Here is a 62,904-nt window from a genome sequence, read left to right as displayed (position 1 = left end):
TGAAACCATATAAATTTGTGTCTATTTAAATAAGGTAATGGTGCAAAGCATTATAATTTTGGTATTAATTGTACGATGTTCCACGGTCCGTAATAGTATTTTATAGACAAGTTGCTTGAATAAAGCGATAATTGTGTGAGCAGCAAATATCTTTTATTATAGTGATAACTTGCCTCCTGATTGAAAATGCAATATGGCTCGTTTTACAGAGCCGACCGAACTTTTACTGTAGAATTCGTATTATCATACTTCAATATTTTTATTTTCTTATTCTCATTCCAACTTTATTGAGTGATAGCTTTGACTATACTTCGTCGGTTTTATATAGTGCTCATTGTGTTGTATATTTCTAAAACGACGATTGTTTATTTTTGTAAATTATTTCAATCATTTATGTATGTATGTTTTTAGCGGATTGTTTAATCGACATTTAAAGTTGAAACGGCCAGTCTATGTTACAAAATAGTCTGTATTTCCAAACGAAGTGTTAAGGTATATTCACATTAGGGGTCATCCATAAAGTACGTCACACGTAAAGAGGGGGGGAGGGGGTCGACAAAGTGTGACATGGTGTGACAAGGGGTGGGAGGGGTCCTAAGTTTCGTGACATCACATTTCAAAATCTAATATATCTAGAGGTACTAATCGCGTAATTTGAAATATAAATTTAACTAAAAAATACCCCCACCACTTAAGCACAACTCTGTCGAAGTCGAAAACCTAGGAGAGTTTTAATGGGCAACCAATGAAGCCATTAAATCAATAAAATCTTTTGTAGGAATTATTTCAGATTTAAAATCTAATTCTACTGGCCTATAATGCTGCCAAACGCACCGTACGTACCTCGCGCGTGATTTTATTGTTTCTATTTGTTGCTATTTTTTTGTTAAGTAATTTAATAATTTTTCGATGTGAAATTGCAAAACATGTGACGTCACACTAGGGAGGGGGGGTCTTAGAAATGTGACCACCTGTGACAAGGACGGGGGAGGGGTCAAAAAATCATGAAATTCGTGTGACGTACTTTATGGATGGCCCCTTACTACACGTTCAGTTGCCCGTGCTTACTGCTGCAAATGTAACTGCTTATAATAGTATCACGGTTCCTGTCAGGACTAGCTTGCAGTAGTCCTACCAGCCCCCCTAAACAAGTTGCTCTTTTTGATCGAATCGAAAATCGAATCCATCAAATCTCCATACAAAACAAAAGGCCTTTCAACCATTTTTTTTGGACTGGTTTGCGATTTTATTGTGCACTTTGTCTAGACTCGCAGGACTAAGCAGTGAGGCCGCGGGCAACGCATACGCACGCTTCGTAGCTATATGAATATATCTTTGAGGCAGCATCTTGGATATTTATGATTCCTATGATTGTAATACTCAAATCAACATTAGTGTGGAAAATACAGTCATGTAGCTACATCACCTACCTAAGCTATTGTAGGTTCAAACTTCATCACAATGCAATAGTTAGGTGTATATAACATGTTATTTTTCAGTAACATTATATACAAATGGTATAATATATTATAACGAAATGATGTACGAGTTTTGTACATTGTATGAAATTTCACAACACAATGACGACGAGCCGTTTCCATTATGATTTTTGTTGCGTGCGATCAATGTCTGCTGGATCTCCGGCTTACTTACAATTAGACAATGTTATTTTGGTATATTATTTGCAGTTTAAGTAAAAAAAAAACAACAATATTTGTAATAAAATTTATATTAAATAAGTCTAGTTTTATTTCATCAATATCTTTTACTCAATTCCAGGTGTAGGTAATGTTCTTGAAAAGAACTAACGCATGTGCAGTGCACAAATCACAGGATACGATACAAATCTTTTCTTTTTCCTTATTTGCGTTACTTATCGATACCTAGTAGTTGGGCAAATAATATAATGCTATTGAATGCTATCGATAGTTTGAAATCTGACAGTATCGATATTATTGTCACTCGGCTAATATTGCCAAAAACAAGCGAGCGTATCGAGTTTTTAGATATATCTCATCATCCTCTTCATCAAAATCTGTCCAGCCATTCTCGAGTTATAAAATTGTGGTTTGTCAAAGATGATTCTTTTATTAATTTCAAATGTAAATAAAAGAGGCTTACTATCTATTTATATCGATTTAAGGGCCGAAGAAATATTAGCGTTGAAATAAAAAGCCAGTTTCATGTTTTATTTTAATCATATATTAATATCTTCAGATAAATAAATAGTTTTAGTTACTATTTTAGAATATACATACTATGCTTTTCTACGATAAACACATCTTATATTACACACAACATCCAAAATTTAAAGTACATTTAAGAATCGTAATTTTTAGTGATACATAAAATTTTTATAAAACCAAGTTACAAATACATGCTACCTCTATATTATAAAATTATTGCACTCTAATGGGTGTTCGGTGAGGGCCGCCCTCGAGGAGGTCCTACATTCGTGGAAATATTTAACAGAGTAAATATTAATTCTAAAAGAACCATTATAATATATTATTTTATTTAACAGCTATAATTATGATATCACACGAGCGTGTTTCTCGAGTCTGTTTGCGCGGCCGCGGCGACTGCGCACGGCAGCCGGCATTTCGCTAATTTTCTTAAATGAGATCAATAGTTTTGAAAACACGGCTCCATGAGCACACTATAATACATCCAGTTATCTCAATACACCTTTAAATTTACCACAAATGTATAATTAACCCTATATTTGAAAATGTCTTTTAAAGCATCGTTAAATATAAAATTGTATAAGAAAGTTAATTTCTATTAAAATTTACATGATAAAATCAGGAACGTAAAAACTATAAAGACTGTTTACAAAAATTTCACATAAATTATGCTTATAGAACACAACAATTTCGTTCAAGATCAGTCGGATAATCGCCGAATTCCAAATAGACAACAAATAATTTACAAGATCAACAAATCATTGTCCCAATCTCGTATCTTATGCCACGAAATAGTTGACAAAACAGAAAATGTATTCCACTTGTATTTAAACTGTGTTAAAAGAACAATTTATGACATTTTAGTGGTATAAGGTACGAGAGGCGACGACATATCTTCCGTGCACTGCGGAATTTATTCTCTTCAATAGTGTCCCGGCACCCGACGCGATAGTAGACGAGGTTCGATTCAGATTGTATAAAACGCACACTTCATTTAATCGGTTAACATTTTACTTGTTTTTTTTTATTAATCAACCCGTTTTCGAGTCGATTCGTGCACCGATTATACAATCCGATACAGGAGTTAGCCCGCGGCCGCGTTGGCTTTCCTCGCCCTAGTCCCAATCAAATAATTCCAAAACTATTCTAAAGTTTGATTAGGGACCAAGGAAGTTCAGCACCGATGCCCGCCGATAGTTCAACAAAAGCGAGATCATCTCAACGATTTTTAGACTTCCACATCACTACCTCACTTGACAACGAATTCTACGTTGTGTCAGCATTCTACAAATATATTGAAAAATGCTTGACGCACGTCCCGAAATTCGTTAAATTGTGGTCAGCGTAGAAATCATCAGACGGTCGCGCTTCCCGCTCCAGCCGTGACGTGATCACGAGCGTGACGTAGACGGAGCGGCTGGGGGCGTGGCGGGGGCGGGGCGGGCGCGCGGGCGGCGCTACAAGCCGGTCTTGAGGCGGATCTTTTTAAGGTGCGGCGGCGGCGGGTTTGATAACGGCCGGCGCTTGGCACCTAATGGGAGAGCCTCGGGATGAGCAGCCAAAGCAGTACCACCAGCTACGTCCTCCCAAGCTCCTAGCATGTCGTCGGAGGAGGAAGAGGCCATGGCGCGGCAGCGGTTGCGGACCGAGCGCGAGAAACTGCGCTTGCTCAGCTTGGCAGACACTAGAGACGCGCGCGGGCTCGACGCGTCGTCGGCTGAGCGACGGCTCACCTTCGCTTTTACCACCCCGCCCACTTGAGTCTTACTCGAGTTCGGCTTGCGAATGGCTAAAATATTGCGCCGTTTGGTGGAGAGCGTCTTCGGCTTGGGCTCGTTCTCAGACAAGTAACGTGTTCGCGAGGGCGTTTTCACGGGTTCGTTCTTCTTGGCGAACTTCATGTTTACGTTGATGATGTCGTGACCGGATCGCTGGGCTAGCACGGGCGGGCTGCGCTTCCTTTCCGAATCGGTTTTCGCTCCGACGTAGGTGTTTTCTTTCCGTTCGTCCGTCACCTTGGCTTTGGAGCGGGCGTAGAGCGGCACTCGCGTGGGCGACGATGTCTTAGGCCGTAATCGGGACATGGTCAACTGGAACGAAACGAGATTTTTGTGGGTGGGATCGTAAGGCGACCTTAACGACTTAGGTCCAGTTTCTAAACTGAGATTTCCAGTTTGAGTGTGCTCATATTCTACTCAAGGATGTTTAATAATATGAAAAATTCACCCTTAATAAGATTGGAAGATGAGCACGCTCAAGCCAAAAACCTCCATTCAGTCAGAAACCTGACCATATTGAAGGTAAAATAATAGCAAGACTATTATTTCTACACTTTTTGTATAATATACATTTTGGCTGTTATGTTATCTTCAGTGCTAAAACAATGACAATTCTGTTTGTGTTTGGCTAATGGAGTAACATCACGGCCGTATTAGTACCAACTAGATGTATGATGTTATTGCATAGTCGCGACAAAACGATTCACTCACGGTTCCTTACCCCGAATATTACGTACTACAAGTACTGGTGTTTGTATATTAGTGGAAATCACTGAAAATTAAAGAAATGTGTTAAAATTGAAAAGAAAAGATGTCTGTGATTTTTATAGAAGCAAAAGTGTAGAGAAGAGACAATAGACAACATTAAGTATTTTTTAAATTAAGTGACATTGAAAGCGTTTCGTGTATCTTAGTAGAAAATAACAGGAGAAGTAAGCTAAGCCAACATCAATGAATTTGTTCAGACTGCAAGATAACTGCATTGTTGCCAGTTTCATTTTGTTGAGTTTCAGAGAAATTCCGAATATTGGGATAGACAATGATAGATTGAATTAGACATTGTATTACGAGGGCTACACGCACGTAGACGGAAAAACATGAATGAAATAACGAAAGGCATGCGGACCAGATTCGCACGCGTGCGAATAAGTAACTATGTAAGTTTTTGTCAACGTGTATCTCATACTGTGTACACTCGCGCACGTAGAGAATTGGGTTCAATTTTATGTAGTGTTTTGAGTTACTGATAGATGTCGCTGTGTGTAGTTTGAATCGCGGTATTACGTTTTTGACGGCCCATACATATAGTCTTTTGTTCGGAATAAATGAGACTTTCTACTGGAATCTTGGTTTTATTCAAGTTACTACCTGTGGTTTTTTTGGGATTTGTACAAACTGTGATGTATGATGATGTAGTGTAGGTATACTGTGATTATGATCTGGGGGCGTAGTGTGAGTTTACTTCAAACGCATTAATTTGATATCGACTGTTTAAAAAAGTGAAATTAAATGTATGACGGATTGCACAGCGCCCTTAGCGGAATCTTTCAACGACTAAAATTTTCATGCATATTTAACGCAGTCGATGTCGAATGCTTTTGATGTAAACTCACACTACGCACCAGCGTTGCCAGACGTCCCGATTTTTAAAACAAATTTAAATGTCCCGCGCGGGACAGGCTCGGTCCCGCTTTTCGGAGAGAGACACTCACTTCACCAGACTATTGTTTGAAACGCCATATTATTCTAAAGAATAAGACTTTTTAATTTTTTTTCTTTTTTTATTCAAACAACGAATTTAACGATAGAGTAAATCTGATTAAAAATATTATCTTTTTGTTAAAATACATTTTCTATGGCTACTTTTGTCACGTAAACGTAATTTTAAATCAAATAAGAAGATAAATATTTGAAAGCCTTTGATTATACAGGGTGTTAGGTAAATGGGTATATGAGCCGACACTAGCCCATGTTAACATGGGCATATAAATGGTATGGTGAAGTCAGAAAATTGGGTTAGGTATTATCTGGCCCACCGAAAATCTGGTCCGCGGACCAGTTAATAACTTTTTAAAATACTAGTCTTCATCTCGTCCGTAGCTCCGGGCCAGATAATACCTGTAAAATCACTAGGGTCTATCTCGCCCAATCTATAGTGAGATTTAACAATCTGTTCTTAGTTAAAGGATTCGTGATAAATGGTTAGTTAAATAGCCAAATGCAAATTTCAAGCCCTTAAAATTTTAAACTAGGTAATGACTTAAAAAAAATGGTCTGATTGATCCCAGAGGTGAGCCCAAAGTGAGGTCTTTTTTCAAGTCACATTTATGGTATATGTTAATCATTTATTAAGAAATTAAATGTTATTCTCTTTTAGGATATTTATTGGGCTTTCAAATAACACCAATTAGTTGGGGCACTGTGATTATGTCAGAAGAAAATCTTTAAAGTTCTCGTCGCGGAAGGTGCGGTTTATTTGATGTTGAGTATAGTTTGGATATGTCTGTCAGTCTGTCCGAGGTTTTGCTTGGAAACTATTGAGAATAGAGAGCTGTTATTTTGTGGAGGTGTGTATATTAATCACGCCGACAAAAAGATAAAATAAAATTTTTAGTTTAGCTCCCCTACATGTAGTGGGGGTGTTTTTTTTTTTTTCATCTTCTACCTCATCGTGTGGGGTATCGTTAGATAGAACTTTTTGGTTTATTACTATTTTTCCTATTAGGGATCCGTTTGCAAGTGTTTAAAGTTTAAAGTGTCAATTTTTGTTCGAGTAGGGCCTACTTTTAAAGATTGCAGTTTTTTTGTTATAAGCATAAAAGTAAAGTCAATTCGTTCGACTGCTAAAAGAATATGCAATAATTGACTTCAAAAAGTCTATCAAAAACTCTCATTGAAATCTTTATGAAACACTTGAAACATAAAAAGCATGCTTGTTTTAAATTTTTCAATGTTATAAAAAATAGACCGTGAACATACCTTTTTTTTCCACTTTTTAGATGCACTAAGTCATTACCTAGTTTAAAATTTTAAGGGCTTGAAATTTGAATTTGGCTATTTAACTAACCATTTATCACGAATCCTTTAACTAAGAACAGATTGTTAAATCTCACTATAGATTGGGCGAGTTATACCCTAGTGATTTTACAGGTATTATCTGGCCCGGAGCTTCGGACGAGATGAAGACTAGTATTTTAAAAAGTTATTAACTGGTCCGCGGACCAGATTTTCGGTGGGCCAGATAATACCTAACCCAGAAAATTGATATCTTCATTTAAATTATTTTAATTTTCATACAAATCAGATTTTATAAAATTTATTTTGTATGAAAATTAAAAAAAAAAAATTATGATATCAAATTTCTGACTTCACCATACCATTTATATGACCATGTTAACATGGGCTAGTGTCGGCTCATATACCCATTTACCTAACACCCTGTATACGTTTTTTTACTATGTCCCGCTTCTGACGGAAGAATCCCGCTTTTTTTACTCAAAAAGTACCAAAGTCCCGACTTGGCGAAAAAAAAAAACTGGCAACGCTGCTACGCACAGAGCATTGGAAGTGTATGCGCGACTGTGATTGTGATGTGTCGCGTGTTACCTGCGGTCGCATGGTGCGCGTGTGTGCGCGCAGCCACTCGCGCACGGCGCTGAGGTTGCGGTGCTCGGAGCACGGGATGCGTGAGTTGGGATGCGCGCCCGTCAGGTCCAGGATCGACGCGCCCAGCGACCGGCCCACCTGGTGTCATAGATCGATGTACTATATGTTGCAAGGGAATATGAACGCTAATGCTGGATTTCTATATTCAATCCTAATCCAAATTATACGGATTTGGATTGTCAACTGTCAAATTTTAATATGTTTTTGGCCAAAATATCTGCGGTTTTTGATGTTTTTACATTTTTATATTGTTTATTAGTATATTTAAACAATATTAAAGTGTAAAAGCATCGAAAATTTTGGAAATGTAATCTAAAACTGAATTCAATTTGACAGTTGTAATCCGGATTTGGACAAGGATTGAATATGGGAATCGGGCGTAAGGCGAACTACTGTTGGTTCAGGATTGATGGGCCGAGCGAGCGGCTCATCTAGTCATATATCGCTGTATTATTATACTTGTTTACAAGGAAAATGAACGCTAAGGCGAACTACAGTGGACTTAGAATCTCAGGTCCAAGATTGATGCGCCGAGCAAGCGGCCCACATGGAGTCATAGAACACTGTACCATGTGTTTGTAGGGACAATGAACGCTAAAGTAAAGAGTAACTACTACTGTTGATTCAGGATTATTGCGCCCAGCCCATGATTAGAGCGGCCCACCTGCAGTCATATCATATCGCTGTACTGCGTTTGCGAGGGAAAATGAACGCTAAAGTAACTACTGTTGGTTCAGGATCGACGCGCCCAACGAGCGGCCCACCTGGTGTCATACAACGCTGTACTAGGTTGCAAGGGAATATGGAACGCTAAAGTAAAGAGTAACTACTACTGTTGGTTCAGGATTGTTGCGCCCAGCCCATGATTAGAGCGGCCCACCTGCAGTCATATCATATCGCTGTACTGCGTTTGCGAGGGAAAATGAACGCTAAAGTAACTACTGTTGGTTCAGGATCGACGCGCCCAACGAGCGGCCCACCTGGTGTCATACCACGCTGTACTATAGGTTGCAAGGGAATATGAACGCTAAGGCGAACTACTGTTGGTTTATTTTACTTAAATCTCAGGTCCGAGATCGACGCGCCCAGTGAGCGGCCCACCTGATGTCATACAGCGATGTATTATGGTGTAAGGGAATATAAACGATAAGGCGAACTACTGTTAGTTCAGGATTGATGGGCCGAGCGAGCGGCCCACCTGGTGTCATAGATCGATGTACTATAGGTTGCAGGGGACAATGAACGCTAAGGCGAACTACTGTTGGTTCAGGATTGATGGGCCGAGCGAGCGGCTCACCTAGTCATATATCGCTGTATTATTATACTTGTTTACAAGGAAAATGAACACTAAGGCGAACTACAGTGGGCTTAAAATCTCAGGTCCAAGATTGATGCGCCGAGCGAGCGGCCCACATGGAGTCATAGAACACTGTACCATGTGTTTGTAGGGACAATGAACGCTAAAGTAAAGAGTAACTACTACTGTTGGTTCAGGATTGTTGCGCCCAGCCCATTATTAGAGCGGCCCACCTGCAGTCATATCATATCGCTGTACTGCGTTTGCGAGGGAAAATGAACGCTAAAGTAATTACTGTTGGTTCAGGATCGACGCGCCCAACGAGCGGCCCACCTGGTGTCATACAACGCTGTACTATACGTTGCAAGGGAATATGAACGCTAAGGCGAACTACAGTTGGTTTATTTTACTTAAATCTCAGGTCCGAGATTGATGCGCCCAGCGAGCGGCCCAACTGGTGTCATAGATCGATGTACTATAGGTTGCAGGGGACAATGAACGCTAAGGCGAACTACTGTTGGTTTAAAGTCTCAGGCAGGTCCAGGATCGACACGCCCAGCGAGCGGCCCACCTGGTGTCATAGATCGATGTACTATAGGTTGCAGGGGACAATGAACGCTAAGGCGAGCTACTGTTGGTTTATTTTACTTAAATCTCAGGTCCAAGATTGATGCGCCGAGCAAGCGGCCCACCTGGAGTCATAGAACGCTACCGTACCATGCGATAGCGAGGAACAATGAACGCTAAAGTAAAGAGTAACTACTACTGTTGGTTCAGGATTATTGCGCCCAGCCCATGATTAGAGCGGCCCACCTGCAGTCATATCGCTGTACTGCGTTTGCGAGGGAAAATGAACGCTAAAGTAACTACTGTTGGTTCAGGATCGACGCGCCCAACGAGCGGCCCACTTGGTGTCATACAACGCTGTACTATACGTTGCAAGGGAATATGAACGCTAAGGCGAACTACTGTTGGTTTAAAGTTAAAGTCTCAGGCAGGTCCAGGATCGACGCGCCGAGTGAGCGGCCCACCTGATGTCATACAGCGATGTATTATGGTGTAGTAAGGGAATATGAACGCTAAGGCGAACTACTGTTGGTTCAGGATTGATGGGCCGAGCGAGCGGTTCACCTAGTCATATATCGCTGTATTATTATACTTGTTTACAAGGAAAATGCAGAATTGCCAAAATCAAGTGGCAGTGGGCGGGGCACATAGCTCGTAGAGACGATGGCCGTTGGGGCAGGAAAGTTCTCGAGTGGCGACCACGGGCTGGAAGACGTAGCGTGGGCAGGCCTCCTACTAGGTGGACCGACGATCTGGTGAAGGTCACGGGAAGAGCCTGGATGCGGGCACCGCAGGACCGTTCATTGTGGAAAACCTTGGGGGAGGCCTTTGTCCAGCAGTGGACGTCATTTGGCTGAAAACGAACGAACGAACGAACAAGGAAAATGAACGCTAAGGCGAACTACAGTGGGCTCAAAATCTCAGGTCCAAGATTGATGCGCCAAGCAAGCGGCCCACATGGAGTCATAGAACACTGTACCATGTGATAGCGAGGGAAAATGAACGCTAAGGCAAACTGCTGTTGGCTTAAAATCTCAGGTTCAGAAAAGATGCGCCGAGCGAGCGGCCCACCTGGAGTCATATATCGTTGTAGTAAGTATATTATGTTGCAAGGGAATATGAACGCTAAGGCGAACTACTGTTGGTTCAGGATTGATGGGCCGAGCGAGCGGCTCACCTAGTCATATATCGCTGTATTATTATACTTGTTTACAAGGAAAATGAACGCTAAGGCGAACTACAGTGGGCTTAAAATCTCAGGTCTAAGATTGTTGCGCCGAGCGAGCGGCCCACCTGGTGTCATAGATCGATGTACTATATGTTGCAAGGGAATATGAACGCTAAGGCGAACTACTGTTGGTTCAGGATTGATGGGCCGAGCGAGCGGCCCACCTGGAGTCATACAACGCTGTACTATACGTTGCAAGGGAATATGAACGCTAAGGCGAGCTACTGTTGGTTTATTTTACTTAAATCTCAGGTCCGAGATTGATGCGCCCAGCGAGCGGCCCACCTGATGTCATACAGCGATGTATTATGGTGTAAGGGAATATAAACGATAAGGCGAACTACTGTTAGTTCAGGATTGATGGGCCGAGCGAGCGGCCCACCTGGTGTCATAGATCGATGTACTATAAGTTGCAGGGGACAATGAACGCTAAGGCGAACTACTGTTGGTTCAGGATTGATGGGCCGAGCGAGCGGCTCACCTAGTCATATATCGCTGTATTATTATACTTGTTTACAAGGAAAATGAACACTAAGGCGAACTACAGTGGGCTTAAAATCTCAGGTCCAAGATTGATGCGCCGAGCGAGCGGCCCACATGGAGTCATAGAACACTGTACCATGTGTTTGTAGGGACAATGAACGCTAAAGTAAAGAGTAACTACTACTGTTGGTTCAGGATTGTTGCGCCCAGCCCATTATTAGAGCGGCCCACCTGCAGTCATATCATATCGCTGTACTGCGTTTGCGAGGGAAAATGAACGCTAAAGTAATTACTGTTGGTTCAGGATCGACGCGCCCAACGAGCGGCCCACCTGGTGTCATACAACGCTGTACTATACGTTGCAAGGGAATATGAACGCTAAGGCGAGCTACTGTTGGTTTATTTTACTTAAATCTCAGGTCCGAGATTGATGCGCCCAGCGAGCGGCCCACCTGATGTCATACAGCGATGTATTATGGTGTAAGGGAATATAAACGATAAGGCGAACTACTGTTAGTTCAGGATTGATGGGCCGAGCGAGCGGCCCACCTGGTGTCATAGATCGATGTACTATAAGTTGCAGGGGACAATGAACGCTAAGGCGAACTACTGTTGGTTCAGGATTGATGGGCCGAGCGAGCGGCTCACCTAGTCATATATCGCTGTATTATTATACTTGTTTACAAGAAAAATGAACACTAAGGCGAACTACAGTGGGCTTAAAATCTCAGGTCCAAGATTGATGCGCCAAGCAAGCGGCCCACCTGGTGTCATATAACGCTGTACTATAGGTTGTTGTCATAGGTTTCAAGGGAATATGAATGCTAAGGCGAACTACAGTAGGTTTATTTTACTTAAATCTCAGGTCTGAGATTGATGCGCCGAGCGAGCGGCCCACCTGGTGTCATAGATCGATGTACTAGGTTGCAAGGGAATATGAACGCTAAGGCGAGCTACTGTTGGTTTATTTTACTTAAATCTCAGGTCCGAGATTGATGCGCCCAGCGAGCGGCCCACCTGATGTCATACAGCGATGTATTATGGTGTAAGGGAATATAAACGATAAGGCGAACTACTGTTAGTTCAGGATTGATGGGCCGAGCGAGCGGCCCACCTGGTGTCATAGATCGATGTACTATAGGTTGCAGGGGACAATGAACGCTAAGGCGAACTACTGTTGGTTCAGGATTGATGGGCCGAGCGAGCGGCCCACCTGATGTCATACAGCGATGTATTATGGTGTAGTAAGGGAATATGAACGCTAAGGCGAACTACTGTTGGTTTAAAGTCTCAGGCAGGTCCAGGATCGACGCGCCCAGCGAGCGGCCCACCTGGTGTCATAGATCGATGTACTATAGGTTGCAGGGGACAATGAACGCTAAGGCGAACTACTGTTGGTTCAGGATTGATGGGCCGAGCGAGCGGCCCACCTGATGTCATACAGCGATGTATTATGGTGTAGTAAGGGAATATGAACGCTAAGGCGAACTACTGTTGGTTTAAAGTCTCAGGCAGGTCCAGGATCGACGCGCCCAGCGAGCGGCCCACCTGGTGTCATAGATCGATGTACTAGGTTGCAGGGGAATATGAACGCTAATGCTGGATTTCTATATTCAATCCTAATCCAAATTATACGGATTTGGATTGTCAACTGTCAAATTTTAATATGTTTTTGGCCAAAATATCTGCGGTTTTTGATGTTTTTACATTTTTATATTGTTTATTAGTATATTTAAACGATATTAAAGTGTAAAAGCATCGAAAATTTTGGAAATGTAATCTAAAACTGAATTCAATTTGACAGTTCTTTGTAATCCGGATTTGGACAAGGATTGAATATGGGAATCGGGCGTAAGGCAAACTACTGTTGGTTCAGGATTGATGGGCCGAGCGAGCGGCTCACCTGGAGTAATATATCGCTGTATTATTATACTTGTTTACAAGGAAAATGAACGCTAAGGCGAACTACAGTGGGCTTAAAATCTCAGGTCCAAGATTGATGCGCCGAGCAAGCGGTCCACCTGGTGTCATAAAACGCTGTACCATGTGTTTGTAGGGATAATGAACGCTAAAGTAAAGAGTAACTACTGCTGTTGGTTCAAGATTGTTGCGCCCAGCCCATGATTAGAGCGGCCCACCTGCAGTCATATCGCTGTACCTACTGTGTTTGCGAAGGAATATGAACGCTAAGGCGAACTACTGTTGGTTTATTTTACTTAAATCTCCTGAGATATAATCTTGGATCTGTCCAAGATTGATGCGCCGAGAGAACGGCCCACCTGCAGCCATACAGCGATGTACCATGTGATTGTAAAGGAACAATAAACGCTAAAGTATGGCGTAACTACTTAGCTCTATTTCTAATCAATGCTTTGCGGCCAATTAGTGATTGCCCAAACTGCTCCTAATAGTTGAAAAGGCGCATCTAACATTTTTTTTTCGGATATTATGAGTTTAAACTCAAGGACAGTGAAGAATTACCCATTTAAATTATTTTGAAACTTTTTTATCTCCGTTTTGACACGGGTTTTGATTTGGTGTTGGATGCACCCTTTTAACGATAGGGGGCAGCATTGTTGAAAATGTTCCTGAACATAGATTAAATCGAAAGCATCTTTCGGTGCGCATTTTTTCTTTACGGCCTACGATAAAACTTGCGCTGGTGCACGAAGCAGGTGCCCCCGCTCCAGAATTCCCACGCGACGAGGTCTGGCTTTCGCTGCGGAGCTCCTGGCGCGCTTGTGGATGGAAAGTGGAAACTCATCGCACGTGTTAGCGCCAGGCTGCGCTACTTATAATATTTTTTGACATAGACTTTGTAGGAATATTAAGTCTGATATGAGTGCTAAAATATTTTTAAAATTCTCAAATTCGTTGTTGACAAGTGCAAAAATGATTTTTATAACGTATTAATGTTGCTCGTTCTGCAAATATTGTCAAAAACAAAATCCGATACGTATCTTAAAAAATAATAATCATAAATCTACAAAAGCAATGCAAAAAATCTGGAGATTTAGTTGCCAATTGTTCAAACCTCACATGAAGTATTTTTGGATCTAATTATTAACAAAACTCCCAATATAACTCAGGAAGCGTTTAAAAAGGGTGAGTAAAATCTACGCTACTGGATGTATGTACATTATTGATTGTTGAATTATTTGTGGCTCAGACAAACCTCGACGGGCGATATCTCGCGGAAATACTCCAGATTCTTTGCCCGACCGTGTCTTACCTGAAAGTCGTTCGGATTGCTAAATGTGTTGAAGTTTAGCGAAAGCTTAATTAATTAAAGTTACATTATGTATGTAATTATGTGCCAGATTTGATGTAATTCGGATATAACCGGTAATTCAGTGAACCAGATTAGTCATAATTTTGACTTTCTTGATAAGTAATTATTCGTAGCAATGCAAAAGATAGCTGTCTGTTATCACATGTTATTTTTCCATCCTGAGATTATAATAATATGGTTATCTCAAGATCAGCCACTTTGTCATCTCACTATTTACTACACAACAAAATCTACAGTTTACGGGTTGCGAACTGAATAACTACCAACAATACTCAATATCTAAGAGTGTTTCACTTTAGGTGTTTTAACTTTAGCAAGTAAAATCACGTTAAATTGAAAGTCTCACGCTCAATGATCTCATACTCAATATCTCGCGCTTTTTTTCTAGGCAGGATTCTACTGTTTGTACAACACAACAGTGGACTATTCATAGTCTTCTATGTCGTCAGTCCACTGAATGGGAGACCAGCCTATATTTTCCATGCGTAGTCGCAAGAGTGGTAGGTCTTCAAGACAAGAGACTTCAAGAATCTTATTTCAAATCAAATCATATATTTTGCGAAAATGGGTTTACTTACATCAGGGTTGTTACCAAAGTCAATTCAATATCTGATATGAGACTATTGGTGTTATTATGTGTCCAGCAAAAACATCAATTTCAGCAACAAGTTAACAAGTTAAGCCACCTAAAGCGAAACCTACTACACAACACATCCGGCACACAAACCTGGAACGGGTTTACCTCTTCGAAGATGTGCGGCGTGTACTTGGGCGGCATTGGCGCGGCGGCGGGCGCGCCCGGCCCGTCCCGCACCGTCGGCGGCAGCACGTTCACCAGCCGGCCCGTGTTGTAGTTGCATTCGAGCGTGTAGGAGCGGACGAGGCCGGTGGCCTTTAGGACGGCCACTCGGCCGGAGCCTTCGCGGGACATGCCGTCGCGACGGTCCCTGGGTGACACGAAACATTAGATTGTACTACACCAGCTAGATGTCTCTTGTCGATGATTTTAAACGTCACAAAGTATGGGCTTAATCGAGGGGGCAGCACGTTCACCAGCCGCCCCGTGTTGTAGTTGCACTCCAGCGTGTAGGAGCGGACGAGGCCGGTGGCCTTTAGGACGGCCACTCGGCCGGAGCCTTCGCGGTACATGCCGTCGCGACGGTCCCTGCGAGAAACGAAACATGCATTCTAGTGTGTAGGAGCGGACGAGACCCGTGGCCTTTAGGACGCAGACAGCCATTTGGCCCCTGGTTGAGATGAAAGATTATATTAGACTACATCAGCCGGGCTAGAATGCGCCTAATACACTCCTATCGATGATTTTAGACGCCAAAATGTATGGGCTCAATCGATTAGGGGGTTGTACGTTGACCAGCCGGCCCGTGTTGTAGTTTCTCGGCCTGATCCTTGGCGGGACATGCCGTCGCGAGCTGCTTATGTTGGACATGTCAATAACTAACATATAGCCTGACCAGGAACATAAAAACCCTCGCCATGTTGCGGAAAACTAATGGTACTAATTTCTTTTAATGGCAACAGTAACTGAAAACTTCATTGACATGTCACCTTGCATGTCAGTCTATTGCTGTCAAAGTGTATTTTAAACGTGCGCAATTGGTTTTATGAGTTAAATTGCTAAAATATTTTTATAGTCGTGAAAGAAAAGTGGTTCACAATGTGTTAAAGTATTTGTCGAAGAGAAATACTAAGGGTTCGGACAATATTTTCATTGAATAATGTTCCGACAAAGGTTGTCAAATTGACTGACATGTTTATCGTATAGTACAGTCCACTATGAAAATTAGCTGTGGTTTGTTTCAACTAGTTACCTATTTTAAAATTTTTTGTCACTTTCTAAGTGTTGAATTTTATGGGATTGGGAAAGAAGTAAGTAAGTAAGCGTTCATGAGCAGACATTGCAGTTGAATATTCAAGTTCTGAATTTGATTATTGATGAATAATAAAATAAATTCTACTAGCTCGATTGATGGTTTCATTTAATTTATTTAAATCAGGCTACCTATAATAATATTTTTTCGTTAATTTATAAAAATATCAAATTAGCCCGTAATCCTGAATCCTGATACATAAAGTTAGCCTATTAATTTAACACAGGTACGACTGTACTCAGTGTTGCACTATCAAATGCAATTGACGCGCCTCTGTGCCAGGGTTTTTATGTTCCTGGTCAGGCTATACATTATATTTTAATATGTCACATTCAAACGTTGGCAACACTACGTCGTCTCCTTCCATTTTCCCTACGAACTAGCACGTTGTTAAGTATCTATAAATAAATACAGAAAATACAAAACTTCTGCGCTTCTTTTCCACCCAAAAAAGTCCTCATCGCGTCCAACTACACACTAAATTATGATCATGATCCTTCGAGCCGGATATTTAGCTGAAAAATAAGAACACCTACAACAGAAATAGAATATGTAGACGCAATGGATATTCCTTGATGAGACTTCATCAATATCGGGTCGCGTCACAGAATATTAATAAGTACTACGTACAGAAGATTTTCTTCGCGAAGGTATTTAAAAAAAAAATATGCTTAATGTCGTTAACAATATGGTGTAATTTAGCTTGTCTCAAGAGTCGACCACTATTCTGTTGACAAACGTCAGTGATCGGTACTGCGCCGAAGCTATAGGGCTGACTTCGGTAAAATGGTGTGTGACGTGAGGTGCCAAACTGCGGAAAATGGCGGAGGAAATACATGAATAAGCATGAATTATATTTTGTTTTATTATTATTTAGGCAGTTAAAAATACTGCACAGTATTAATTACACCACCGTTTTTACATACAGTTTATTGTCTTTACAATGCAAATGGGTGAGGAATACACGTGCGTGCGTCAATACTGGCCCGTGATTGTCCTGTCGATTAGGTACCGCAGGACGGGTAGTCGCGCGTGTTTTGTTTTCGATGAAGACTCGCGGAGATGAACAGTACGGCTAGCACGAAAAACTTTCGACTTCGTATCGTTTGCGTATTCGAATCGCCATCATAAGATTTAGCACGAAAACTATAACAGCGCCCTTGTGAACGTGTCGTAAAGTGAACTTAGTATGAGAAATGGTCGCACGAAACTCATTTTGAGAATCAAAATTGTCACGTTATCGTTTAATTCGAAGGTTGAGTATAGAATTTTGTCGAATACGCAAACGATTCGAAGACGAAAGTTGTTCATGCTAGAGGTACAGGCCTGGTCGCGTACTCACTTGAGGTACATGTTGCGCTCGGTGAAGTTGCACGAGGAGAAGTGGAAGTGCAGGTTGTTGAGCGACATGATGCGCGGCAGCAGCATGCACTCCACCGAGCTGTCCACGTCCTCGAAGTGGTTGCCGTACATGAAGATGCCTGGAGAACCACTTGTTATTCAAACTCTTTGCATTTAAAAATGAGGGTTTCATTAATAAGGGCTATCGATTTTATACTCCACAGTTGGCACCACTGGCGATTCAAATGACTTTTCTACACTAGGGCTATTATGAAGAAACGAATGCGATAATCCTACCGCTTCTGCGCTTACCAGTTGGGACCATTGTCTTCGCCACTAGCAAGTGGTGCAACCGGTGAGCGCTAAAACGATAGCCCTCATTGCGCTCACCAATAGACTATTTGACAGCATTCCCCAATAATTCAAAATCACAACTTTTTTATAAAGACGCTTCATTCTGGTCTTAAAAACTTTAATTAATTTTAAATTATCTGTAAATTAAGATTTTTGGTTTGTCAAATAGTCTATTGACGCCACTAGCGAGTGATAGGACTAACTTTACAGTGGCGCCATCCTAGAGGGTGCAAATGCTATAAACGCTCATGGCTATAGGTTACCTTTCTTGGAGGCGTGTCCGTGCAGGTCGATGTAGAGATACAGGCCGGATTCCGGCTCGCGTACGGCGGCTTCTTTGCCGCTTTCTTGGCGGCGACGCTTACTATGTCATATGCTTGTTTTGTCGTGCTAATAAACCACTAAAAAGCATAGAAACTGGCTCCTTTAGTTACGCCCACGCCTGTAGGTTACTTTTCTTGGAAGCGTGTCCGTGCAGGTCGATATAGAGATATAAGCCGGATTCAGGCTCGTGGCTTCTTCTTGGCTGCTGGCTTCGACTTATTCTTCTTTTGAGGTCTTACTATGTCATGCTAAAAAACCACAAAAAAATAAATACATGCCCATGTTTGTAGGTTACCTTTCTTGGAGGCGTGCCCGTGCAGGTCGATGTAGAGATACAGGCCGGATTTCGGCTCGCGCGGCGGCGGGCGCGGCGCGGGTGGTGGTTTCTTTGCCGCTTTCTTCGACTTGTCCTCCTTTTGAGGCGGCGATGCTTGCTATATCACATAGCTGGGCACCGTTAATCAAATAGTTAACTTCGTTAATCGTTAATCCGTTACTAAAAAAATTAACTTCGTTAAACGTTAAAACGTTACATTTCGGAAGATTTAACGCAAGTTAACGTTAATCGTTAATCCGTTAACATGTGATATTAAGACGAATAAAATACCAATAAATTCGAAAGCTTGTATCCTCTGTAGAATTTATTCCTCTTTTATGTTTGCGCTACAAGCTTTCCAAATTGTTTGAACCTTGCATAATATAAATTGTGGATTTTTAACTTCTTAATTAAGAAAATAAAAATCTAAAAAGAACATATGATGTACATTACTATAAAAACTACCAACGAAAATTGTTTTGAACGAGATCTAGTAAGTAGTTTTTTTTTATTACCTCGTAAATCGTAAACCGCTTACCTATTACCGCGTAATCTTTCATACAAATAACTTAAATTAAAAGAAAAATTTTAATCAATGGTACGGAACCCTTTGTGCGTGAGTCCGACACGTACTTGGCCGGTTTTTTTTTTCGTTTTTAACAACTGCATTTCAGAATAAAAGCTTGTTTTTAAAAATTTTTTTTAAATTATAATTTTATTATACAAGACAAATCCAACAAACCCAAACTCGATAAATTTCCTCCGTTTCGTTTAGGAATTCCTATGGCCACCTCCTCTCCATCATCAGGACCCTGGACATCATCTAGTACTAAAGTGCTCAAAAAGATAAATCCAACGAACCCAAATTCGATGCGATTCCGCCGTTTCATTTAGGAGTTTCTATGGCCGCCTCCTGACTCCATCATCAGACCAGTTCAATGGTACCATAACTGTAGGCAATGTAGGTCGATGGGTGAACGTAGGTGATAAGATGAAATGAAAAGTCTAGGTAGGAATATTGAAAATGCGGCGCGTCCGGGTGTGCGCACAAGTACGTTCGCAGATCACGAGAGTTCGACGACGAGACGACTGGCGGCTAACGGCCGCGCGCGGTGAGCCGCTAGAAGCTTCTGACCATAAAAGGATAGAGGCCTCCGGCCAATCAGCGGGCCGCATTGCTAACGGCTAGCTTGGAATGTTCTAGGCGCGCGATAATAATATTACCTACGCGCGCACCCAAATTCGCTTCTTATTATTTAATGATCCAAAAACACATACACACAGTGTGAGTTCGACATAATGGTCAATAACAGTGTACATTATTATTATTACGATGTAAATATACCCATAGGTTAAGTATTAAACATTCATACATATTTAGTTAATAGATCCCAAGCTACGTAAGTTTACTAGTTATTTAAGGATTAAATTAAGGAGAAAATTAAAATTTATTTATTTTGGTAACATAAAAAAAATCTTATGTAGGTAGTAAGTACTTATTTAGTGGTCTTAATGGAATGATGTTTATTCAAAAATTCGTTAAAATACCTCTGCGCTTGCAAAAATCTTTTATTTCAAACGTAGCAACGAAACGAAGCAAAAAAGTTGACCGCGCTAGTGTTGTAAGTAAGAACCTCGAGTCTTAAAAGTCTTTGTTTCGAAACTTGAGTTTATTTTTAAGACTTCACATGAATCATTGAGCCTTCCGAGTCCTTTCGAGTATTTTAAGTTCTTTGAGCTAGACTGAATCATGACATGAACTTGAGTTGGTGTATACTAATAGGCAATAATGAGTGATTTCATATCATCATCCGTATGTTATATCCTGATTGAAAATAAAATAAATCGCACAATACAAATGTAATATCAATCAAATTGCATTAAACGCAAATAATCGAATCAGAAGTATCCATCTAAAGACTGACGATTTTCTTAATCAAAAAGTTAAAACGGTCCAATAAAATAATAAACACACAGTCCTTATTCATTGCTATTTTATTTTCTTCAAACTTTTAATAAGTAAGATTCCAAGACTCGAGTGTCGTATCGTACAACACTAGCCGGCGCGCGGCGCAGCAAACGAACTTGTCGCCGCCATTAGACACGTGCCGCCGGCCGCCGGCTAGCGCAATGTACAGTCACCAATATAAAATTAAGAAATGCAACAAACTTTTTTTTACTATTCAAATTAAAATTGTGTTTATTGTTAAATCATAGGTACATAAGATAGGTCATAAATAAATACCAAGTTGGAACGGAAATGATTCGGAAATTTTATTTAACTAATTAGGTACCTACCTACCTCATCTACTTTTCTATTGTAATAGAAATGATGACATTAACGATTAATTTAAGAATGGACTTTGACTTAGGATAATTGGAATATCAATACAAACAAATTGAAGAGTTTTATTTGCTTCAATAGTCTAATTTAATGTTTCTACATAAATTGACTAGGCCATTGAATTACCTTCACAAAACAATAAGTTTGATTAATTTTTAATTATTATCTGTTATAGGATATTTTACCATGAAATACTCAACACCACAATTTAGATTCGAATCAATTGAAATCGAAAGCAAGCAGATAAAATCCCAACTAATATTATAAATGCGAAAGTAACTCTGTCTGTCTGTCTGTCTGTTACGCTTTCCCGCTTAAACCTCGCAACCGATTTTGATGAAATTTGGCATAGAGATAGTTTGAGTCCCGGGAAAAAACATAGGATAGTTTTTATCCCGGTTTTTGAAACAGGGACGCGCGCGATAAAGTTTTTCTGTGACAGACAAAATTCCACGCGGGCGAAGCCGCGGGCGGAAAGCTAGTAATAAATAAATAAGTTTATTTTTTGTCGACTGTACGCCTATGCCAACTTTTCGGCTCTTGCTTTGGCGGCGTCGGCGTCTTTGTGTCAACAAAAGGCGTGCGGCTTGTCGGCATTTGTCGGCGCGTGCGCTTTGATTTAATTCAGTTTTTGACTAGCTTTCTTGTGTGAAGGTGCGTTTTGTAGTGCTCGTGAAGTGAACTATGACGCACAGGTGCACAAATGCAAATAAATTTACTAAGACGCGCCTTAAAAATCATGGCCTTTGCTGGTTGATTTTTCGATGGTATCGTGAATCCATTTTACTGTGATCAACATAAGATAATAAGGATAGACAACGATATGAGAGTAGGCCTGCAACATTGAAGTGATAGCTCGCCCAATCAGTTGATCAGCCAATCGGCTATCAGCTGTGACGACTGCTGTGAGGCCTGTGAGTTGTTATGACGTGAGTGTAAACAACAAAAAAGTGTGCAGTGGTAGTGATCGTTATGTGTGTTGTGTCTCGTGTTCCTGTGCAGAATGAATACACTACAGCTTTGTTGTGTGAGTAAAAAATACAGCATGTTCCATTATGTAAGACGCAATGAATTTTTATTTTTGCCAGAAAATGTAACTTTGTAAAATCATTATAAAACACATACCTACTGAAAATTTGGTGAACTTGTTCAGTGTACCGTATAGATGCCCCCATTAAACGGAATGTAGCTAGTTTAGAAGGACCCTGTATAGCCTACATTCAGGCACCATCAGTTACATATTCATACAAATGAAAGGCAAATCTAATAAGATAGTAAATTAGTTTCATAAGTAGCCATTTTAATTAATAATATTTAAATCTAGCTAACTTGTACCTACTCTAGGTGGCCATCGTCAACAATAACATTGCATTGTCATCGTACCTACTTACATAAGTATACCATACAGCTTAATCGGTTGAGAACTGAGGTGGAATTGTGTAAAGCAATCGTAATCATTTGACAGTTCATAACGTACGATAAAGTCAGTTATACAAAGCGTTTGACAGAATAATCGTACGTTATGAACTGTCAAATTATAACGATTGCTTTACACAATTCCACCTCTGGTCGTAAAATTCAGTTGTAAATAAATAAAATAATGCATTTTAATATATCGTTGCGTTAGTGATCTGATTACAAAAACTGTTGCTTTGGGTTCTGGAAGTTCTGGAAGCCCGAACGTACTTGTCAAAACGCGTTTTTCAGCGTGCCTGCTGTATCTTTTTGATAAATAGTAGGTACTGGATTAACGATTAACGGACTTAGGATACTTTAACGGAAGTTAACGAGTCCGTTAACAATTTTTAAAGTTAACTTAAAAGTTAATCCGTTAATAGAAATGTTAACTTCGTTAATTAACGATTAACGGATTAACGAGTTAATGCCCAGCTATGCTATATCATACTAAAGCCTGGTCCGTGAGCACGTAGAATCCCGTCCAATGACCCCAAGCTACCCATCCTTATCGCTCGCGCGTAATTATATTGCTGTCGCGACTGTGCGACGCGCGCCCGCAGTGAGTGTGCGAGCGCGACAGCAACATAATTACGCGCGAGCGACAAGGATGGGCAGCTTGGGGTCATTGGACGGGATTCTACGTGCTCACGGACCAGGCTTTAGTAAAACACTAAAAAGCATGGAAGCTGGCTCCCCTAGTTACGGCCACGTCTATAGGTTACCTTTCTTGGAGGCGTGCCCGTGCAGGTCGATGTAGAGATATAAGCCGGATTCCGGCTCGCGCGGCGGCGGGCGCGGCGCGGGCGCGGGCGGCGGTTTCTTTGCCGCTTTCTTGGCGGCCGGCTTGGACTTGTCGTCCTTTTGGGGCGGCGACACTTGCTGTAATAATATCCGTACATTATTAATCGTCGTCATTTGCTCAATGCCTTTACTCAATTTTTGTGTGAATTCTTCTAACTAAAGAAAATGAACAAATAATATAAAGTCTTGAGTCTAATATAGTTTTTTAAACGATAAGCGAAAGATCATCCAAAGATAAGCAAAGTCTCTTTTCTACAGGCAATGTTTTTAAAAACTCTTATAATTAATATTTTGTTCATTGAACTTATTTATAAACAAGAGGATGTTGGCTCTTTTTCTCGCTGAACATTATTAATTTCTAATATCTAATTTTTATTCTTTAAATGACTAACCGTATTTGAAATTTGACATTAGAGCAAAAATTTCAATAACAGCAGTAACATAAGATAATTGAATAAAAACTTAGCCTAAATACAAGAAACTTAAACGGTACTATGAAATTATTTGGTTAGTAACAATTATGTTAATTAAGGTAGGTAGTATACCTAAACTAGAGTCTGTTCGCCGAGAGTTGATAAAAAAAATTTAATATCCGAGGTTCTAAACTCATTATAAATTGCGGCCCGCTAATTATTTTTGTCGATATAATGAAAAAGTTGGTAGATAATCATTATTATCTCTTTTAAATTTACGGGAATTATTCCGGTTAGGGCATACGTGGGGATACGGATCAAACACGTGGCGTCCATGTGTTGGATAAAAAGTATTTCATTATTATCAAGTGGCTTATAGTGTATCCCAATGTTGGGCAAAGCCCTACCCACTGTCATACGTCATTTCGGTCTTATGTAAAATAAATCTATTCCGTTTCACACATTGCGGCCCGCCGGCCGGGGCGCTTGACGACAGCTGCGTGGCTCGTACCATGGTACTCAGTGCGCGTTGTGACAAACGACGCCCGCCATACAGAATGCGATAATTAAGCGACAGTCGCTATTGCAAGACATTTCATAATATTTATCAACTCTCGGCGAACAGACTTTAAGCTATATTCCGGGGTAGTTTCCGTTACTCTGCAACAAAGTGCTGGAACAATATTCACCTATTAGAAATTCTGCAACAGTTTTTACTTTCCGTGTAAAATACAAGAAATATTTATTAAACTTGCAAAAGCTGAAGTAAGAATACCGGTACTTAACATTCTGCCCCCTACTGATGTTATTCGCGGGCGAAGTTGCGGGAAGGCCTAGTGTAATTGAGTCACACATAATCTATAAGGGTCATTCCATAAAAATCTGTATATTTTCGACGTCATTTTGTCCGTAACTTTTTTAAGATGCTTTTGAATACTTTATTAGTGTAAATTATTGTTTATTAATTAATTATGTTATGTCTAAAAGGGCCAGTCACTTTATGCTTTATTTTAGGATAAATTATAATTTTAAATTTTTTCATACTACATTACTCCTATATGACTTCTAATAAAGTATAAAACTTTTAACCTTAACATTTATAGATAAGTTAATACACATAATGTAGTTATTTTGTTACTATCACTATATAAAAAACATCATTCCCTAACTAGTAATTTAGTCCCAAGTGCCGTTTAAAGCTAGGGCCTGACGCTCTAGGGATTGATGATTTGGAGTAAAACTTAACACAAATGCAGATTAACTTTTTATTATAAGATGCTTAATACGATGTGCCGAAAATAGCCAAAAAACCACACGTAAATACTATTAAATTATATACAATTTCCTATTATAATCAATAAAGCTACTCAACTAGGGACTGACGAAGTGACTGGATTAATACATGTTTCGGTAACAACTGGCACGTTTGCACTAATTCGAAAAACGGCTACCGCAAAGCCAGTATGGTCTGAGGATAACTTCGTATCGTACTTTAAACTCAACTAAATGTCATTCACTCTAATTACATATTAAAGCGCAAAATTATAAAATCAGTGCGTGGCAAGGGAATGACGCTAAAAACTGTAGACTCTTTTTCAACTAAAGAAAATCAAATTATTGTTTATTGAAACCGCAAAATATTAATAGAATTTGGTGTAATATACATTTAAATAGATTATTCGTTAATTAAAACAAAGGATAAAGTTGATGTTTTTATAAATGTGGGTCCCAAAACACAAACTTTTGGAGTACGGACATGCCTAGGGAATGACGTTTTGAGTCATTCAAAAGGAATTTAAGATGTTTTAAAAATAGTTTTAAAAAAATATAAATGGGTGATGAATAAAGTACATTGCGAGCTGTTATTTAACAATTTTGGAATAAAATATTAACAAATATTTCATGTGAAATGTGGCGCGGACTAAGAGTTGACATATTTTTGTGGAATGACCCATAAGTATGCGTCGGCTGTCTGTGTGCTGAGGCTATGCGCCTTCTTTTCCTCTGCAAATGGACTCCGCAGAATACCAGTCGCCGTGACGAGCTCTGCGCCGTCACTGCCTTTACTGAGCGGAGCCCAATTTGGTACCAAAATTATAATTATTTTTTTTGATTTTATATATTTTTTGTTTTGTATTAGAATAAGTTAAATATTGTGTAGGTTTTTAAGAAGTGCATGTAATTTGGTGCCAAATAAACATTTTTTCTTTCTTCTTTCTTTCTATAAAAAGTGCTTACCACGGGCGGGTCGGGCGGCGGCGGCGCGTGCTTGGCGTCGTGCGCGTGCGGCTCGCCGCTGTCGCCCGCCGACACCGCCACGCTGGCCGTCGACACCGCGTCGCACAGCTTCTGCACCAAACATCCAGTTAGCAACATGCACTAAAATCGATATAACGACACGAGAGAGAATCGTTCGACGTTGTAGCACAGAATAATAATAAGTACTACGTACAGAAGTTTTACTTCGCGAAGGTATTTAAAAAAATGTATGCTCAATGTCATTAACAATATGGTGTAATTTAGCCTGTCTCAAGAGTCAAGCACCATTTTGTTGACAAACGTCAGTGATCGACACTGCGCCGAAGCTATAGGGCTTGTCGAATAGTATCCTGTAGGTGGGCCATCGTGCGTGTTTTGTTTTCGATGTAAAGTTAAACTCGCGGAGATGAACAGGCCTGACCAAACATCCAGTTACCAACATGCACTAAAATCGATATAACGACACGAGAGAGAATCGTTCGACGTTGTAGCACAGAATAATAATAAGTACTACCAGGCCTGTTCATCTCCGCGAGTTTACATCGAAAACAAAACACGCACGATTGCCCCCTACAAGAGTACTATTCGACAAGGCCTCACATACGAGCGAACATTGACTCACGCACGCGTATTCTTGTGTATGATGGAAAAAAATAAAGAAAATGGTGTACTAAATACTGTGCAGTATTTAACTGCCTAAATAATAATAAAAACACAGAATGTACTTTTTTAAGTTGCCTGAAGACACTGAGAGGTAAATAAGTAGTTAATATTATTCATGATAATTCATGCTAAATCATGTATTTCCTCCGCCATTTTCTGCAGATTGGCACCTCACGTCACATCATTTTACCGAAGTCAGCCCTATAGCTTCGGCGCAGTACCGATCACTGACGTTTGTCAACAAAACTTCTGACAAACTTGCTTGACTCTTGAGACAAGCTAAATTACACCATATTGTTAATGACATTGAGCATACATTTTTTTAAATACTTTCGCGAAGTAAAACTTCTGTACGTAGTACTTATTATTATTCTGTGGTACTACGTACAGAAGTTTTACTCTTGAGACAAGCTAAATTACACCATATTGTTAATGACATTGAGCATACATTTTTTTGAATACTTTCGCGAAGTAAAACTTCTGTACGTAGTACTTATTATTATTCTGTGGTACTACGTACAGAAGTTTTACTTCGCGAAGGTATTTAAAAAAATGTATGCTCAATGTCATTAACAATATGGTGTAATTTAGCCTGTCTCAAGAGTCAAGCACCATTTTGTTGACAAACGTCAGTGATCGGCACTGCGCCGAAGCTATAGGGCTTGTCGAATAGTAGGGGAGAGTTCGGTATATTGGACCGCCGGGTAAATTGTACCACCCTCATATTTCGTAAAGTATTTATTGAATGTCTGTAATTGCAACACTCAGCGATACACAACTAAAATCAATTAATATCGGCCATGTGGTTTTTGCCGTGACAACAAACACGTGTGTTTTATTTTGAAAAGTATTTTTTCATTGTTTTCTAGTAACTTTTGACAATACATGTTTAGATTGTAATTTTGTTAAATTTAATCACAGGGTGTTTCTAATACATTATTTAGAAGCGTAAATTAGTGTGGATTACAATTATTTGAAACATTTTTCGGTATTTATAAGCCATATTTTTTACGGATTTTTTAAAAGCACTATCACCTAGTCGGCTAAATTGTACCACATCAAGTTGTATGGAACTTTACCAAAGAATTTTGAAATTTTTTTTAGTAAATCATATTTTGAAGTTATAATAGCGTAGTTATGTTTGACTAACAATAAATGAAAGCAAAAGACTGGCAAAGTAGATTAGGTACAAGTGTGCGTTACGTTAATTGGAATTACAAAACTTGTACTCAAAATCGTGATAACGTGTAAAACAATATCGATTGTCTATGTTATTAACTACTGTTCCTCTTCGTTTCCTAATTTGTTAAGAATGTATCGTATAATATTTTGCCATAGTTTTTTTATAGGCTTGAAATTTATTGAAATCCAATTTAGTAACCCTGTGGTACAAATTATCGAACCGGTTGGCTAAATTGGACCGAAGCTCTGAACTCGTACTTTGTTGATTTGTGCTAAATATACAACAATCATGTTAATTAATACTTATGAAATAGTAAGTTGAATAATGTATCTTTTATTATATACCATGGAAATTAGCAAAAACAAAAGAAAACTATGTGTAAAATGGGATTGAAAAAAACTGGTCCAAATTAGCGGACTCTCCCTTATCCTGTAGGTGGGCCATCGTGCGTGTTTTGTTTTCGATGTAAAGTTAAACTCGCGGAGATGAACAGGCCTGACCAAACATCCAGTTACCAACATGCACTAAAATCGATATAACGACACGAGAGAGAATCGTTCGACGTTGTAGAGAGTGGACGGTAAATGGAGAGACACAAGTGGATAGAAATGTAGGTAAATCAACTAGAGTCAAGCAAATTCGATGTTATAAGGAGTTTGTCGTTAAATCGAGTGTTTACACTGTTGATTTGATGGTTTCAGATTAAGGCTGAGTTGCACCACCTAACTTTGACCGTAACTTTGACGATAAATCGGTGCTTTTTGTACGGATTCTGACAGATTTTTGACGATTGTCAAAGTTAAAGGAAGATGGTGCAACCCAGCCTTAGAAAACTAAAATATGTTAACAAAATTAACGTCGATCGGTTGCTTAAATAAATACTTCTTTACAAAGCGTCACAAGTCTGTGTTCCCGATAATTAAGACAGAATTCCACGTATACGGTTTCAAAATCTTTCAGTTATAAGAAAATGCATTGAAAAAAAAAGAATCAAGCCGTGCAAGCTATCTCAAAATCTACATCACATACAGCGTAAAATAAAATCCAATGAAATTACTCACAACTTCCTCGTTATATTCTGTGATGACATATTTCTTGAAGCAGTTAGTGCAGAAATAAATCGTGTCGTCCTTCTCACCAGGTTCGACTTCGTGCATCTGCAACAGTGAATTTTCATATTGGAACTATTTCGCTGTACTTTGTGATTGGAAAATAATGTAACGACAAACTATTGACCGATCTACATCGAAGACTCGACCTAAATACACATCTATAGAACTTTTCTACGTTTTTCATACATTTTATTCACAAGTACCTACAAGACAATGTCATACATCTATCACAACAACATTGCAATAGGACATACGGATCGTTCTTGCTCGTCAATCTGCTGCTTTTGATGTTCCCTGTATTCTTCAATGTTGTGACTTTTGAGACTGTCTTGACGCAGCTAATAAAGAAAAACATTCATAATTATCATCGCCTCTAGATTTCTAAGGTAGGTAAACCCTTGAAAGAGGTGTCAGAAACGAGATGACCGTGAGTAAGTCTATCTATTGATTCATCCCTACAGCACCTCTATAGTGGCTCGTAAAGTCAAAGCCCTGAGAAGTTCTTAAACTTCCCGCCAGGCACTAGGCAGAGGCGACTGTCGGTCTGTATAACCCATGCCATGTAGCACCTAGTTGTGTGTAATCATCAACCTAGTGTCTTCTAGTAATGCTAGGGCCCCCCAAGACCGCACTATAGGTAAAGCCCCCTCTAATAGGGGCTCGATAACCTGAAACTTTTTTAACTCCTATAAAAGAAACTTCGCCGTCACTCACCATGGAGGCGCTGTAGCCGGGCACCATGGCGGCGATGCCGGGCATGGTGTCCTCCAGCTCGCTGACGGCGCGCCGGCACTCCTGGCACCAGCCCATGCGTACGTTGGACAGCCGCGATTCTTTGCCGCCTAGCGAGCTGTCCCTGCGATAAGCAGACGTATGACTACGTTAATAGCTGCGGCCACAACGGGCGCCTGGGCTCGTGAGCAAAGCTTGTCATCCTGCTCACTTAAGAGCAGGGTGAGCAGGATGACAAGCGTGCCCGCGAGCCTATGCGTCCGGTGTGGACACGGCTATTGGGGTTTCACTTTAGGTGCAATAATTAAGCTTCAACTACACCAACGCTTGTAGATCGCCATCGCCGGCGCGATCCAAGGCCAATGACAGATCGCGTGAACTGTCATAGGTCGCTGGACCTGTCATTGGCCTTTGATAGCGATACCGATCTGCAAGCTTGGTGTGGTTGAAGCATTAGCAAACTGAAAATGGAATCGAGCCACAAAATGTTTACATTTTCACGAACCGATAACTTCTTAGGATTGATATTGATATTTGGTCGGTTTTCCTTATAGCTCGCAAGTAGAAAAATACAAAACAACACAACTTAATTGTGCTATAACGAGCGGATGGCAAACATAACCTAAATAAGAAGAACATACTCTACTTATTTTAATACTCCCGAAGTCATGCAACCAACCACCACTGCTTCCACAAAATGGAAGTGAATATATCACGAAAGTCCTGAGAAAACTAATCAATTCTATAGATTGTTTCATCCACGAAGACGCGCCCCACCAATTTTTGGTCGAGGGAAGCGTGGGGCGTGGGGTGTTTGATCCGGGCAATCCGAGCGTCATTATTGTAGTGTGCGAGTGCACTCATGGATAATTTAGCGTGTACCGATAACACTTAAATATTAGCGGAAGAATGGTGGGGCGCGTCTTCGTGGATGAATCGATCTATACCAGTGGTTCTTAACCTTTAAGTCATGAGGGACCATTTTACCAAATTTCTGTCTTGTCAGGGACCACCCCATGATTATAATCGGTCAAAGTAAACCAGTTTGACTGCAAAAATCAGTTAAAAGTGGTTTTGACCAAGATGTGCAAGTGCACTTCGTGGACCACTTGGAATGCCTCCAGGGACCACCAGTGGTCCGCAGACCACCGGTTAAGAACCACTGATCTATACAATAGAAGAGACACTAACCCAGTAACCGACGAATTGGATTCCATCAGCAAACTGATGGAATTCTTCAATGTGTCCCTTAGCGGCCGGAGCGGGTTGGATCCTTGGAAGTTCAGCTCTTCGCTCGTGCTAAGGTGGACGTTGGAGCCGAGACATGTCCGCAACATGTTGTCGTTGAGAAGCGAGGCTGTCTCCGCGATGTTAGTGTTGGAGGGCTTGGACGAAGTGTCCGATGTTTGGGACGGCATCTCTTGGAGTTTCATGTCGTAGACCTAAAAGGTGATAATAGTGTTAAAGGGTGCTTTGGGTCCATCTTATCGGACTTCAGTCATTGGTAGGTATGTCAACATATTTTATAGTAATGTTGTGTTCGTGTTGAACCTATTTCTAAGATCTGTTCGGTTAGAAAATATTTCGAGTTCAGAGCGTGCACTTGAAAAGTGTAACATGGTCGTGAGATATTTATCATTCTCACTGCCTTTACACTTTTAATTCATGCATAAAACAAAGCTTTTCAAACATTCTAATAATGAAAGGTTTTATCTCTCTTAAGTGTCAGTTAGCTAACCCGATTTTCAGATTGAATATCTGATGTCGTTTTTAATAAAAATGCGTGGCAGTAAGTTATCAGTTAGGTATTAAAACGAGCTTTTGATAAAGCCTAGCGACTAATTAGGCACGCTGAGAAGTACATGTAATAAGCTGATATGGTTTCTACTGGATTATGCGCTTAGCTACTGTAACAGGTATGACGCACAAACTAATGGATAAATAAATACGATGTTCTCAGACAATTTTGGCTCAACTCAAAATATCTATAGGAACAATGTTACGTAGAAATAAATAGATGGTAACTGTAGATCCTTGTGGGACGTCCATCCACAAGGTGGAGCGACGACATCATAAAGGTAGCAGGAAGGCGCTGGACGCAGGCCGCTACCAACCGGGCAGCATGGAAAGCATTGGGGGAGGCCTATGTTCAGCAGTGGACGTCCTATGGCTGAGATGAGTATGATGATGAACTGTAGAGGCGGCGAGATTTGAACTAAAGGTGAACGCACACCTTTCTGCCCCGCAAGAGGCTCACTACCCGCAATGGTCCTTCGAGCCGGATTTAAACAAAGCGTCAGCGGAATAATTTCTGACGAAAACATTTTCAGCATGTTCGGTACTCGTACCTCACTTACTTGTTCCGCTAAGTGTGAGGCCTCCCCGCTAAGGTTCTTGCTGACTTGCTTCCTCGCGCTTTCCGAAGACAGCTGCTTGATGGTGGTGGAAGATTTTATACTGGTCACTTTAGTCTGGCAAACTTCTTGCGTTTGAACTCATTGCCACAGGCCGCGCTAGTATGGGAGATGCTAAACTCAGTAATTACATTCACGTGCCTCACTTACTTGTTCCGCTAAGTGCGCGGCCTCCCCGCTTAGGTTCTTGCTGTCTTGCTTCCTCGCGCTTTCTGAAGATGGCTGCTTGATGGTGGTGGAAGACTTCGTGCTGGTCGTGGACTTGCCCGACTTCTCGCGTTTGAACTCGTTGCCTTTGAACGTGGAGGCGTTTGAGGATTTCTTCTTCTTTGCGTCTAGTAGCTGTTGGGGGATGTAACATTTCATTAATTATTAAGGTGATAAATTCGAAACTGGTTAGACTCGTAGACGGCGACCGACCACGGGCCGGACAGTGTATTGTAGGGAGACCTCTCACTAGGAGGACCGACGACCTGGAAGTACCTGGATGCGGGATGCATAGGACCGCTCATTGTGAAAATCCTTGGGGGAGGCCTTTGTCCAGCAGTGGAGGTTATTTGGCTGAAACGAATGAAATTCACGGTGTAGTTCAACGTCATAATAACAATGGCTTCCAAATGTAATAACGTCAGTTACCTCTGCACTTTCGCTGATGTTCTGTATACTCCGTGAAGTGAAACTTTTGCTATCTTCGATGATGTCTTCTTTTTCACAGCCAAAGTGGTAGTACCTGTGGAACGAAATGTGTTTTGCTAATAAAATAAAATGTAGGCATGATGCAAAACTTTATGCTAGTTAGTCACTTCTTTTTGAGTTTTTATGCCGGGTTATACATTTAAACATTTGTTACTCAGGTTAAATAACACTAAATATTCGGAAAACTTTAAACTTCTGCATTTAACTACTTCTAAAGTTTCAAACTGTCGTTGGCTTCAGAACTAATAGATTTGACCTGCCGTGAATTTGTTTCAACTATTTTAAAACTTCACGACGATGTCCTGTGAACACGCGATACAGCTTTTAGGGAATTTCGCTTAGTCGTTTCTTGGAAGATATAACGCGATGTCACACCTTGACTGTGGTCATAAACATTAGGATACATTGTTATTTTACGGTTGAAGGTGCCGCGTTAAAATGTCGTTCTGCAGCCATAAACGTCGCTTATTTAACAGTTTGTTGCGGCTTGTAATAATACAGAAACAGACAAAACTACTTGCATACATTGTATTTTGTAGAATTTGAATAGAAAATAAATGTTAAACTCTGTCGATCATTAAATTCAGTAAACAGTACTCGGGAAAAATAGCATCTATTTTCCAAGAAACAAAAAACTACCTCACTATAAAAAACATGTTACAATCGGTTAAAATAAAAGCCTTCTACCTTTGGATGCCTATTTAATTCTTTGTATGGGTGTCTTTCTTGTCTTAAGAAGATTATTTTTTTTTTATTCTTTTTCAGAAAAGGTAACAACATTGGTTGAGCCCAAAAATGTTTCTTTTGAATTACTGCCTGTTTACAGTTAGTAGATAAAATAAGAAATACCTTATTAGCGCTCTCGAAGCGTACACAGTGGGGTGATAGACAAGCGATGGGTTCAAATAGACCCTGTTCAAGTTGACACCCCGCGTGTCCGTCCGGTAATGGCCCCTCGCGACCCCGTCAGGGTTGAGGAAGGGGATCATCTTGAACACGTAGTGCTTCCGTAGCTGGACCGCAATCGGATCGTTCCGGTTAAGCAGCAGATTGAGGAAGCCGTTGAAGACGAAACTTGAAGGTGTTTCACCGGGGTGCACTCGCGCCGATATGAAGATTATCTGTTGAATATTAAATGTTTTAAAACAACAGTATCTTTCCTTGAATCATTGCTGACGTGTAAAGGAAGTTTTTATTTCTTAGGTTTTATATTTATTATACCTTTTTATTCTGGAACTTAAAAGGTCGTTCTTGGTTTTCTGGGAAAAGATTCTTGAGCCTCTCCTCCTTTTCTGTTGTGATACCGTGATGTGATGTTATCGTTAACAAATCGACACGTCTTCCTACAACATAAAATATTTATGAAAAATCAAATATTTATTGAGATATTAGAAAATAGAACAGACTTTATTGTACACCACATAAGACAAGAAAAATGTAATAAATATTACGAGTTTTTATTGTAATGTATGGGTTACCTTCAAGTGAATAGATGAGACATTCTCTGTAATAGTAAATGTCATCCAGAGACTGAGGTGGTGGCAGAGGAAGCATCTTCATGTCAATAGAATTCAGAGCTATTTGGAGCTCAGCAAAGGAGAATGGATATGTGAATGCAAAAAATGTTGTAGCCTTCATATTCTCTGAAGTACGATATTTGAAACTTAACGTGAAGGTGTTGTCATCCGTCTGTAAAATAAAAAAAATATTTTTTGAAATAATTTTACATACTATATGAAGTAATGCATGCCAACGAGAGGTATAAGCATAAAATAAAGAACTGCCGGTGTATATTACCGAATGTACAGGACGATCCCTGATCCTCTCCCACTGAGGCTTCCCAGGCAACGTCCGAGTGACTGGAGCCATTCCTTGGTTGTACATCTTAGCTTGTTTATTTAGGTTTATAAGATTTAGCCGCACCTGAAATATGGCAAAAGTAATTGTAATGAAATAATGTGAATAGTAATCTAGGAAACGTTATTAAAATATGTTATATTCTTACCAATACATTAGGCTCACTAGCCTGCACTCCAAAATAGAACCATGTTCGATTCCCATTCTCGAACTCCGTGCCAGCGCAGTCCGGACGAGTCCACAAGTTGAACTCATAGTCTGGGGTCTCGGTTGCATTTGTTTTTGGGTTCACACTGGGAGCTGGAAAACATGATTCATGATAAATGGGATATTCATCCCATTTGTTTTGAGTGCAAACATAAACACAAAGTAGAGCTTAGAAATTAATGAATAAATTGTGATTTGACTTTTGATATAGTCCAATTCTAATTGGAAATGCTGCTGATTCATATTGGAATTTATCTAAAACTCATAAAAGTCTAAAAAACATAACTATTTTATGTACAGTTCATACAGAGTGTTTTCTATTGTTTCTCCAACAAGCATTTATAAATAGCTAACTAAATATTGCAAGGAACATCAGAACAAAGAATATTTGTGTCAAGTGGAGGTTACTCTAATTGGACATAAAAAAGTTATTTTAAGACCTGCTAAGGACTGAAAATAGTTCTTTGTCGAAATCACTATTAGTCTTCGAGACCATGAAAAAGGCAGAACCAATTGGCAGCGAAATAATTAGAATCCCGACATTGGACTTTGTATAAATTTAATGAATAAAATACTACGGAAATGACTTACCTATGAGCTCCGTGGGCACCCTCTCTACATGCCCGAGATTCCCAGAGTCAAAATTATGAATGAAATAAAATCCACCGCACTCTATCAAATTGTTGTGATCCATAACTAAAAATTATTTTGGACTACATCATACAAAAAAATCACAAAGTCGCGGATGTTTGCGAGCCGTTTTGAGAACTTCTACTTTATTAATTTGTCCAATAAACTGTAAGATTGAACCTGCATGTTTGGTAATTTCAAAATGACACTCAAAAACGGAGACTGCACTGTTTTTCTAAACAAAATTATGTAATTTTGTTGACATCGATTGACGGATAACAGCTGATTTGTTTTATTGGTGTTCTTTTAATTTATTAAAGTGTCCGACCACAGTTTTTAAACAGGTAATTTGTATGAAAAATTATGTTGATTTTTTATAATTAATTTTATTTTATAACACTGTAAATATTTCTTACATTCACTTTTTATTTAGAAATTAGAAAGACACTATGCCATCATGAAATTTTATCCAAGATGGCTGCCAGTGGCAATCGCGACATGAGTGCCAGTATCAAAATGTTCTAAAAAAGGTTTCACTTTTTTAAATCCTATAATATTTTATTCAATTTTATTTCATAATAATATTATTGCATTCGTCTTTTCTTAATAATTAAGTCCTTTTAAGGTCATTTAAAAATTTTTAGCAATTCATTATTGAAAAAGTTTTAAAATGTTGCCAGTAAATAAAAGATAATTAACCTTGAATCAATAGTTTCAGTAGTTTCAGGCCCTTCCGCTTTTAATTTTTTTGTATCCGGTTTCCGGGCGGGAAAAGTATGAGAGAGAGAGAGAGAGAGAGTTATTAGAGATTCTGACTTGCTTTAATTAAATTAAAGATTTTATGCTATACAGGGTGGAATTTGGTAATGCCATCAGGAACGAAAATACTTTTATACTGTAGATAGAAAATTTTACTCGAAAAATATATTCCTATAATTTTGAAAAGAAAGAGAACTGCATTCAGACTTCCGAAAATTTTTCGAAAATTCACCACCACACCATACAATTTTCTGTAAATATTATTTAAGAATTCATGGTTTTCCTTTCATTTAATTTATCAAGTTTGTTCCATACTTTGTTCTAAGACGATCGATGCAATAAAAGTACCGGGTATGTATAATTTTTACTTGATTTTAGGTAGTTGGTCGATTCCCGAGTGTAGCAAGCAAATTTTTGAAAATCTTTAAAGTTAAATTTCTTTTCACAAATAAAATAATGTTTTCTTTGAGTAAAATCCGCCCTCCACTTTGGGAACCAATGCTGTATACCAACATAAATAAATATATTTAGTCTGAATTTTCTTATATGAGTTCTTGCGTAGCAACTGTGAGTAAATTTAATCCCACCACTTGATACCCAGTGTGGATAGGCCATCCGTTAGAGGCTTTTTATTAATTTTTAGTCCGTATAGGTAACTTAACCCTGTTAAGTTTTTCGCTGCCAGTTTCTAATATAATTATAACTACACTAATAAAATAAAACCAGAAAAATATGTCAAATTTGTATTTTCATTTCATCCTTATGACTATAACAATATTAAATAAGCTTAAACTTAATTACAATACAATATATTATTTTAGGCGTGGCACTTAACTACTGATTATAAAAAAAATACGACCCTTACAATTTCAACTTACTTGGCCAATAAATGCCATCATCACATAACTTACAAATTGATAATACGTCTAACCTAGTCGCTATCCTCTACTTAAATGTGGACTATGTTACTACAGTTGCATCTTACTAAATTTGTCTTTTCTGAGCACAATTTTAATGCGACAAGTCAGGTTCATAATCAGGCAACAATAGTTAAACAGTAAGTAGTTCATTACGGAAGGCAGCAGTTCAAAGTAAACTGTAGCGCTGCACCGTCTGTGTACCTACTTATACCTAGTAGGTACGATGTTGTTAAAAAATAGGTCCTAACTATTGTTGCATGGTTATAAACCCGATTAAAGGAACAGAAGCGAACATACAAATACTCATATGGACGAGTTAAGGTAATATTTTGGCATCTTCTTTTGGCTCCTTCACCAAAATAATGATATGACTGTGTAAATGAAATGAAACATACGATTTTTACAGCTGTAATGATTAAAAGACTTACAGGCATAGTTAGATTACTAGGAATTTTCATAAGAGTAGATTGAAATCTACCTACTATCTTAATATTATAGTGAAAAACTACGAAGTAGTATTATGGTACATAAATCGTATAATTTATGTCATGAATGAATAAAATATTGATTGTAACGTGCCTTATTATTTTAATAGTGTGGGTGCTTTCACAAATAAAACAGATTCAAAGATAGCATTTTCCTAGCCCTCTTGGCTATGCCTCGCACGATTTGAAAAGTTAGACGTCAACAAGTTAAAACAAAAATATCACATTTCGGACCTATTCTAGGGTACGTGATTTCATGTACTCTTATGTAATAAATACACTTAAACTTAATTTACGCACAAATGAATGTAATGGACAATCTCTTACATACTTCATTAATATAATGAGGAACGATTTATCCTACTGAGCCGATATTATTACAACATTTCGTTTCTACCACGCTTAATACGACGTCACAATACAATAATGATTTAAAACAATTTGCTACAGACCAAACGACTAGAATGCTCACATGCATTACAACTGTCTGAACGATTATTAAACAAAATGCTTTATACATTAAAGATGCTGGAATAAATAATCACAAATACATAAATACGCCATTACAAACACTACATGTACACTTTCTATTATACCGATCTCGCTCGAAACATTTGGCGTCTTTATTGCTAAGAAGAGGTGATAGAAAAATTGCCGTGTCTGAATCAAAATATTGCACCAGTAGCTAGAGGCCGTCCAGGCTTAACTAATAACATTTCAATCCACCTAAATAAAATTATCCACGACTTTCGAGGTGTTCGAACAGTGAGCGCTAGCGGAAGACGAATGTGATTGTTTGAGCAGATATCAAAATTTACAAGCGCTTTATTGTGAATTTATCCAAAGTTCGTCCACTGATAGTTTGCGAGTTCGAGACTTGAATTCGACAATAAAGATCACATTCCGGCGTCACACACGCGCGTTCTTCACTTAAATTTGAACATAGTGTCTAGTGTTTTAGGGGGGGTTAACCCTTTCCCTCGTCGGGTATGGTGATGGAGACAGTGGAGGGCCGGGAGGGTTTGTGCACAGGGGGGCTGGGGCGAGAGATTTCGTCGGTGGTGGTGAGCTTGCATTCCACCACGCGGTAGTTGCAGGATGGGGGACAGTCGAACTCCGGCCGCGACACCGAATTTGGGATGCTTTCCTCGATGCTCTTTGACTCGTCCTTGAATGGGGGGCAGCTGGAAAAGAACAAACTTTGTTTTATTTCCTTTGTTAGAAGCAGTCCTATGCGAATGTTATTGGAAAGGGCCTTCAGCTATTGCTACTTCAGACGCTTAGGTATTGTGGCAATATTCACCACCCACACAAAAAAGTATTTATTACTTAAAGATGTCACATGTACAATTTATTCTGGCGGGCTCTGCACTAAGCAAGAAGCTGAAGAAGTTCATTTTTATTTAAAAAAATAACACATTTATTTGTCCAGGACTCACCTCAAAGGCGGCGGGGTGGGAGACCTCGATAAGGGGAAGCTGGCGACTTCCCTCGATATGGCCAGCGATTTGATGGAGCCGAAGGTCTGCTCAGGGCTAAGCGGGGCTCCCAGCACTGATGCCATGCCTCTGTAAATAGATAGATATAATGTAGAAAACGTCTCTACTTAGCTACGAGTATGTTTTTTTGGCTCTATATGGGCTGTTAAAGGCTGTTGTTAGGTTAAAGGTAGTTATTATAAAATAACATTGGGAATACATTGTTGCTAAGTAATCTTGTAAAGAGGTTGCAAAGTATAATTTTATTATTATTGGTGTGGAATATTACCTACGTTACGCAAACTTAGATACGCGTTGAGTCATTTAAGACTCACAGTTCACAGTTACCAAGTCGCAACAAAGAAAAAGCATTGATAGACAGATTAACTGGTATCGTTCATCAAGCGTTGTGTATGCTGCGTTTTAGGAGATCATTGCGAGACTTCCGAAAACGTAGAAGATACTTAATAAGCCTAGGTCTTATTTAACCTTTGACAAACGTTAAAAATCTGTCAAACTCCAAACAAAAGTTAAATAAAGGTGGTGCAACTCAGCCTAAATAATGGAAAAGTTTAAATAGTTTTCCCTTAATCTTTTCTTTTTCGTGTCTCGTTCTATTCCAAAAAAAAATTAAATCAAACTTTTTTTATTTGTTAATGGCCAGGGCAGGGTTTAGAACACTTACACCACAGAGTCGGAGGGCACCAAGAAGGGAAGTGGCGGCGGGCAGGGCGCGTCGGCGCGCGCGGGCGAGGCAGGCTCCGTGGAGCGTGGGCAGCGTGGCGCTTCGCCCTCCTCCACCATTCCCAGCCAGCCGCGCAGGAAGCGCCAGAGCCCTGAGGGGCTGTCTGCAATGTGCATATACCTCATTAGTAAAGTCATCAATCCTCATTGACTGTAAATGTACATAAACCTCATTAGAACTACCTAAAGAGGTACATGACGTCCACTATTGAACAAAGGCCTCCCCCAAGCATTGCCTCATCATTTCAGCCAAATGACGTCCACTGCTGGACAAAGGACTCCCTAAACATTTCTATAACGACCGGTCCTGCGCTGTCCGTATCCAGTCACTTTGCGCGACTTTCATTAGATCGTCAGTCCACCTAGTGGAAAGCCTGCCCACTATTAGTACTGCCTGCTAAAAGTCGACAATCCTCAATGTCTGTTCGTGAAACCTCATAGTACCTACTGTCTACTTCTAAAAAGTCCTCAATCCTTATGCTTTGGATGATATATTGTTAATTACCATGCATTCATGTTGAGGAAAGAGTTTAGGAAAATGACACAAAAACTATAAGGGTTCCTTGTCAGGACTACGGAACCCTAAAAAGGAGATGGCCCAATATCATGAACATTTTCTTTCGTGATAGGGCCAACTGACTGTGAGCGCAAATCTTCTTCTGGAGAGCGAGTTCCTGTTGTCCTTATTTTTCCGAAGAAATATTTAATAGAAAAGTGATTTACTGACAAATATAGTACTTACGAGAATATTTTCTGCTATTTTGAGGACTTAGAGGGTAGAAGTCGCCGTGGATGGGACAGTGGAACGCCAGCCTGCGCTGCCGCCGTTGCGCGGCCCGCATCAAGATGCAAAGCACGATGCCTGCAAATAACCATAAGTTAATTAAAATATTATGAAGAACTTCAAGATTTATGACGAACTAGCTTTTGCCCGCGGCTTCACCCGCGTGAAATTTAGTTTGTCACAGATTGTCATAAATTATAGTCTATATTATTCTGGGTTATAACATTAATATTGTAAAGTTTTGTCAAAATCCGTTCAGTAGTTTTTTGCGTGAAAGAGTACAAACATCCAGACATCCAAACTTTCGCATTTATAATATTAGTAGGATTACCTAGTAGGATATTCGTTTCTCTCGTTTCAGCCAAATGATGTCCACTGCTGGACAAAGGCCTCCTCCAAGGTTTTCCACAATGCACGGTCCTGCGCTGCCCGCATCCAGGCTCTTCCCGCGACCTTTACGAGATCGTCGGTCCACCTAGTAGGAGGCCTGCCCACGCTACGTCTTCCAGCCCGTGGTCGCCACTCGAGAACTTTTCTGCCCCAACGGCCATCGTCTCTACGAGCTATGTGCCCCGCCCACTGCCACTTGGTTTTAGCAATTCTGCGAGCTATGTCGGTCACTTTGGTTCTCCTGCGGATCTCCTCATTTCTGATTCGATCACGCAGGGAATATTCGTTTCTATCACTAATAGAATGTTCAGTGATCTACACAGTGTGTTCCATCATCAAGCAAGTGAAGGCTTGTGAAGGCTTAAATCCCAGACAGAATGTTTGGAAATGAATTAAAGAAAGTTGGTCTTAAATAAAATAAACTAATAGAAGATGTGAAGAGAAATACTGTTTTCGATCAGTTTATTGCAGCTAATAGATTTTTACTGGCGGATGAGAAATCTGCGTGCATAGATGAAAGCAAGTCGCTGCAACGCGTAATTTGCTTTAGATAAAAATCTAGATTGATAGACTATCAATGATAGTCGATGAATAACTTGATTTCATTTAAATTTCTCCTATGAATTTTAGTAGAGATCACACAAACGATTAATAATTCAGTTGGCGAAATTGCGGTCCCCTATAAATAAATTACCATAATCGCCTGTTCATCTGATCATTTATTATGGCGGAACCGATTTGCATAATTTTCCTATTATCATCCGGTCAATCGCTGGTACAATGTGTCTGCTTTGTTACAAATGTTAGGTAAGCAAGCATGGGAAATGGGAAATCTACCGTTGGTGAGCAGTTATGTAAACAGCATTCAGATGTAACAATCTTGTAAATTGATTGTCAATATTTTGAGACAAGAGAAAACTGGATAATGTGCTCCTGTAGGAATTAATACAATTTTCTCTACCCATTTCTTTTTCTCTTACGGCGTGAAAAAAGCTGGCAAGAAAAACTCCATCACATTTTTTCCTTTTACCTATGTGTTCTTTAATTCCAAATTAATTTTTTTTACTAACCAGCAATGGTCATAAAACTCATGAGGGTTTGCAAGAGTTCGCAGTGAAGGTACGACACTACCTTATTTTTTCTTTTTCGTGTTCTATTCCAAATTCAAATTTTTTTTACTAACCAGCAATGGTCATGAGCCCGGCACCTGACGATGCACACTGGGCCGAGCACGTGCGAGTTGCCAGTGAAGGCGATGCGATATTATCATTATTTTTTGTTTTTCTTCTTCTATTTTAAATTCAAATCTTGAATATTTTTTACTAACCAGCAATAGTCATGAGGGCACCAGCGACGATGCACACTGGGCCGAGCACGCGCGAGTTGCCAGTGAAGGCGATGCGCGCCGCATAGTGGTCAGGCTCCTCGTTCTCGCCGCAACCGCGATACGATGCCGCTGAAAAGAAAAAAATAATCTTAAAATGCAATGATTCAAACCAATAGATAAGGACTCTTTCCACGGCAATCTAGTTTTGCGGGATCTTGCATTTCTGGATATCGCAAAACTGCACTTGTGTGGTCACATGCCAGTATCCCATTTTTTTGCAAGAAAATGTATGCAGGAAGTCACGTCTATACAGAACACGTCTAAACAATACTTGTAATTAAACTGGATCCTGCCTTTTTTTGGTCCGTTCAATAACAAAACCGAATCCGAAATTCGTTTTTTTACGGGACACTGTAAACGGGATGTCTTAAAACACAAGTTAAACGAGATCCTGCAAAAATGATATCGCCGTGGGTAAGAGAACTAAGACGGCAAAGAGATATAATTACATCATCGCATAGACCACATATTTTGTAGTAGGTAAGTATAGGCACTGTGTGGGGGCCTAAAGTCTGGCGCTTAGCAATTGGCGTGCCTCCAAATCGTAGCTCAGTGTTGCATGCTCTACAGTTAAGACTGTCGCCTGCAGATGACGTCGATGCAGCCGACTAAATGGGGTACAAACATAAAGAAGAGAGATGCCAACTAATGCGCCGAGTTCGAAACTCAGTGTCGCATTAGAAATTCACACACAAAATAATCAAAATATGTGCGAATAACCTTTAGTACTACGTAAGCAATGTAAACTGTTAACATTATGACGTTGCTGCAGTCATCATTGCTGTCACGAGGAAAGTGTTCTGTTTTTGGGCATATTGCAGCGACACCGACCCCGCCCCCTTGATATTGTCACATCTCTCTTTAGATTCTGTGATCTGTGGGTACAAAGCAATAGGCTGCACTAACTGGGGTACAATTATGCGGGTCGCGTCGTAATACTATCCCAAACAATTTATATCCATTGTCCTGATGGATATCGCGGACAAGTGTGACAATACACATGCCTTTCTTAATACGACGTATCGTATCACTTTCAGTGTACATTCCGACATTACATAAGATGGTGTCGATTATAATTTTAGTTACCTGCTTTGAAAATAATTAGGAATAAACTAAAGAACTATAAAGCTCCTCATCATAGTTTCTTTAATGCCTAGGTACGGAATACACCAAAAACCTGATGTAGAATTATTATAAACGTAATTTTTATGTTTTCAGTGAAGACTTAAATTGCATTATAAAATAGTACTCCTTTAACATATTTAACTAGGTACTAAAGTTTTAGATACGGTAGTAAAACAGTATTAAAAATTTAAGCGTCCAACTTTCGATTAAAGTTGTTATGCCGGAATAGCGACGCCTACTCTGAAATGTAGGACAAACCGATATTCTGTGAAAGAAACGACCGAACTATACATTAAATTGACTTTATAGGCAATGTAGAGCATTTCATAGAGATTATCGATACATATAATTTATTACCAAGTATGGATTTTCAAAATTTTAAATTAATTTCAAAAATGAACAAACAATGGCTATTGAAGAAATACTAATTAAAAATTAAGCCTTTATTAATTAATCTGAATGTTAAATTTCCAAGAATAGCACTGCAATGGGAAACATTTTCCCAATTAAAAGGGATTTATTCTACTTTTAATCCACCGCAGTGCACTAGCGAAGGCTACCAATTAGTACGGGATATCACGTTGCGGTGTGCAGTAAATGTACGCTTGCGGCTTAATCTACGAGTAGCTTGGCTCTAGAAACGAGAAACAAACAATATTACACGTCCCTACAATCGTATTTTTTTCCAATAGGTACCATCTACAATTTATTGGATAAGTAATGAACAGGCTATACTTAGTAATGTTAACACTGTCTGTCAGACATATAAACATTTACGAGCGGAAAATTCCGTGTACTTAATGGTGGATTTCAGTCAGGTAAATATTATAGACTCAGATCATAGTAGTATGATCTGAGATTATAGACGATTCCTGTTTTTGTGAAGGAATCACGAATTTGGTAATACTGCAGCCAATTTATTCGGTTACATCATTTACATGAAAAGCAAAGTAATACTTTATTTGATGTTTACAATAACAAACGCGTTATTTTTATTCAAAAACTTTCAATCACACTGCTAAAAGTAACTTTAATCGACAAAAACATCAAATAACACTGTTTCAGATAAGGTATTTTCGTTTACTCATTTGTTTTCGATGTACTTTCACTGAAAATAAACCATTCATATCTCCATCACCTTTGAAGCTAATGGTCGGTTAGGTGTGTACTGTCTTTCAGCGGTAACTAAAAATATCTGACATTGTTGCAAGGGTACCGACTTCAAGGAAGATCTCTTTTCTGTGGGAATGATAATTAGGTACGAACATATTTTACGACGAACGAATGTACGAACATATTTACCTATCCATCTCAATGTAAAATTTTATTTATACGAGCGACTGACTTCGCACGTTACACCTACCTATTATACATAGAAACCGTCCTCTTAAAGCACTAAAAGATGAAAACAGCTAAAACCCGTTGCGTAGTTAAAAGACCTAAGCGTACAGACAGCGGCACTATGTAAAGACTATATGCTTCTATATTCTAGCTAGTGACTAACATAGAGAAGGTCCTAGCATCAAGCAAAAACCTTTTCAAATATCAGCAAAACGATCTTCCTTTCTTCGCGTCATAAAATAGTCGCAAAAGCCTGGATGCCGATTGGAAACGCGTTAACATACCGAGAATAGCTTCTAGATTACATTTTCGGGAAATGTTATTGGTACGTAGGATTCCTTGGACGTATAGTCCACGTCAAAAGATTTGAGCAATATTGTTTTACAGAAATTTATGAAGACTGAAATGTCTTAATATAAGTAATCAAAGATAGTTCGTTCGTTTCAGCCAAATGACGTCTACTGCTGGAAAAAAGCCTACCGCAAGGATTTTCCATAACGACCGGTCTTGCGCTGCCCGCATCCAGGTTCTTCCAGCGACCTTTACCAGATCGTCGGTACACCTAGTGGGGGTCCTGCCCACGCTACATCTTCCGCCCCGTGGTCGCCACTTGAGAACTTTTCTGCCCCAACGGCCATCAGCTCTACGAAACTATGTGCCCTGCCCTATCAAAGACAGATTCGGCGACAATATAAAGCTAATTTGATTGCATTTGGACTGTGGTTTACGCACACATGCACATTGCACAGTATTGATTTTAGAATAAATGTTGTGGGCCGGCATTTCGTAAGCAATGCTACGCTTCCAGATTAAAACTGGGTCTTGAACAGCGTTTAGTTCTAAGTAGAAAGTACATGATCTACTCCTAACTCGTTCCGTTGCATAACCAGACGTCGGATCGGGGACAAGATGCAGAAAATCTGTTAATCAAATGAGCCTCTCTATATGAAAACCGTAGCAAATTGAAGAGCAGTACGGGCTTATTCTGTCGTGATCAATATTATGTAATAAAGGTTAGGTTTGTTTAGATGAAACGTAACAAAATTATCACAGCACATCTTTGAAGATTTAAGGAAATTGGTATTTCTATATTTGGTTAAATAGGATGTTTGTCAGAAAATTGTGATAAGCTCATTAGGTACCTACGGGGATCGAACCCGCACGTAGCTTCAGGTATTGTAATCAAATATCCAACCACAGCGCCAAAATCGTGGTCAAAAGTAGAGCTCAGCTTCAAAAGGGTGCAAGTGTGGTGTTATATTTCAACCAATGAGGGTTTTCGCGATTGAAAAATCCGCCAGATGGCAATACGTAGACGGGAGGTCCAAATGCTGCATGATTGGTGGATTTTGACATATCTGTCAATGTCATGTCAAAAATAACCAATCAAAAATGCCGGCCGGCGCGTGTGTGTGTGCGTCCGCGCAACATTACTATGAATTCTCACAGTGCGCGTGGAGCCATGGACGCACAGGGTGACACACGGACCAATCACAGAGCTCTATTCAACGCTGTGCGTTCGATTTGCTGCTTCACGTAAGCAAGCATCGTTTGTGTATATGGGCGTATGTAAAGTTTTGAGAATCTTACCCGTCAGCACGCAGCCGACCAGCAAAAACAAGAAGCCAAAGATCGGGAGGACTATCTGGCAGTTGGCGGCCACCACCACCTCGGCCATACACGGACCAATCACAGAGCTCTATTCAACGCTGTGCGTTCGATTAGCTGCTTCACTTAGGCAAGCATCATTAGTGAATACGGGCGTTAGCGCTCCTGCACACGACGCCGCTACCGCGCCGCCGCCGCGCCGTCGCCGCGCCTTTGCACTGTTCATACGCACCGAGTAAAACGTATAAACAGTGCAAAGGCGCGACGACGCAACGGCGCGCGGCGGCAGCGTGGTAGCGGCGTCGTGTGCAGGAGCGCTTAGTAGGTATAGTTACTATTTAAAGTTTTGAGAATCTTACCCGTCAGCACACAGCCGACCAGCATAAACAAGAAGCCAAAGATCGGGAGGACTATCTGGCAGTTGGCGGACACCACCACCCCCGCCACCGCCAGCCCCCCCTCCACCTTCTTGACGCGTAGCCGCGAGATCGCGGGGGGGCAGCGCGGCTTGCCGGCCGGCGCGTGTGCCACCCTGTGCTTCCGCGCAACATTACTATGAAGTCTCACAGTGCGCGTGGAGCCGTGGACGCACAGGGTGACACACGGAACAATCACAGAGCTCTATTCAACGCTGTGCGTTCGATTTGCTGCTTCACGTAAGCAAGCATCATTTGTGAATACGGGCGTTAGTATAGTTACTACTATCCGTTCGCGATAAGTTTGCCGCTGGCGATATGACGTCACTCAAAGGAAAGCGTCTATAACTTTAGCAAACTATATTGAAAATATTTTTTATATATTAATATTGATAAAAAATGTGTATTTGCGTAAAATAAAACACTTAACTGCGTTTAATCACTAACTAATTGCGTTTAATCGCGTTTGGAGGAGGGGACGCGCATTCCACGGACCGGCAAACTTAGCGCGAACGGGTAGTATGTAAAGTTTTGAGAATCTTACCCGTCAGCACGCAGCCGACCAGCATAAACAAGAAGCCAAAGATCGGGAGGACTATCTGGCAGTTGGCGGCCACCACCACCCCCGCCACCGCCAGCCCCCCCTCCACCTTCTCGACGCGAAGCCGCGAGATCGCGGGGGGGCAGCGCGGCTTGCCGGCCGGCGCGTGTGCCACCCTGTGCGTCCGCGCAACATTACTATGAAGTCTCACAGTGCGCGTGGAGCTGTGGACGCACAGGATGACACACGGACCAATCACAGAGCTCTATTCAACGCTGTGCGTTCGATTTGCTGCTTCACGTAAGCAAGCATCGTTTGTGTATACGGGCGTATGTAAAGTTTTGAGAATCTTACCCGTGAGCACGCAGCCGACCAGCATAAACAAGAAGCCAAAGATCGGGAGGACTATCTGGCAGTTGGCGGCCACCACCACCCCCGCCACCGCCAACCCCCCCTCCACCTTCTCAACGCGAAGCCGCGATATCGCGGGGGGGCAGCGCGGCTTGCCGGCCGGCGCGTGTGCCACCCTGTGCGTCCACGCGCAACATTACTATGAAGTCTCACAGTGCGCGTGGAGCCGTGGACGCACAGGGTGACACACGGACCAATCACAGAGCTCTAGGTATTCAACGCTGTGCGTTAGATTTGCTGCTTCACGTAAGCAAGTATCGTTTGTGTATACGGGCGTTTGTAAAGTTTTTGAGAATCTTACCCGTCAGCACGCAGCCGACCAGCATAAACAAGAAGCCAAAGATCGGGAGGACTATCTGGCAGTTGGCGGCCACCACCACCCCCGCCACCGCCAGCCCCCCCTCCACCTTCTCGACGCGAAGCCGCGATATCGCGGGGGGGCAGCGCGGCTTGCCGGCCGGCGCTCGCACCAGCGGCTCCCCCGGGGGCGACGTTGTCCTGGAGACAAAAGAAGATTGGGATAAGTCTAAAATAAATAAACATCAATGAGTAGTGGTCTTTAAAAGCCGATCCCAAGATTAAAATCGTAGGGCTACCCATCGCACACAAACTCACACAAACTCACACACACTCACACACACAAACACACACATGCACGCACGTACACTTACAAACAGTGAGAATCGACCATTATTCAAATATTTAAAAAACTGTAAGAATTTGCTTCTGTAAAAAACTTTTCTACTGAAATCTAAAAAAATGATTTTATTTTGCATACTAGTGTTAAAGATTACCTATGTACTTAAATTATCGTAACCAGTGTAAGAAGAGCGGGGCCTCCTGCCACAGGTATATCCATATACTTACTAGGTAGGCCCCAGCCTCAGATTAATGTAAGTACTTGCTTGTAAAAGTAAATGAAAAGATTTTTTATTTATTTTTATCAATAGAGCGTTCGTTCGTTCGTTTGTTTCAGCCGAAAGTCCACTGCTGGACAAAGGCCTCCCCCAAGGATTAGGATTTCCACAAAGACCGGTCCTGCGCCGCTCGCATCCAGGCACCTCCCGCGACCTTCACCAGATCGTCGGTCCACCTAGTGGGAGGCCTGCCCACGATACGTCTTCCGGCTCGTGGTCGCCACTCAAGAACTTTCCTGCCCCAGCGGCAATCAGCTCTTTGTACCAGCAATAAAGCGTATGGGGAGCGTACGGCCGATGGGGCAGCAAGGTTCTGGAATGGAGGCCGCTTATCGGAAAACGCAGCGTGGGACTTCCACATACAAGGTAGACCGACGACCTGATAAAGGTAGCAGGAACAAGATGTGGCGCTGGATGCAGGCCACTACCAAACGTTACGGCGATGTGGAAGTCATTGGGGGAGGCCTATGTTGAGCAGTGGACGTCATATGGCTGAAATGATGATGATGATGATGAGAGCGTATGGAAAAGCTACGTGGTCCGGTAGACCTAGGATGCGCGCCGCAATAAGCGTTCATCACGCCGTTTTATCGATTTAACGCGATAAGCCCATACATTTGTCGTCTAAATCATCGATAAGATTTTATCACGGCGCGCATCCTAGTCCGGCTGGAGACAAAAGTTACGATAAGTCTATATAAGTAAAGGGTACGGAAGCCAAAATAGGGGACAATAGCCCAACGGTTTCAGTTCCAGAGTGACCGGCTCGAGTTTTGTAGGCCTATGCGCGCCGCGATAAGCGGTTATCACGGCATTTTATCGATTTTGCCCATACATTTTTACGTCGACAAAGTATATCACAGCGCGCATCTTAGCCCGGCTGAATTCGAGATAGAGTCCGAGTTCCAAATTGACAAAGAAGTCGGTTGATGATAAGGAGCAGTTAAAATACACCTACGGTCTACTCTTTAATCCATACCACACAAAACTGACTAACAAAAGAAATACAAGTACGAAAGAGCATAATTTAGGCGGTATCTGCAGTTTTAAAATGAGCTATGACTGTACTAATCGATAGTGATTAGTTTACTGATGGTTTATTTTATCAAAACGAACTACCTACCTACCTACTACTAAAAATGCCGAAAGACTTTTCATTTATACGATTCTGTGGCGTGCCTCAACGATAGTAAATTATGGCCGAGTAATTTATGAACCATCTGAATTTTTGGCGATTTTTTGCTGCTATAGTAAATGCGGTTCGTTTTCATGATCAAAAACATTATTTGCCGGGGACCATTCGACACCAAATTGATCAGACAGACAGCCTCGCCACAAAAATGTAATATTGATGAAAAGAAACAGGTTTGGTAATGCAATGACCTGAGCGTTGCACAGTGTTTTTTTTGACCCGAAAAAGTGACATTCTGTTTTTATCACTAATATCCAAAGTTTAACTTATTATTAATGTTAGACTAAAACACCCAGGTGACAAATAGCTATAGATTATTTAAAAAAAAATATTTTAGAAAAATTATTTTGTACTGGGTCAAACTACAATTTTATTATTATTTAAAGAAACGTACACACTAAGCTTCTCTTTGCATTGCTGGTAGGTAGGTTGGTGTATGGCGAATATTATTGCACCTATAATTATTTAAAAGTAGTTATAGGAACGACAGTATGATTATTTTTTAAATTTAAGAAATTATTATTTTTCTCTTTTTCTAAGCCGAAGTAGAATCTCTGCTTAGGTCAGATACATTTCTTAAAATAAGCTCTATCACCTATAATTTTTCTATATTCTAACTCGGCCGCAATTTCGAGAAAAAGTATTTTTTCCAAAATGTTAGGATTGTCACAAAAAATGACCTTACGTAGTTCTACTTTCTTTAGGGTTCCGTGGCCAAAGGATGCTAATCGGTCCTAATTATGTGTTTAATTTGTCTTAGGTAGGTTATCAGTTAAATTACTATCAGTGCTCAAGAATACTGTTTCTTCATCATCTTTTAAGATATATGAAGACTCTTGATCATCAGGAGTGGTATTTATATTTGCATAATATTAATTATGTCCCGTTAGCATCCTTTGGCCACGGAACCCTAAAGAAAGTGGAACTACGTAAGGTCATTTTTTGTGACAATCCTAACATTTTGGAAAAAATACTTTTTCTCGAAATTGCGGCCGAGTTAGAATATAGAAAAATTATAGGTGATAGAGCTTATTTTAAGAAATGTATCTGACCTAAGCAGAGATTCTACTTCGGCTTAGAAAAAGAGAAAAATAATAATTTCTTAAATTTAAAAAATAATCATACTGTCGTTCCTAGAACTACTTTTAAATAATTATAGGTGCAATAATATTCGCCATACACCAACCTACCTACCTGCAATGCAAAGAGAAGCTTAGTGTCTCAGAATACGGAACAAACCAGAAACCGTCAACGGGCGTAAATGTGTATTCATATAAATTACTCCAAATCGCACTAATTTGACTTTAGAGCAATTAGTCAATGGCCGGCGCGCGCATTGTTTACATATCCGTCAGATTGACACTTTATAATTAAATTATGCCGTCTTATGCCGTTCCAACATGTAAGAATGCTACTGGAATTACGAAGAAAGTGCATGGGATCATGTTTTATCCGTAAGTAGCACATTTCCAATTCATTTTAATTTAATAATAATTTTCAAAAAAAATCACGGTTGTATTTTGTAAGTGTTGCCACAGGTCAACGGAATATTTTACCCTACTTTTTTATATTGAATTACATTTGTCTATAAAAAATTCACGCGTTAATTTTGTTAGCGTTACCACAGAATAATGGAATATTTTCCCCATCCTTTTTGTTTTAATTAGTTTTTAGTGTAATTTCATCCATGACATGACAACCTGATTAATTAAATTATAAGTGCCACTTGTGGTCTAAACTGAATAAATATTTTTGATTTTGATTTGATTTTAATATATTGAATTAATTTATAATATTATTCCCTAATAATGAGGAGATAATAAATTACTATCGTGAATTTGTACTTTCCCATTTATTCAAAAGTAAGGCATTGGTATCAACAGATCAGCAGCAGCAATATTTGTATATTTAATATTAATTTTAAGTAATTAATTATTGCTTACATACTTACTCTGATTTTCTTTCAGAATACACAGCCAGAGTTGCCTCGCAATCAAATTCAAGTATTGGTGATGTTTTTGATTTGGATTCTGTTTTTGACTCCAAGAAAAGTTAAACTAAAAGCACTACTGCGCCGTAAACAAATGTTTTGTTGTCGATATGTTTACATAATAAAGAACCTTAAGTTTCTTTTTTGTTTTACTTGGCATTCTAAAATTTATATTCGACTTTTGTAATTGACTTTTAAATAACATATTATACCTACATATAGTATATTACACTATTTAATAGAAATAAATAATCATCTACACTTAGTTACTTCGGAGTAAAAATTAAATTCATAGGTAGGTAGGTACTATCTATGCCTATGGCCAGTCATGTCGTCTCGTTCTATCGCAAAGAATCACCATTTGATAAGAGCGAGAGCAAAAACGGAAATGGATAGTTAACAGTGTGGCCGTGTGTACTTATTTCACTCACTTATTTTTTACTTGTTTAACATCTCTTTAAAAAATTACATAATTTTACCCCAAAAATGGGGGTGTCACACGGCGCTAGTAACACTAAAGGGGGTAGAGGGGCGCGGGAGGGGAAGTATTTTGGACACAAGTTGCCGCGTAGAAATGTTATCGAACACTCCTTCTGGTTTGTTCTGTATTCTGAGCTTAGTGTGTACGTTTCTTTAAATAATAATAAAATTGTAGTTTGACCCAGTACAAAATAAATTTTCTAAAATATTTAAAAAAAAATAATCTATAGCTATTTGTCACCTGGGTGTTTTAGTCTAACATTAATAATAAGTTAAACTTTGGATATTAGTGATAAAAACAGAATGTCACTTTTTCGGGTCAAAAAAAACACTGTGCGTTGGTATCTAAAAACAAAGTGATCCGTACAGGCTTCTTGCCAAACGTTGTCACTGTCAGCCCGTTCACTGCCAATCGCAGTGTTCAAGCGATGCTAGATTGTCATCAGAAGCTCGTTACGTAGTAGTTCTGGAGCCAATATCGGTAATGACTAGAAACTAAAGGTTTTAAGACAGCCAGCCGCTAACATTAAAGCTACTAACGACTAGTTACCTACTTATTGATCTAACGAAAGCGTGCTATTGCAAAAGCAGTAATAAGCGTGACGACAATACAAAACAAGCTGTTAGAGCGTGTGATGTATCTCTACACTGAATAATTTAATGCAATGCATAAAATTCCGATGCATCAAGCAAAGAAAGGGCGCCGTGGCGCTACTGGTAGAAGCATACTCGTAATTTAAAATGCGAGACTACATTAATAAATCCACTTAATAATGTTAGAGCCACTCACATTTTAAAGTAGAAAATGCAGTTGTGCTAAGTCTAGACAGATACTTGTTCGAAGCCCGTTTCTTTCTACGTTTTACGACACTGTGTCGCGGAGAGTGTATTCGCTTCGCTAATTACAGACGGAGTTGGCTCGCTGCGAGAGCCACAATTATCTTCGGTAGCCTTGAGGGTTCACGCTGGTCTATGGTACAAGCTATTTCGGGAGGTTCTGATCTTCAGAAAGAGACGGGGATATCAAAAAGATTCCATTTGAGAATGGAAGGAACATAAATAAGTCTCTTGAACCTAAACCTAAATGAGCTTTTTCAATTACTGACTTCTTTACTTTTATCACTAGCTGCGAATGGGGTCAACGACATTTTTTCGTTTCAGTAAGATAATCTATGAACGCGGTAAAGTTTCTTATTATGTTGATTGCATAGAACAATGACGACATCTGATGAATCATTAATGCAATATTAGTATAATGATGCTAGAACGTAACATAACTAAGGTCAGATTTCACCTATAATGCGTATCTGGATATACAAGCAGGAAGGGTATATCTTAAACAGAAGGAAAGTTTGCTCATTAGGATCATGCGGAAGTTTTATCATTAGGATCATGTTTCTTGAAGTTGAAAGCGATATTCATCTTGCCCTACCAGGTAGTAATTTCACTCGAGCCTATAAGATATACCTAAGCAGACTTGAAAAAAAATTGACAAGCAGGAGTAAGAAATTTTGCTTTATTATTATATTCTCAACTAGCTAACCAGCCTCAGCTTCGCATGAGTGGTATGTATTATAATCGGACATAAAAACCTTCCTCTTGAATCACTATCTATTGCTGAAAACTGTATTAAAATCCGCTGCGTAGTTTAAAAGATCTAAGCGAACAGACAGCGGGAACGAATTTTGTTTTATACTACGTAGGTATTGTAGAGTTCTCTCTATATTTTTACCTGGTACACAATACCGTTAACGAAAGTCTGTTTTAGATAGGTTTTCAATGCCTGAAAGTGCTGCGAAACATGAAACCGTACAAGAAAACGTGAACCGCAACCTTGTGCCACGTGCCTCGATTACAATCGTAGCGGAAGTTGTCATCTAATGGCTAAATGATTGTGATTGTGATTCCACATGCTCACGGAAACTGCTTCTTACGCTCTTATCACAAACATTACTATGAGGTCTCACAGTGCGCGTGGACGCACAGGGTGACACACGAACCAATCACAGAGCTCTATTAAACGCTGTGCGTTCGATTTGCTGCTTCACTGAAGCAAGCATCGTTTGTTAATACGGGCGTTAAGTGCGAGCTCCTCTCAGCAAACGGTCACTCACAGAAAATGATCGCGTTGTCTTTTTAATTTGGTATATTCAAATTCAAATTTCTTTATTACTCAGACTACGATTGGTCTATTAGGCTTATGACTACTTAGTGTTATTATCTTTCTTAGGTATTTAATATTTTATTTCATGCTGAAAATCCTACACCGGCAACAGATTTTGACAATTCAAATAAGGATTCCTAGTAAAACTTATGTTTAATCGTATTGGAATTACTTTGTTTAGACACAGGGGGAGTTTCTATGTTTGCTGTATTTACAGATGCGTTCTCTCCTGGTAGTTGTAGTCTCTCCGTATTGTCTCTTATGTTTTAAAATCATCCAAAAACCATTCAAATTCATCGAGGTGGTAGATATAAAAATCAATAGTCCCTAAGGTATTCTTAATACAACGTGACACCTACTACTCGTAGTAGGTATAGACTAGAAAATTCCACACACTACGATCCTACGTAGGTTAAGTCTCCCCTTACAATCACGTTGGCGCGTGCTCCTACTAAGTAATTTTACTACGTGATGATTAGGAGCCAGCCGATAAACATTCTTAGGAGTTTATAGCTTACTATGTACAGTCATTATCAAAAATTTCGTGGCACCTAGCAGCCAAAAAGTTCGCAACACGTCTTTGTTACAATAGGCTAGATGACAAAATTTAAATTATTTGTCCGTCAGACAGATAATTAGAAAATATTAGACTCATATTTTTTATTTTCTTTCATAATTTAATAATTACAGTGCTACATCGAGTTGAAATGGCGCGTTATGTCACGCTTGAGTAGATTTTTTACTCAAAACTGACGTCACGCGACATTTCAACTCAATATAATAGTAATTATTCGATTAAAAAATATGTGTCCAAATTTTTTATTATTATCTGTCTGACGGACTAAATAGAATTTCGATGATCCCTATTGGAATAAGGTTGTGTTGCCGACTTTTTGGCCACTTTGGGTGTCACGAATTATTTGACGCTGACTGTACCTACGTTAAATCGGTCAAGCCAAATTATGTGACGATCTGCGACACGTGCCTCCAACGTGGTTGATCAAAGTATTTTTGGAGACACGCGTGTCTATGCAGAACTAATAATGTAGTGCTAGTTATTAATACTCCCAGTACTATTTTACTAAAGACCAGTAGGAATTATAAATGTTCAGTAAGAAAACTTCTCCACTCGATTTTCTCATAGTGGGAACGGAAACGGGTGAATCAATACCAAATTATTGCAACACTTTTCCAGGCTCTATCTAGACTTTTGTAAAACTATTTGTTTATGTGCTGAAACCAAATGTGTTCGCACTCGCTTTGTAATTTGGCTTCTTCTGAACATTCGTTATTCTTTAAAAACCTTTCTTTTTGAAGGTATTTTCACACAATTTAAAAAATATATAATCTTAGATACGAAATCTAACGTTAGTACAATATTTGCATTGCATTGCGTTTGTGTCTTTTGTTTTGGCACCTAACAATTATTTCACAAAAATAAACAATGTTTTATGCAATTTATTTAATACTAAAGTCAATTTTCATGTTTACCTTGCTGATTGGTTTGACCTTCAGTTGGTAAAAATATAACATTGTTACATAATTGTTTTCTAACGCTTTAAAAACTTTCCTTCTGCAGTCACTTTTTTGGTACCTACTAGGTATTTGTCAAAGCTGATTTAATGCGCTTTTTGTTAAGTAATGCTTTATGATATCGATATCAAAATAATAATAATTTCAACAAACCGTTTTAAATCTGGCCGAGTTTTCTTTTATATTTTATGCCACATCGGTTAAATTCCTTAACGGTTTATTACTGAATACAGGAAAATTTCTACTTCCATTGTCTTCATTAATTATGAAATATGGGAGTTTGAAGTTTTCAAGTTGTCAGTTCTATTCTGAAGCAATTTGATTGAAACTGGATGGAAAATTTGATCATGTAAGGGTTAACGGAGTTTCATAACTTTAATAACTTTTGAATTTAATTTACGTTTTAACGTGTAAGTACAAAAGTTATTTAATACAAAATACAAGGCGGTTTAAGGCTGAAATATTTATGATTGACATTCATCAAATACTCATAAATTAGTTTGAAAATTAATATCGATTTGATATACACGTGTATGACTAATTAATAGAATACCAATTCCAAGCCAAACTTTGTGATAGAAAGTGTTACAATACTTACAATGTAAAAAACGTAATACATTGTCAAATACAAAATCTGATTCTAAAGTCTAAAAAAACATACAGTCGAATTGAGAATCCTACTTTTTTGAAAACATATCACTTGGAAGCAATTAAGGCTGTGTTAAACAGATAAAAAAATATTAGTCGCTATTTAGCACGAGTTAAAAACTCATGCCAATTGCAAGCAAACGTGTGAAACAGATTTGTAGCGATAAGGGCTATAGTAACTAGATGTTAGGCACGCCTAGAAACATTAATAGGTTGTACTTATAATACAGTTGAGGCGAAGGCATTAAAACGATGTCAACTCCACACCGGACTGACGTAGGAAGGAACGGAAGTGGCATAACGTTACGAAAGCTTCCTGGCCGACTATTGTCTCCTAAATTGGGACAATGCGCCTTATTACGGGTAGCCTCGACTTAAAATTGTGTCCAATGCAATATGCATAGTAGCTGATACAGAACTCTAGAATGTGTGGTTGACATTGAGTAGACTAAAGCAAACAGCTACAACAATTTAGTATCCGAAGAGTCAAAAAGACCTATTTTTAACACGCTTTTATTAGGTCGGCGTGTATGTAACTACATATAACTATGTAATGGAATCTTAGAATCGGAATTACACGCACTTCTGATTCTTGTATCATCATGAAACTTGGCAATTATATGTAGATAAGATGACAATACAATATTATGGTACCAATCGAGCTGGTCTGATTATAGGACTGGAAAGTACCCATGCATAGGAACTCCTAAACTTAAACAGTAAAAGCGTGTTTTTAGATTTGAAACTTTTATTTTACTCTTCTGATACTACATTTTTGTAGCTGTTTGCTAGATTTTTTTAATGTAGAGTCAGCTAATTCTGATTACTATTTTTCTGTAAAACATTTCAAATAGCTTGATCAGAATCTGTCTATTTTTCTGAACAGGTGAGTACAAAATGTTTGTTCTGTAAGGAACTGATAGCGACTTGATCCTTCTCATATCGATATTCGATTCGATAACTCCAAAGCACTTTTATTTATCTGAGATTTTTATGATTAAAATAGCGGGCTATTGACCTGTCTGATAGACTCGCAAAAACGTGGATAGGTGTAGTTTCAATTTAGAGTTCGCACAAGCATATCCACCGGTATAAAAAGGTAATTGGAAACCGGATCGAGCAGGTTTATGCAATCTAGAAAAAAGATTTTGAACATGCTAGCTAATATTATTTATTTCTAGTATATTTTACGTAGATAGAATAGATTCTAAGGCAGTGAAGTTCAATAGATGATTATTTAAAAGGCAGGTAAATACGGTCAGTCTGCTTTTTAACATTTATGATAGACTAAATGATCACGCTCATGATTTTAATAAATTGTTCCCTTCGGTTTATGTGCAATAATTGTACGCTCGATTAAATACAATTTACAGCATAAACACTAGCATTGAAATTAATACGATTCTAGTTATGAAGTCGTAATAGTGCCAGATGTTGGCTAACAGTTCTGGCGCCATCACAAGTTCACGAAGTTTGTTCTACACAAAGGTATAATAGTGCAACTTATGACATGGGATAAGCTTCTAACTTGGATATGTTTGTTAAATATGAAACTGCATAGTAGTTAGTAAAAACGATTACCCACTCATCCCATCCGAAGCCAAGAAAAGTATCAAATAGGACTGGACCGCAAAGATGAAGAGTCGGTTAGAAAATCTTAAATATTTTCAAACTGAGCCCTTTTCTTTGCGGTCCAGTGTATTAATACAGCTCCTTTGGATTGACATTCAATAATCAGACAATCATATTTAGATGAAATGCGTAGTTGCTCTACTCATTATCCTAGCTAGACCTAAACGCGACGCTATGCGACACTACGCTACGTGATGCGACTAATGTACACGTGGTAGCGTAATAAGAATATACTGGTAATGATAATCGGCTAAGGATGCTTATATGTAGATCCTACTATCCCACTAATATTATAAATGCGAAAGTTTGGATGTCTGGATGTTTGTTACTCTTTCACGCAAGAACTACTTAACGGATTTTGTTGAAACTTTACAGTATTATTGTTTGTAGCCCAGATTAAATAGGCTATAATTTATGCCGATCTGTGACATTAAATTTCACGCGGGTGAAGCCGCGGGCAAAAGCTAGTACAACATAACGGTAGTTAGCAACGTCTTAGTTTCCATATGCCTAAGTACTTATAAATAATGTTTCCTTCTCTTCTATCCAATAATAAGGTAGTTATTAAAGTTAATTAATTAAGGTATATTGAAGTACTCACTCACGTTAATGAGACAACGTGACATTAAAATAATAACTTACAAAATTAAGGCGACAAATTAAAGTTTCCATTATGAGCTGTGTATAAATTAAAGAAAATAAATTTTATTCGGTATTAAAGAAAATGAAGCGTAATGAATTCGTTTGAATTCTTTGAGATGAGAAATGCCAATCAAATTGAATTTATTTTTTAGTTTGTTGGCTCTTTTTAGGGCACTTATATACGACCCATAATGCTTGCCTTACCACCACTTCTGGACAACATATAGGCTGGTGCTGAGAAGAATTAATTGGCGGTAGAAACTCAGTCACCTTTTTCAGCCTCTCTTTTATTATAGGAAATAGGCTGGACATACTATTTACAAGTGCGAGCTAAGAATATATTGACAAATGAAGTGTCTACAAAGTTTGCAGTCACAAATTGTATAGCCAACGTGATCTAGCCATGTGAATATGTTGTTGCGAGTGAATCTGCTTATGCGCAGATCGCGGAATGGTATCTCAATTAAAGAAAACAAATTAAAGTGTATTAACTTTGAAATGGGATAACAGCCATCACGAGCCGGAAGACGTATTGTGGTCAGGTCAGTGGGAACTGGGTGGACCGACGATCTGGTGAAGGTCGCGGGAGGTGCCTGGATGCAGACGGCGCAGGACTAGTCTTTGTGGAAAACCTTAGGGGAGGCCTTTGTCCAGCAGTAGACGTCTTTCGGCTGAAACGAACGAACGAACAGCCTATCAAATAATATGTTGTCAAATTAAGCATCTGCAATGTTTGCTGTCACAAACGTGATCCATTCATGTGAACATGTTTGCGGAATGCATCTACTCCTGCGCAGGTCGAAGAATAGCCGCGTAACGGTCACGGCTCGCCGGCCGCTTCCGATCCGCTAACCTCGCGGTCGCGCATTGTAAATCATTGCCAATGATCAGCGAAATTTAAATGGAATCGTATTCTACTCGATTTGAGTGTCAGTTGACACCGTGACTTGTAGTTCATTATCTGTTGACTTTCACTAATTGTACTACTAATCATAGATCCTTTCGTGCAAAGTATCTAACTAAAAAACTACGTTACTATTGAATTGTCTGAGAAATAATGAGAGTTAAGAACATTTTAATGCTAGCTAGTTGCTATTCTTTAACGGAAAATCTTCTTTGTTTAATGATAGAATGATGAAAGCTATAATACTGTCTGTGGTAGAGTCTTTAGTATATTTGTAGACACATTAATAACTTCTATACGATATCTTACCTAATGTACCTACTAAAGTCGTCACACGTGGTTCCTTTAACTGCGTGTCTTGCCCTACACCGAAAATAAATCAAAGTTTATTTGTCGAAGCCCAATGTGGACTAACTTATTTAGACGCGCCGCACGCGCCGCCACGTGTTAATGATTTCTTTATTCATACACATACTTGCTTAGAATAATTCATAACGTCTTCAATAATGGAGTGATGTGACTAGACATATAACTCAGAATTAAATACATAGATCAAAATGAGTGATATTGTGTAGAAAATAGTTGAATGGTCTCGGACGGAATAGAGAACCGTGCCAATTGGAAAATGCGAACACGGAAGACTGAAAAAAGAAAATGGAACCTGGAAAATCTTGTGACCAACTCTAACGATTCTTAATTTTACCTTTAGTTTGTAAAATACAATGGCAAGTTTGCTATGTTAAAGTAAGTTTTGAAAAGGTTAGGCTGAGTTGCGCAATCTTACTATAAACGTAACTAAAACAATAACCGGTGTTAATTTTTTCTTTGTTTCTTTGTAGAACGCAACTGTTTGATTACTAATTTAATAGACTGACCGCATCAAGCATTGCAAACAAACCTCAGTGGTTTATGCCAATGCATTTAATTGTAATATGTTTAAGAACTTCCTTTGTAAAATGATAATAAATGAAAAAAAAAATTGTATGGAGTTTGACAGACTTTGACGTTTGCTACAGTTAAAGTAAGATGGTACAACCCAGCCTTATAGGTGTTTTGTCTGTTATGTGGCTATTTAAAATACACAAACATTCAACTATTCTGTTAAAACGTTCGTGAGATTAAGATCCGAGACAGTACCTGCCACGTTAGGTACTACTGCTAAGGCCTAGTTGCACCATCTTACTTTAACTTTGACAAACGTCAAAAACCTGTCAAACTCCATACAAAAAGCACCGGTTATTTTTACTGTTACTGTTAAAATAAGATGGTGCAACTCAGCCTATGTAGATGCTTCTTTAACCGAGCTTGTCTCACGCAACGGGCTATTTCTGGTGACTTATTCTGGTACTCGCGGGGGGCAATTTAGTATCATTAGCACGGTCCCGGCTCAAAAATAGTCGTCGGCCCCCACAATTGACTGACTGACGGACGGGGACAACAAGAGTATCCTGTGTGTATAGGGTTGTCAACTGGAGTGAATAGAGTCTGTGAGAATAGGTGCTTTTGTTCCAAGTTAGGTATTTGTTGTATACATATAAATAATGAATACCAATTAAGTTAATATATCATAAATGATTTGCTATTTAAAGTAATTGTTATTAGGTAACGGAATAAGGTATGTATCAAGGTATCTACCAATACATATAAGTTTAGAATTTAATAGAAAGAGTCCTAACATATTGACAAGAAATGTTAAATCTTTAAAGAATTGATGTGTTTGACAAATGAATTGGGACAGAGCTTTCGTGAGCTTTTATTTACCAACTCTAAAATTCGTCTGAAAAGGACTTACTTTTGGGTGGGTTTGGTGCGTTAACCCTGCCGTTTTTAGGTATGCTAGCTGGCCAGGTACCTAAAGCCCGATCGTCTGCATTTTTGAGCCTAAAACTTTGGCAAAAAGTTTAAGAATCCGGATGACGTTACCCGTTTGGCTCGGACAAAGATTCGTTTGGCCCGTTTTCCGATGTTATGGCCTTATGGCTAGTTGTATCGTGTTGTGACAAGAACCCTTAGTACGTGTTTAAAACCGTCTAAAATGATTCTGGCAAAATGTTGAATTTCATTTAAATTGTACAGAAACTTTTTGGCAGCAATCTTCTCGCATTTACGCACTCGAATTATTATATTCGTAACTAGGTTTGTATCTTAGACTAAAATATGCCACAGTTAAAAATTCAAAGCAGGTGTTCACATCTATCTTATTATCATATACTTTATCATATAGGTAGGTACTCTTCTATGTGCCTTCGTCATTGATGAAGCGAAATTAATAATTAATTAGGTGTCAAATGACGTTGCTTATCCTTTTTCGGATGCATTTATTTATTGCGCATCTATAATGATTTCCTTTTTGGTTTAATATAAAACAAGAAACTTCATGTGTGAGAAGTACTCGTACCTACTCGATGAAGAAAATCGGTTCTTTTTTATCGATAATTACCCCCAGCACAGTTAGACCGTCTCTACTAATGAGAAACCATAAATGGTCATTCAATATTCTATTTAGATTCCCAGCTAAATATACAACTGCAACATAGGTGGCCCTAGTGTCAACAGATGTCGACGCCCAGTTTCCTGATTATCGCTTCACTTAGCCATTGTATTGCAGTGTCAATTGATTTATAGCCACCGACTTTGGAACTGCGAGTATAGTGTAGGTATATTGGAGTATAGTGTGTATACTGAAGTATAGTGTTACCTAACATCGACCCGATGGAAGGGAAAAGTTCTGCAAGGAGTTGAAAACATGTTTTGTAACTCTATATTTGGGGACGCTGACAGATCTAGAGCGTACAAGTAAAATACTCGTAGTTTGCACGTAATAAATGATTGCACATGTAGATGTAGTCACAGAATATACTACGCATTTATTTTTGATCCTTATTACATTAATTGAAATAAACCGGCTTTAGGAAATAGCAAT

The 62,904-nt window shown here is 39.4% G+C and overlaps 2 protein-coding genes across 3 annotated transcripts; both read right to left on the bottom strand.

Moving 5' to 3' along the window:
* Positions 1-3,377: 3,377 nt before the first annotated feature.
* On the bottom strand, positions 3,378-35,984 carry LOC135073750 (cytosolic carboxypeptidase-like protein 5). 2 transcript variants are annotated; one of them, XM_063967920.1, is made up of 19 exons: positions 35,452-35,984; positions 34,802-34,953; positions 34,594-34,719; positions 34,275-34,485; positions 34,018-34,139; positions 33,646-33,917; positions 32,737-32,830; positions 32,251-32,442; positions 30,878-31,128; positions 29,669-29,810; positions 29,209-29,292; positions 28,904-28,999; positions 25,976-26,086; positions 23,246-23,402; positions 17,729-17,867; positions 15,240-15,444; positions 14,381-14,437; positions 7,571-7,708; positions 3,378-4,276 (listed from the first exon to the last, which is right to left on the bottom strand). In XM_063967920.1, exons 1-19 carry the CDS (start codon positions 35,552-35,554, stop codon positions 3,644-3,646), a joined length of 3,285 nt encoding a protein of 1,094 aa, XP_063823990.1. In that variant the 5' UTR covers positions 35,555-35,984; the 3' UTR covers positions 3,378-3,643. The 2 variants fall into 2 exon arrangements, with proteins under 2 accessions (XP_063823990.1, XP_063823991.1); XM_063967921.1 differs by lacking the exon at positions 29,209-29,292 and having other exon boundaries at positions 32,242-32,442.
* A 994-nt stretch (positions 35,985-36,978) lies between these two features.
* Positions 36,979-47,780, bottom strand: LOC135074136 (uncharacterized). Its single transcript, XM_063968439.1, has 7 exons — positions 47,728-47,780; positions 47,472-47,644; positions 42,378-42,506; positions 40,619-40,738; positions 39,818-39,980; positions 39,094-39,222; positions 36,979-38,838 (listed from the first exon to the last, which is right to left on the bottom strand). The coding sequence occupies exons 1-7, from the start codon at positions 47,778-47,780 to the stop codon at positions 38,622-38,624; spliced, it is 984 nt and encodes a 327-aa protein (XP_063824509.1). The 3' UTR covers positions 36,979-38,621.
* Positions 47,781-62,904: the final 15,124 nt, after the last annotated feature.

The sequence above is a fragment of the Ostrinia nubilalis genome, chromosome 8, assembly GCF_963855985.1.
Source record: "Ostrinia nubilalis chromosome 8, ilOstNubi1.1, whole genome shotgun sequence".
NCBI lineage: Eukaryota > Metazoa > Arthropoda > Insecta > Lepidoptera > Crambidae > Ostrinia > Ostrinia nubilalis.
The sequence above is the reverse complement of the archived record's forward strand: the minus strand, read 5'-3'. Positions and strand labels throughout refer to the sequence as shown.

Coding starts and splice junctions, on each gene's coding strand:
- LOC135073750 (XM_063967920.1), bottom strand. CDS start 35,554: ATGGATCACAACAATTTGATAGAGTGCGGTGGATTTTATTTCATTCAT. Junction 29,811..30,877: donor TCCAATTCGTCGGTTACTGG/GTTAGTGTCTCT, acceptor TGCTTATCGCAG/GGACAGCTCGCTAGGCGGCA. Junction 15,445..17,728: donor GAGCGCAACATGTACCTCAA/GTGAGTACGCGA, acceptor CGTGTCACCCAG/GGACCGTCGCGACGGCATGT.
- LOC135074136 (XM_063968439.1), bottom strand. CDS start 47,780: ATGCTTGCTTACGTGAAGCAGCAAATCGAACGCACAGCGTTGAATAGA. Junction 40,739..42,377: donor TGCCCTCATGACTATTGCTG/GTTAGTAAAAAA, acceptor GGTTATTTGCAG/GCATCGTGCTTTGCATCTTG. Junction 39,981..40,618: donor AAATAGCAGAAAATATTCTC/GTAAGTACTATA, acceptor TGCACATTGCAG/ACAGCCCCTCAGGGCTCTGG.